General features: G+C 43.1%; 1 protein-coding gene across 2 annotated transcripts; it reads left to right on the forward strand.

Annotated features, from left to right (window-relative positions):
* The first annotated feature begins 5,846 nt into the window (after positions 1-5,846).
* On the forward strand, positions 5,847-30,434 carry LOC121575404 (epiphycan). Of its 2 annotated transcripts, XM_041888488.1 has the most exons (7): positions 5,847-6,013; positions 7,227-7,447; positions 7,681-7,852; positions 8,080-8,238; positions 21,071-21,273; positions 21,541-21,636; positions 29,811-30,434. In XM_041888488.1, exons 2-7 carry the CDS (start codon positions 7,235-7,237, stop codon positions 29,976-29,978), a joined length of 1,011 nt encoding a protein of 336 aa, XP_041744422.1. In that variant the 5' UTR covers positions 5,847-6,013; positions 7,227-7,234; the 3' UTR covers positions 29,979-30,434. The 2 variants fall into 2 exon arrangements, with proteins under 2 accessions (XP_041744422.1, XP_041744423.1); XM_041888489.1 differs by lacking the exon at positions 8,080-8,238.
* Positions 30,435-72,089: the final 41,655 nt, after the last annotated feature.

Consider the following 72,089-nt stretch of genomic DNA (forward strand, 5'->3'; position numbering starts at 1 on the left):
ATCGGAGGTGCACGCAAACCCCGCTTCCCTCACTCCCCCCAACTCAAGGAATTGAAAATAAGAATGGGGTTGCCAGAACGCCAGGGGAAAGCTAGTTTGTTTCACTCGCCGGAAGTTAAGCATGCTAGCCAACGTTAACCAGGAGGCTTTTTAGCCTAAGCTAGGCTAGCTAGACTCTTTGACCACAGCACGGTCCATTTAGAATAAACAAGGGACTTAACGCTACGTATATTAAACAAGAGAGCTACCCCAGCAACTCCACCATGGGGAGGCAGGAATAGTTAGTAATAGCTAGCTCACCTCGGCAAGTTAGCAAACCTGGCTAGCATGCTATGCAGAGCTTGTTTAGCTAGACCGGTCTCGAAAATCCACGTAGGACTGGATCACCGAGGTGGAACCGGACCCTTCATTAACAAGTTTGGGAAGAGAGGCATGCGGTGCTTGACCGAGCAGACACAGGCGGCGGGGGTTCACCAACCGAATATGGCTGCCCTCTCTCTTTGAGTAGCCTCCCGTAACCGGCGAAAGAGTGCACAGGAGCTGGGTTGGGCACGGATATGTGATCGTACTTCTGATAAATTCATACACGCATTGGCACACTGCTTTGAAGTTAGCTGCTTAGCGATTTTATTAATCAATCACTCAATGTACATGCAAAAACACAGATACCATTTTTTTTGTTTTTATCTGCCTGCAAGTAGAGCATGCTGGGGGAAAAAAGTTAATTTGTTACCATATCTTTAAAAGATTTAGCTGATGTGACTTCTCATTTAGTTTTGAGTCAGTACTACACATTTTAAGTTATAATAACTTTTCATTGACTTTGAGTTACATTTCCTAGACGTATTTGAGTTAAAAATGCCTTGGGGTTTACAGTGTATGGGAGAAAGCTGAAGAACCCTTTAGGAACCCTTTTTTCTAAGAGTGTAGTACCTTTTCTGAGATGCTTTTTGGATACGGCCCCAGGTCAGGAGAGGTATCCTGAGGGTTATAGTCTGGAAAGTAGCAGTGCTGAAAAAAGTACTTAATTGTCATACTTGAGAAAAAGTAAAGATACCTTAATAAAAAATGACTCAAGTAAAAGGGAAAGTCACCCAGTAAAATAGTACTTGAGTAAAAGTCAAAAAGTATCTGGTTTTACAGTGAGGGAAAAAGGTATTTGATCCCCTGCTGATTTTGTACGTTTGCCCACTGACAAAGAAATGATCAGTCTATAATTTTAATGGTAGGTTTATTTGAACAGTGAGAGACAGAATAACAACAAAAAAATCCAGAAAAACGCATGTCAAAAATGTTATAAATTGATTTGCATTTTAATGAGGGAAATAAGTATTTGACCACGTCTCAATCAGAAAGATTTCTGGCTCCCAGGTGTCTTTTATACAGGTAACGAACTGAGATTAGGAGCACACTCTTAAAGGGAGTGCTCCTAATCTCAGCTTGTTACCTCTATAAAAGACACCTGTCCACAGAAGCAATCAATCAATCAAGGCAGCTGGGACCATAGTCACCAAGAAAACAATTGGTAACACACTACGCCGTGAAGGACTGAAATCCTGCAGCGCCCGCAAGGTCCCCCTGCTCAAGAAAGCACATATACAGGCCCGAATGAAGTTTGCCAATGAACATCTGAATGATTCAGAGGAGAACTGGGTGGAAGTGTTGTGGTCAGATGAGACCAAAATGGAGCTCTTTGGCATCAACTCAACTCGCCGTGTTTGGAGGAGGAGGAATGCTGCCTATGACCCCAAGAACACCATCCCCACCGTCAAACATTGAGGTGGAAACATTATGCTTTGGGTGTGTTTTTCTGCTAAGGGGACAGGACAACTTCACCGCATCAAAGGGACGATGGACGGGGCCATGTACCGTCAAATCTTGGGTGAGAACCTCCTTCCCTCAGCCAGGGCATTGAAAATGGGTCGTGGATGGGTATTCCAGCATGACAATGACCCAATTTTTTGTTGTTGTTATTCTGTCTCTCACTGTTCAAACAAACCTAACAAACCTTTGTCAGTGGGCAAACGTACAAAATCAGCAGGGGATCAAATACTTTTTTCCCTCACTGTAAGTACAGTGGTGGAAAAAGTATTCAATTGTCATACTTGAGTAAAAGTAAATGCTATACATCAAATTCCTTATATTAAGCAAACCAGACGGCACTATTTTCTTGTTTTCAAATGTACAGACAGACAGAGGCACACTCCAACACTCAAACATAATTTACAAACACAGCATTTGTGTTTAGTGAGTCCACCAGATCAGAGGCAGTAGGGATGACAACGCATTATATTGATAGGTGCGTGAATTGGACCATATTGCTGTCCTGCCTGAGCATTCGAAATGTAGCAAGTACTTTTGGGTGTCAGGGAAAATGTATGGGAGAAAAAAGTACATATTTTCTTTAAGAATGTAATCAAGTAAAAGTACAAGTACAGATACCCCCTAAAACTACTTAAGTACTTTAAACCACTGGTAATAGTCGTGTATTTGATACCCTCTTGAAATAGTTGATGAAATCAGTAACAGTACATTTCCTGAATCAGTGTAGCCCTTGACACAGTCTCTCTCAATCTCCCTCTCCTCATAATGCCATATTGGCCCATTTATATTTTAATTTGTTCACAGCTTTCTTTGCTGCCAGGGGGCTGAGTACATTCTTTGAGTAATCCAGCCAAACACACACACACACGTACGCACACATGCATGCACGCAAGCACACACACAAAAACACACACACACACACACTTTCTCTGTCAGAACTCGAGTCCACCAGAAATATCGTAAGGAATAACTGGAATATTCTTAAGCAATCAATGTGACAGGTGAGTACTGGATTCGTAAGTAATTCCTTTTGTATGGTAATCCTAGTGGGATCATGAGGGAATGCAGAGGTAGTGTATTGCGAGTTACGGCAGCCAAAAGATGGAACGCAAAGAAGAACTGAAAGGTGTTGTGAAGCAGAAACTGAGACAGAAAACTAAATGGAGTGTGTTGAAAACAAAGTAAAGTTGAAAGAATGAATCAAATCACACATCATAGTGTCTGACATACTGTAGATGAATGGATTTGGAACTTAATGCCAAGCCCTTTGACCAGTGACCACAGGAGAATCTGGGGATAAGAGAAGCAGGTTTATACGGGGTACAAGGCTTGAGAGTTTAGCTTTCACAACTCCATTGGGTAAAATACATAAAGCTCATGTTTTTCCCAAGAGCTCAAAGTGCATTATATTGAAAGAGGGGGACATCACCTCATGCACTGCCATCCACTGCGCTTCCAATGCCATCCATTAGTTTTCTCAAAGAGAATGAGAGAAGGGTTCTGTTTGGCTAGAGTTCCTTAGGCTGGTGACCTGGGTCATGTTCACGGGGAGAGATGTTTTGAAACAGATTCAGGTCATTCAGTGTAACCTTAACCCTCACTCTTACCCTAATCCTTGGGGGGACGCCTGTGGTCACCTTTAAAACATTTGGAAAGATGGGACATTTAGAAAAACATAATGTTGAATAGTACATTTGAAACCTCCAAGAGGTTGTTCAATGTCATCTTCTAACCCATTGCAACAAATTTGGGTAGATAGAATGCTTAGAATAAAAATTGTTATATCAGAGATGGACTACCATTCACCTGTTGTGATCCAGGATGTCCAAGAATGTTATCATCCACAGGACAATATCTATACAGTGCCTTCAGAAAGTGTTCATACCCCTTGACCTGCTCCACATGTTGTTGTGTTACAGCCTAAATTCAAAATGTATGAAATTGATTTTTTTCTCATCCATCTACACACAATACCCCATAATGACTAAGTGAAAACATATTTTTTTTAATGTTAGCAAAATATGTCATTTACAAAAGTATTTGCACCCCTTAGTCAATACGTTAGAATGACCTTTGGCAGCAATTACAGTTGTGAGTCTTTCTCTAAGAGCTTTGCACACCTGGATTGTACAATATTATATATTATTTTTTAAATTCTTCAAACTCCGTCAAGTTGGTTGTTGATTATTGCTATACAGCCATTTTCAAGTCTTGCCATAGATTTTCAAGTCGATTTAAGTCAAAACTGTAACTAAGCTACTCAGGAGCATTCAATGTCGTCTTGGTAAGCAACTCCAGTGTATATTTGCCCTTTTGTTTTAGGTTCTGCTGAAAGGTGAATTTGATTCCCAGTGTCTGTTGGAAAGCAGACTAAACCAGGTTTTCCTCTAGGATTTTGCCTGTGCTTACCTCTATTCAATTTTCTTTTATCCTAAAAAACTTCCTAGTCCTTGCCGATGAAAAGCATACCCATAACATGATGCAGCCAGCACCATGCTTGAAAATACGAAGAGTGGTACTCAGTGATGTGTTGTGTTGGATTTGCCCCAAACATAATGCTTTGTATTCAGGACATAAAGGTAATTTCTTTGCCAATTTCTTTGCAGTTTTACTTTAGTGCCTTATTGCAAACAGGATGCATGTTTTGGAATATTTTTATTCTGTACATGTGTCCTTCTTTTCACTCTGTCATTTACAGTATATTAGTATTGTGGAGTAACTACAATGTTGTTGATCCATCCTCATTTTTCTCCTATCACAGCCATTAAACTCTGTAACTGTTTTAAAGTCACCATTGGCCTCGTGGTGAAATCCCGGAGAGGTTTCCTTCCTCTCCGGCAATTGAGTTGGGAAGGACGCCTGTATCTTTGTAGTGACTTGGTGTATTGATACACCATCCAAAGTGTAATTAATAACTTCACCATGCTCAAAGGGATATTCAATGTCTGCTTTTTACATTTTTACCCATCTATCAATAGGGGCCCTTCTTTGCGAGGCATTGGAAAACCTCCCTGGTCTTGAATCTGTGTTTGAAATTCACTGTTCGACTGAGGGACCTTACAGATAATTGTATGTGTTGGGTAAAAAGATGAGGTAGTCATTCAAAAATCATGTTAAACACTATTGTTGCACACAGAGTTAGTCCATGCAACTTATTATGTGACTTGTTAAGCCCATTTTTACTCCTGAAATTATTTGGGCTTGCCATAACAAAGGGGTTCAATACTTATTGACTGAAGACATTACATTTTCATTTGTAATTAATTTGTAAAAAAAATATAAAAACATAATTCCACTTCGACATTATGGGGTATTGTGTGTAGGCCAGTGGCACAAAATGTCAATTTAATCCATTTTAAATTCAGACTGTAACACAACAAAATGTTGAAAAAGTCAAGGGGTGTGAATACTTTCTGAAGACACTGTAACTGGTGCCTCGGATGAAATTCCCACGGGGGGCAAGTATAAAAAAAATAATAATAATATGTATTCACTAACTGTAAGTCGCTCTGGATAAGAGCGTCTGCTAAATGACTAAAATGTAAAATGTAATGAAATGCCTTGGATGTGGAGCTCCAGGTTAGATCCCAGCCGATTCCAGCCAAGGTAGGGCATCTCCCAATGCAAAATTAGTCCAAGAATCCTATTAAAACTCGAACCTTAACTCCCATGTGGTACCTTTTTTGTTGACGTAAGTTGGATAAAGATGGATAGAACCATTCTGGGAAGGTGAATGTTTTTGATTGTTCTAGAATTGTTCATATAAACCATATAATCACTGTGTTATTCCAACGTTACATTGTGCTGTAAGCTTGAGGAATCAGGCCTTCAAAAAGACTAGAGGAGGAGGGGTTTGGGAGAAGTAGGTATGTGAGCGTGTGTGTGTGCATGGGGGGAATTAGTAACAGCTGAGTACATGTTGACTTAAATGACCTTGCATTCCTTCAAACTCACCCTTTTCTCCCCCCTCCCATGTACCTCTCCTAATAATGACCCATTATTTTGGCCATGTCCCTCCCCAGCCAACTGGACAACAGGGGTCCATTCCTCCACTGGCTAACCCTGCTAGACCAGCACTCTAAAGGAGAAGACAGTAGAGGAGAGACGAGGAGAGGGGGATTAGTTAACCCTGCTAGACCAGCACTCTAAAGGAGAAGACGAAAAGGGGATTAGTTAACTTCTGACACTGGTAAGTTCTATTTCATGACTACTACACAGTGTATTTGGAAATTGGTTTTCTCTCTAAGCATACTCTTGTGCTGCTAAACCCCACTGCCACTAGAGAATGACTCAAGGGCCAATGGGGTTTGGTTTTATTAGGGGACTAATAGAGTAGACTACAATAAAACTGGTAATGTCAGTCGGTACACATCATCATAAAGGGGTGTAATGACACTTTTGTTAATGTCATGTCCCAGATTGTGATTTGGATATTTGTCTGATTGGCGACAACGTTACTGTTATTTTGCTGACTCATTACATACAATGTAATTCCTACATATGCACATGTTTAAGTCATTCAATTGACATCCATTGAAACTCATTCCTGATGTTTCTGTAGCTGTGGCTTGACTAGTACAATATCAGCACTCAGTATGTTGATAATATCGGTTATCTCAATCTATTCAATAGGTCATCAAATAATATATGACTTTTGGTGCTTAATCCTGTTATGTGTGTGACTTGTGTTAAGTTCTGTTGGCACCAGACAAACCCAAAGCCAGACTCACACACCCATGTCTGCTTACTGAGCAAACATTCCATCTGCATTCTTACCAACAAACTCAACAATACTCCCTTGGTTGCAAAGCAACAGGGATCCTAGATGTGACCCCTGGGCAACCTTAGGTCTGATCTGAGGTCAGATCTGAGGTGCAGAAACAAACACCAAAAACCTACAGGGTCCCATTCGGAGAACAGGGAAATGTGGAGAAGGCTGTACATCGTTTGAAATATCCAGAGTGGCATTTAATTTGCCCTTGGAGGTGATTGTGTCTGAGGCAGTGGACAGCTGGAGATGTGTGTGTGTCTGTGTCTGTGTGTGCGTGTGAACACAGACGTCTCCAGCTGTACTCAGGCTAGACAGGCCGGAGGCGGTAGGGAGAGGTGGACACTAGAGGTCAGGCAAACATTGGACTAATGACCTTGTTAAAATTACCATGCGGATGGGGTTTACTAACCAAAAAATCTACCAGGTTAATACCGCAGATTGTGACCATGCAGAATTCATACACAACCTTCGCTTTATCACAACTGATCATCCTCTGAGGTGACATGGTTGCGATATAAATTGGAACCAAGTGTTGTATTTGTAAGATGATTTGGTGCATTTTAGATGCTAGCATTAACCCTAACCAGAGGCTACTGAATTTAACCCTTTGACTGACAATCTCTTATCACAGGTAGTTCCATGTGTAGCCTGAGAATGGCGCTGCTGTGTGTGGTTGTGGCCTTTGCCCTGACTCTGCAAGGCCCCTGCCCCAGTGTGTGTGCCCCTCAGGGGGGGCCGGAGCCAGACGAACAGCCCTATGACCTGGATGAATTTGATATGAATGGAGAGACAGACTGGGAAAACCTGGACCTCAATGGAGAAAACTATGACTATGAAGACCTAGACCAAGAGGTGAGAAAGAGAGGAGGGGAGAGACTATCAGAGGGTGAGAAAGAAGAGGAAGGAACGAGAGAGGAGAGGCAAGATAAAGAGAGAAGAAAATTAAGAGTGGACAATAGGGGAGAGAGGAATGGGTGTGAGAGGGAAGGGAAGGAATGATGGGTGTGGAAGAAGGGAAAGGAGAAAGAGTGGCTGAGTGAGGTGAATTGGTCAATCTACTAATGTACTCTTCTCTGTGAGAGCAGATCGAGGTGGGGACGGTGGCCCCCCCTGCTCCTGAGACCCCTCCCCCGGCCAACGTGCCCCCTCCTGAGTATGAGGAGGAGGTGACCCTGCCCCCCAGGCCGATCCCTCCCCTGGCTCCAGTAACTCTGGACTTCAAAGGACCAGGCCTGTTTGGACCTGACACTGGCCTGGGTGAGCCATGTGTGAGTGTGTGTGTGTGTGTGTGCATGCGTGCACGAAATGTCATCTCTCTCTGTGCAGGTATACCTCCGTGTCTGCTGTGTGTATAATAATAATAATAATAATAATAATAATAATAATAATATATGCCATTTAGCAGACATTTTATCCAAAGTGACTTACAGTCATGCATGCATACCAGCGTGTGTGTGTGTAATGTTCTCTCTGTCTCTGTGCAGGTATGCCTACATGTTTGCTGTGTGTGTGCATCAGTGGAAGTGTGTATTGTGATGATGCTGACCTGGAGCAGATTCCTCCACTGCCTAAAGACACCACACATTTCTACGGGCGCTTCAACAGTATCAGACACGTCAAGAACACTGACTTCATCAACCTCAGTAAGATACATGCACACACACAGGCACGGAGGCATGCACACACACACACACACAAACACAAACACATTTACGCAGCCATGCACACATGCACACATTAAATTGTGCATAAGAGCATTTTTAAATTGTTAACCTCTAAGCCGTTGGGGTGGTGGGGGTGGGAGTTCTACTAAGCTAACATGGATTTGTTTTAAGATGGTCCTACCCAATGTTCTCTCTCATTTTTTCGGCACTGAACAAATTTCAGGTCTGCTGAGCGCAAACTTGAACATTGTGAAATTTCTGTTCAACTTCCCGCGGGTGTTTACTGTGAACACTGAGGATGTACCCGCTTTAAGTTACAGGTTTAATAGTGGCCAAGTCAGCTGCTGTGGCTATTTGATCATTATGTAGGCCTACCAGAGTGGCCTACCATCAAAAACAACGGATAAAAATGCATCCCCTAACATTTTAGCATAGAAATAGCTGTTCTATCATTCAGCCTACAGTAGCAGCAAATGTGTGGTGTTCAATGTAGGCCTACCATGAGACTTTTGAAAAAAAACATGCACGGCTTGATATTAACCTGTTTATCCACTTGTCCTTCAGACAAGGCGGTGACTGAAAATGTTGTGTTGTCTGATGCAAGAAACCACTTTACAAAATAAAAATCATTATTATTGCCATACCATTATTACAGAGAATCAGACAAATTATGTTACCCTCTGCCTATTGGCTACTTAGCTTATTTAAGACAGTCTCAAAATACAACACTGCCCCTTTAAGATATAAAAGCTGTTTACCAAAGATTTTGTGCTCTTGTAGGAAGCAACCACTCCTGCACTGTTGACTACAAATGAGCTATAACTGGGCTAATAACTCACTAAATAGCAAATAATATAAACAAATGTGCACAGGTGGCTACATGCAGCTCTCGCTTTGATCTCAAAACAAGTGCATCTACTCTCGACCGCTCATGCACAGATCCATACAGTGAGGGAAAAAAGTATTTGATCCCCTGCTGATTTTGTACATTTGCCAACTGACAAAGACATGATCAGTCTATAATTTTAATGGTAGGTTTATTTGAACAGTGAGAGACAGAATAACAACAAAACAAAAATGTTATAAATTGATTTGCATTTTAATGAGGGAAATAAGTATTTGACCACTCTGCAAAACATGACTTAGTACTTGGTGTCAAAACCCTTGTTGGCAATCACAGAGGTCAGACGTTTCTTGTAGTTGGCCACCAGGTTTGCACACATCTCAGGAGGGATTTTGTCCCACTCCTCTTTGCAGATCTTCTCCAAGTCATTAAGGTTTTGAGCCTGACGTTTGGCAACTCGAACCTTCAGATCCCTACACAGATTTTCTATGGGATTAAGGTCTGGAGACTGGCTAGGCTACTCCAGGACCTTAATGTGCTTCTTCTTGAGCCACTCCTTTGTTGCGTTGGCCGTGTGTTTTGGGTCATTGTCATGCTGGAATACCCATCCACGACCCATTTTCAATGCCCTGGCTGAGGGAAGGATTTGACGGTACATGGCCCCGTCCATCGTCCCTTTGATGCGGTGAAGTTGTCCTGTCCCCTTAGCATAAAAACACCCCCAAAGCATAATGTTTCCACCTCCATGTTTGACGGTGGGGATGGTGTTCTTGGGGTCATAGGCAGTATTCCTCCTCCTCCAAACACGGCGAGTTGAGTTGATGCCTAAGAGCTCCATTTTGGTCTCATCTGACCACAAAACTATCACCCAGTTCTCCTCTGAATCATTCAGATGTTCATTGGCAAACTTCAGACGGGCATGTATATGTGCTTTCTTGAGCAGGGGGACCTTGCGGGCACTGCAGGATTTCAGTCCTTCACGGCATAGTGTGTTACCAATTGTTTTCTTGGTGACTATTGTCCCAGCTGCCTTGAGATCATTGACAAGATCCTCCCGTGTAGTTCTGGGCTGATTCCTCACCGTTCTCATGATCATTGCAACTCCACGAGGTGAGATCTTGCATGGAGCCCCAGGCCGAGGGAGATTGACAGTTATTTTGTGTTTCTTCTATTTGCGAATAATCACACCAACTGTTGTGACCTTCTCACCAAGCTGCTTGGCGATGGTCTTGTAGCCCATTCCAGCCTTGTGTAGGTCTACAATCTTGTCCCTGACATTCTTGGAGAGCTCTTTGGTCTTGGCCATGGTGGAGAGTTTGGAATCTGATTGCTTCTGTGGACAGGTGTCTTTTATACAGGTAACAAATTGAGATTAGGAGCACTCCCTTTAAGAATGTGCTCCTAATTTACATTTACATTTACGTCATTTAGCAGACGCTCTTATCCAGAGCGACTTACAAATAGGTGCATTCACCTTATAGCCAGTGGGATAACCACTTTTGCAAATTTTTTATATATTTTTGTCTTTTTTCTTTAATATTTTATATATATATATTTTTTTTTTTTAAATTTGGGGGGGTGTGGGTTGGAGTAAAGGAGGGGGGGTAGAATGATTACTTTATCCTATCCCAGGTATTCCTTAAAGAGGTGGGGTTTCAAATGTCTCCGGAAGGTGGTGAGTGACTCCGCTGTCCTGGCGTCGTGAGGGAGCTTGTTCCACCATTGTGGTGCCAGAGCAGCGAACAGTTTTGACTGGGCTGAGCGGGAACTATGCTTCCGCAGAGGTAGGGGAGCCAGCAGGCCAGAGGTGGATGAACGCAGTGCCCTCGTTTGGGTGTAGGGACTGATCAGAGCCTGAAGGTACGGAGGTGCCGTTCACCTCACAACTCCGTAGGCAAGCACCATGGTCTTGTAGCAGATGCGAGCTTCAACTGGAAGCCAGTGGAGTGTGCGGAGGAGCGGGGTGACATGAGAGAACTTGGGAAGGTTGAACACCAGACGGGCTGCGGCATTCTGGATGAGTTGTAGGGGTTTAATGGCACAGGCAGGGAGCCCAGCCAACAGCGAGTTGCAGTAATCCTGACGGGAGATGACAAGTGCCTGGATTAGGACCTGTGCCGCTTCCTGTGTAAGGCAGGGTCGTACTCTCCGAATGTTGTAGAGCATGAACCTACAGGATCGGGTCACCGCCTTGATGTTAGCGGAGAACGACAGGGTGTTGTCCAGGGTCACGCCAAGGCTCTTCGCACTCTGGGAGGAGGACACAACGGAGTTGTCAACCGTGATGGCGAGATCATGAAACGGGCAGTCCTTCCCCGGGAGGAAGAGCAGCTCCGTCTTGCCGAGGTTCAGCTTGAGGTGGTGATCCGTCATCCATACTGATATGTCTGCCAGACATGCAGAGATGCGATTCGCCACCTGGTTATCAGAAGGGGAAAGGAGAAGATTAGTTGTGTGTCGTCAGCGTAGCAATGATAGGAGAGGCCATGTGAGGATATGACAGAGCCAAGTGACTTGGTGTATAGCGAGAATAGGAGAGGGCCTAGAACTGAGCCCTGGGGGACACCAGTGGTGACAGCACGTGGTGCGAAGACAGCTTCTCGCCACGCCACTTGGTAGGAGCGACCGGTCAGGTAGGACGCAATCCAAGAGTGAGCAGCGCCGGAGATGCCCAGCTCGGAGAGGGTGGAGAGGAGGATCTGATGGTTCACAGTATCAAAGGCAGCAGACAGGTCTAGAAGGACAAGAGCAGAGGAGAGAGAGTTAGCTTTAGCAGTGCGGAGTGCCTCTGTGACACAGAGAAGAGCAGTCTCAGTTGAATGACCAGTGTTGAAACCTGACTGGTTTGGATCAAGAAGGTCATTCTGAGAGAGATAGCAAGAGAGTTGGCTAAAGACGGCACGCTCAATAGTTTTGGAGAGAAAATAAAGAAGGGATACTGGTCTGTAGTTGTTGACATCAGAGGGATCGAGTGTTGGTTTTTTGAGAAGGGGTGCAACTCTCGCTCTCTTGAAGACGGAAGGGACATAGCCAGCGGTCAAGGATGAGTTGATCAGCGAGGTGAGGTAAGGGAGAAGGTCACCGGAGATGGTCTGGAGAAGAGAGGAGGGGATAGGGTCAAGCGGGCAGGTTGTTGGGCGGCCTGCCGTCACAAGTCGCAAGATTTTATCTGGAGAGAGGGGAGAAAGAAGTCAAAGCATAGGGTAAGGCAGTGTGAGCAGGACCAATAGTGTCATTTGACTTAACAACGAGGATCGGATGTCGTCAACCTTCTTTTCAAAATGGTTGACGAAGTCATCCACAGAGAGGGAGGAGGGGGGAGGGGGGAGGGGGGGATTCAGCAGGGAGGAGAATGTGGCAAAGAGCTTCCTAGGGTTAGAGGCGGATGCTTGGAATTTAGAGTGGTAGAAAGTGGCCTTAGCAGCAGAAACAGATGAAGAAAATGTAGAGAGGAGGGAGTGAAAAGATGCCAGGTCTGCAGGGAGTCTAGTTTTCTTCCATTTCCGCTCAGCTGCCCGGAGCTCTGTTCTGTGAGCTCGCAATGAGTCATCAAGCCACGGAGCTGGAGGGGAGGACCGAGCCGGCCGTGAGGATAGGGGACATAGAGAGTCAAAGGATGCAGAAAGGGAGGAGAGGAGGGTTGAGGAGGCAGAATCAGGAGATTGGAGGGAGAAGGATTGAGCAGAGGGAAGAGATGATAGGATGGAAGAGGAGAGAGTAGCGGGAGAGAGAGAGCGAAGGTTGCGACGGCGCATTACCATCTGTGTAGGGGCAGAGTGAGAAGTGTTGGAGGAGAGGGAGAGAGAAAAGGATACAAAGTAGTGGTCGGAGACTTGGAGGGGAGTTGCAGTGAGATTAGTAGATTACCTGTAGCTAGTAGATTACCTCAGCTCATTACCTGTATAAAAGACACCTGGGAGCCAGAAATCTTTCTGATTGAGAGGGGGTCAAATACTTATTTCCCTCATTAAATGCAAATCAATTTATACAATTTTTGACGTGTTTTTCTGGATTTTTTTGTAGTTATTCTGTCTCTCACTGTTCAAATAAACCTACCATTAAAATTATAGACTGATCATTTCTTTGTCAGTGGGCAAACGTACAAAATCAGCAGGGGATCAAATACTTTTTTCCCTCACTGTATATGGCAATGGTTATTTGCATATAGGCCAACTGCAGCTCTGATTGGTTATGGCGCACTGGTCTGTGTAGAGTAGATCCCTGAGTCCTGCATGTCAATGCAATAGAATCCTACTCCAATGCGCTCTGCCTACAAAAAAAGATATTGCACAGTTAGTTTTGCATACTAAGTCTTGCATAGTTCATTTTGTTTCGGTATGTTACATTGAAAGTGGCTAATATTTGGTTTATTTATGTTTTATTTTCCGTGAAAGCAGACTCCCGAAATAAACATCCAGCTTTCTAAAATAATATTGCAGCCTTCTACAAATTGACATCTAACCAGCCATATATTGATTATTCCAAGTTTCTGTGTGGTCTTTGTCTAATGTATGTTTACCCAATACATGTTTAACCAATACATGTTTAACCAGTACCATATTAGAATGTTCATACAGCCAGACTGCAAGCGCACGTCCTAAGAAATAAATGCTGAGCGAAATTTGTTTCCTACCACTTATTTTCTGCGATCTTGCATTTATATAGCAGCATCTTACATGACATATTCAGTGCCTTCGGAAAGTATTCAGACCCCTTGACTTTTCCCACATTTTTTAAACGTTACAGCCTTTTTCTAAAATGGATTAAATATAAAAAAATATCTGCGATCTACACACAATACCCCACAATGACAAAGTGAAAACAGGTTTTTAAATGTTTGCACATTTATTCCAAAAAAAAAACAGAAATACCTTATTTACATAAGTATTCAGACCCTTTGCTATGAGACTCGAAATTGAGCTCAGGTGCATCCTGTTTCCATTGATCATCCTTGAGATGTTTCTACAACTTGATTAGAGTCCACCTGTGGTAAATTCAATTGATTGGACATGATTTGGAAAGGCACACACCTGTCTATATAAGGTCCCACAGTTGACAGTGCATATCAGAGCAAAAACCAAGCCATGAGGTCGAAGGAATTGTCTGTAGAGCTCCGAGACAGGATTGTGTCGAGGCACAGATCTGGGGAAAAGTACCAAAAAATGTCCCCAAGCATTGAAGGTCCCCAAGAACACAGTGGCCTCCATCATTCTTAAATGGAAGAAGTTTGGAACCACCAAGACTCTTCCTAGAGCTGGCCGCCCGCAATCAAGGGAGAAGGGCCTTGGTCAGGGAGTTGACCAAGAACCCGATGGTCACTCTGGCAGAGCTCCAGAGTTCCTCTGTGGAGATGGGAGAACCTCCAAGAAGGACAGCCATCTCTGCAGCACTCCACCAATCAGGCCTTTATGGTAGAGTGGCCAGACGGAAGCAACTCCTCAGTAAAAGGCACATGACAGCCTCCTTGGAGTTTGCCAAAAGTCACCTAAAGACTCTCAGACCATGAGAAACAAGATTCTCTGGTCTGATGAAATCAAGATTGAACTCTTTGGCCTGAATGCCAAGCGTCACGTCTGGATGAAACCTGGCACCATCCCTACGGTGAAGCATGGTGGTGGCAGCATCATGCTGTGCGGATGTTTTTCAGCAGCAGGGACTGGGAGAATATTCAGGATCGAGGCAAAGATGAACGGAGCAAAGTACAGAGATCCTTGATGAAAACCTGCTCCAGAGCTCTCAGGACCTCAGACTGGGGCGAAGGTTCACCTTACAACAGGACAACGACCCTAAGCACACAGCCAAGACAACGCAGAAGTGGCTTCAGGACAAGTCTCTGAACGTCCTTGAGTGCAGTGGCGACCCATCATTCAGGGCAGGTGGGGCATAAAATAACAGGGGTTTGCCTGTTTAGCATGTTATTTTGGCATTAATACGTGTGACATATCAGTTTGCAAACAGTGTAAAAAATAAATATTCATTGAGTTAATAAAGCCGCATACAAAAATGCGTTCTTGAGTAAGGCAGCTCCAAAATGCAGGTGTTTCAGCCTAGCTCAGTACTTTCTGTGGTGGTGGTGGGGCAGCATGCGGAAAATACGGAGCGTAGGGTTTGGGAATGATCTCTAGTTGCGCCGTGATTGACTTAGTGTTCTGTCACTCATGGGGACACTACGTCACCGCCAAGTCTAAGGGTAGAGCTAGAAAATTCAAGCCCCTTGGGTGCTGCCATAGAGTTACATTAAAGTGCCCATCCAAGAAGGCTCAAGTTCATTTGCCACAGATAAAATGACGTCAAAGCACGTTATATCTAGCTTTGATTGGACTGATCATGTCAATGTCATACTTTCAAAATCTTAGCTAGCAGTCATCATCATGAATCAAGTCGACAATCTACTGGCAAATCCTTTTTAATTCTTGTCATATGAAGAGAAATAATGAAGAGAAATGAATGGCTAATCGGCCATTGGACATAAACATTACACAACAAGTTGGAAATGGCAAATTCAAAAATGAGGGGTTTGGAAGGAATCAGTGGCTAACTGCAAGCATTGCAAAGCAATCACTAGCCTGCTATTCAGCGTGTGGCTGTGTGGTCCCAAGTCTGGGATTAAGGGTCTCTTTTCCAAGCTTAAAATTATAAACATTCAACATTGGCCATGCTGTCAATGAAGCACGATTTGTGCCGAGCTCAAAACAACTGTTAACTCGAAATCTGACTTCAGTGAGTTCAAGACAACTGGGAACTCGGGAAAAAACGAGCTCAGACTGGGAAAATACGTTTTGAACGGTCATCAAACTCGGAAATGTAAATCGGGAACTCGGGCCTCTTTCATCATCATTCAATCTTGTTTTTTTCCGAGTTCCCAGTTGTCTTGAAAGCACCATAAATCCAGAGAATGCCAGACTTTGATGACAAAGTTTGATGACAAAATCTGCCCACGAAGGACCACCGTGCCACCTTCCTGTTCAAGTGAGCACAGCACAACAAGGTGAGTCCAAACATATATTGTATGCTGCTGCATAAATGATGTAATAAGCCAGGGAGATATGTATACTGTAGCTAAGAATGTAATACTAAGTGTATGTTGTGTAGTAAGCTGTTAGTAGCCCATGTGCCTCACCCTAATAATTTGGTATATTTTCCCCTCCCAATTTCACCTACTGTTCTGACTTGGTGGTGCACATGTAGCCTATAACCTGTTTTGGAGAAATGTAATCTTGTAAGAGCTTTCATTGTCTGCTTATATGCCCCCTTTATTTATCCTACGGTTCTGACTTGACGTACAGGGAGAACACTGTAAGAACATCCGCTTGTCGTCCCTTTAGTTTGTACATCTCAATTGTCAGTAGAAACCATATTTGTTTAAGCAAGTCAGCCATATCAGCTATGTTTTTTTTAAAGGCAGTAAATGAGGCTGAATGAACTGTTTTGCTGCCAGACAAGGCTCCGCTGATAGCAATGTGTAGCAGTGGTAAGGTGTTGGGACTGCTGTTGGGACTCTGCTGCTGCGACAGCTTTATGTAAGCCCTAACAGTTTGGTGGGCACCATTTGTCACCGTTATAGTGCGATTAATGTATTGTTTAGTGTTGTGTTGTGGCTTTGCTGGCATGCATCCCATAATTTTGTTTTTGGGCCCCACCAAGATTGACATGCTAAAATCACCGCTGTGTCACACCCTGATCTGTTTCACCTGTCTTGTGCTTGTCTCCACCCCCCACCAGGTGTCTCCCATTTTCACCATTATCCCCAGTGTATTTATACCTGCGTTTTCTGTTTGTCTGTTGCCAGTTCATCTTTTCTTGCCACGTCTTATCAGCGTGTTTTCCAGTCTCTCCAGTTTCTGTTTTCTAGTTCTCCCGGTACTGACCTTTCTGCCTGCCGTGACCCTGAGCCTGCCAGCCGTTCTGTACCTGCTTGATTCTGACCTGGTTTATGAAGTTCTGCCTCTCCTGACCATGAGCCTGTCTGCCGTCCTGTACCTGTCGGACTCTGTCCTGGTTACGAACCTCTGACTGTCCTCGACCTGCCCTTTGCCTGCCCCCCGTGTTATTTATAAATTATCTGAGAACTGAACCATCCGCTTCCTGTGTCTGCATCTGGGTCTTATCCTGAGTCGTGATAGTACGAATTGGCCATGACTGACCCAGCAGACTTAGACCAGCTCCGCAACGCTGTCTCCTTCCAAGGAGCCGCAATTGGAAGACATGAGGAGTTACTTCAAAACCTTATGGAAGGACTCCAGACCTTGGTGGGATGCCATGACCATAATTTCACTGTGTTGCTGAAGCAATTCTGCGGATTACCTACCAGTCAGCAAGCCACAACAGTAACCCACCAGACTTTCAGTTACCCCGCTACCAGTGGCGCTTCTTCCCAGCCTACCCCGCTTACCTCCTCCGGAGCACTACGCTGGAGATCCAGCGATAGCCCTATTTGGTAAAAGACCAAGTCCATATTATGGCAAGAACAGTTCAAATAAGCAAAGAGAAACGACAGTCCATCATTACTTTAAGACATGAAGGTAAGTCAATACGGAAAATCTCAAGAACTTTGAACGTTTCTTCAAGTGCAGTTGCAAAAACGATCAAGCGCTATGACGAACCTGGCTCTCATGAGGACCGCCACAGGAATGGAAGACCCAGAGTTACCACTGCTGCAGAGGATAAGTTCATTAGAGTTACCAGCCTCAAAAATTGCAGCCCAAATAAATGCTTCACAGAGTTAAAGTAACAGACACATCTCAGCACCAACTGTTCAAAGGGGACCGTGTGAATCAGGCCTTCATGGTCGAATTGATGCAAAGAAACAACTACTAAAGGACACAAATAAGAAGAAGAGACTTGCTTGGCCCAAGAAACACGAGCAATGGACATTAGACCGGTGGAAATTTGTCTGGAGTCCAAATTTGAGATTTTTGGTTCCAACCGCCGTGTCTTTGTGAGGCGCGGTGTGGATGAACGGACGATCTCCGCATGTGTATTTCCCTCCTGAAAGCATGGAGGAGGAGGTGTTATGGTATGGGGGTGCGTTGCTGGTGACACTGTGATTTATTTAGAATTCAAGGCACACTTAACCAGCATGGCTACCCCAGCATTCTGCAGCGATATGCCATCCCATCTGGTTTGGGCTTAGTGGGACTATCATTTGTTTTTCAACAGGACAATGACCCAACACACCTCCAGGCTGTGTAAGGCCTATTTTACCAAGAAGGAGAGTGATGGAGTGCTGCATCAGATGACCTGGCCTCCACAATCCCCTGACCTCAACCAAATTGAGATGGTTTGGGATGAGTCGGACCACAGAGTGAAGGAAAAGCTGCCAACAAGTGCTCATCATATGTGGGAACCATGTCAAGACTGTTGTAAAAGCATTCCATGTGAAGCTGGTTGAGAGAATGCCAAGAGTGTGCAAAGCTGTCAAGGCAAAGGGTGGCTATTTGAAGATTTTTTTATATCAAATATATTTTTATTTGTTTAACACTTTTTGGTTACTACATGATTCCATATGTGTTATTTCATAGTTTTGTTGTCTTCACTATTATTCTACAATGTAGAAAATAGTAAAAATAAAGAAAAACCCTTGAATGAGTAGGTGTTCTAAAACATTATACCGGTAGTGTATATACACATCTGGACATGTACATAGTGAACTCGTACAGATTGTAAATATGAAAATAGAATACAGTTTTAATTACTTGACCTACCGCTTCCATGTCAATATCAGACTGGGAAGAATTTACATTTGTGATCTCCTCCTGCAAGCGTAGCCAATTACGTTACACCTTATTGACATCTGACTTGAACCAATCAATTAGAATACATAAACATTGAATACATATCTCTGCAGTGGAAAGTGGAAACATAACCAGCCTTGTTACAGAAGCAACTTTGGATTGATTTAGGCAGGAAACTCCAAGTAAGTGTCAGGAATTTTCAAACATATAGTTGGGAGAGCTTATTTGCAGCAAAGGTAAAGGAATCAAAGCAAAAAAAAGGCAGTGAAAACAGGACAGACTACACAACTATTGATTCAACAGAGGCTTCAAAACAGCGATATGTGTGACATTATAGAATATTTTGTGAAGGAAATACTACCTGCAAATTTCTTAGCCAATGATCTCATCCACATTCAAAGTTTATGCTCTCAAAATTGCAGTCAGTGCAAGGATGCCATGTATAGCCAGGGTAAAAAACAAATAGTTGAAGTCATATTTCAGAAGTGTTAAGTTTTTTCTCTTCAACCCAATAAGTAGCACATATACAGTTGATTGTATTGCAATGACTGGAGTGGGTGGAGTAAGGAGTCACCAACACTCTGTATTAAACCCGTTGCCCAGCATAAGAGACCAATTTAAGTTTTGCTTTTATTGAGAAATTCCAAAAACATATTTTTGTATTTTATTACAAGTGTATTTTTTTAAATATAGCTTTCAACATACTAGTGTTTGTGTAAATGTTTAACATAAATAATTGATGATATGAATAACACAATATTACAAATAAAATATATCAAATTATCAATTTATTAAGGTGGTAGCAATGCTGTGAAAAACAGATGTACTGCACTAGAGCAGAGTTTACCAAACTCGGTCCTGAATGGGCAAGACAAAACATTTAAGTGCCTTTGAACGGGGTATCGTAGCAGATGCCAGGCGTACCGTTTTTTGTCAAGAACTTCAACACTGCTGGGTTTTTCACACTCAACAGTTCCCGTGTGTATCAAGAATGGTCTACCACCCAAAGGACATCCAGCCAACTTGACACAACTGTGGGAAGCATTGGAGTCAACATGGGCCAGCATCCCTGTGGATGGTTTCGACACCTTGTAGAGTCCATGCCCTGACGAACTGAGGGAATAATAGGTGTTCCTAATGTTTTGTATACTCAGTGTACGCTCAAGGAATCTGAGGAGCAACTTCATACAATACTGTACAAAAATACAATTATTGACAGCTCAAATCTTATCACACAAAATCAGCTATTGGCCTGACATGGACCTGTCATTCATAGCCAGCACATGCTCCTTCACCAAAAGAGCTCCCCACACAGGGTCCACGATCAACTTGCCGACTAAACCCAAAGACACACCAAGATCCTCAAATACAGCCTCAACTAACCAGTGAACTGCAAACGATCACTGTACAAATAGTACAGACAAGCAGCGTTGTGAAAAGGGGGGGGGGTTTACTAAACTATATGGAATTGTTTTAAGAAGGTCATCAAGGCCCTCAAACTCAACTCTGGACCTTTTAGCCAGTTTTTTCATTGTTCCCCTCTAATCAGGGACTGATTTAGAACTGGGACACCAGGTGTGTGCAATTAATTATCAGGTAGAACAGAAAACCAGCAGGCTCCGGACCTGGTAGGGTAAGAGCTGAGTACCCCTGCTGTAGGCTATCTTTTGCCATGTGCTCATGTGTAGAATGGGAACACTGGTTAATCTTGGAAAAAGTTATATTTTGAAATAGAGCTCATCTCTTCACGTTTGAGAGTTATTTGGCAATGGTAAGTATTTTGGAAACCTCATCATCTGATCTTTCTGATACTATATATAGAAATCAAATATATAGAAATCAAAACTTCTTACCTGCATGTGACTCTGTAAGAGGATTTGAAAAAGTCACCTTTTGTCACTAAGGGAAAATAATGTCCTCATAAAACTGCTTATAACACAGATTCTGTTCGTTATATCGAAATTTTAACATACATGTGTTAATTAGACTTATTTAGGAAAATGCAAGGGGGGGGGGGGCATGTGTGTGGGGGGCATAATGCAAGTAATGCAAAAGCAACTGAAAGTAATCCGTTTATGTTACGGAGTTTGGGGAATCCAAAAATTATGTTACTGATTACAATTTTGAACAGGTAACTAGTAACTGTAACAGATTACATTTAGAAAGTAACCTACCCAACACTGTGTGTGATACAGTATATGTTCACCTCACCCCCCTGGTCTGTGCATTCCAGACAAGCTGAAGAGCATCGACCTCACAGGGAACCAGATCTCTGGGGTGGATGAAGATGCGTTCCGCCTCCTGCCACAGCTCCAGAACATCCTATTGGCTGATAACAACCTGCAGGCGCTGCCAGAGCTCCCGCCCACCCTCAGATACATCGATGTGCGCAACAACAGACTGATCAGCAATGGACTACACACAGAGGGGTTCAAGGTGCACACACACACATACGTACACACATACACGCAAGCGCGCACACACACACACACTAGCTATAATTGTGATGAATTATTTGAAGTAAATGCCAGAAGGCATTCCTTGTTACCACATAATTGAACAGTAAATAGTTCAATGAGTTCAAAAAGTACTTGAAGCAGGACCGTAGGATACAGCCTCTCTGGATTGAATAGAGATGGAGCTACCTCTGGTGGCTTTTATTGATTTTTCACATTGTTGTTTTATTCCATCTGGCCTAAACAGGAGATGAGCCTGCTAGAGTTCCTGTATCTGTCTGATAACAAGCTGGACTACATCCCCGTCCCACTACCTGAGAGCCTCAGAGTACTACACCTACAGGTATCAACACGCATGTACAGCCATGGTCAAAAGTTTTTTTGAGAATGACACAAGTATTGGTCTTCACAAAGTTCGCTGCTTCAGTGTTATGATATATTTTTGTCAGATGTTACTATGGTATACTGAAGTATAATTACAAACATTCCATAAGTGTCAAAGGCTTTTATTGACAATTACATTAAGTTTATGCAAAGAGTCAATATATGCAGTGCTGACCCTTCTTTTTCAAGACCTCTGCAATCCGCCCTGGCATGCTGACAATTAACTTCTGAGCCACATCCTGACTGATGGCAGCCCATTCTTGCATAATCAATGCTTGGAGTTTGTCAGAATTTGTGGAGTTTTGTTTGTCCACCCGCCTCTTGAGGATCGACCACAAGTTCTCAATGGGATTAAGGTCTGGGGAGTTTCCTGGCCATGGACCCAAAATGTCGATGTTTTGTTCACCGAGCCACTTAGTTATCACATTTGCCTTATGGCAAGGTGCTCCATCATGATGGAAAAGGCATTGGTCGTCACCAAACTGTTCTTGGATGGTTGGGAGAAGTTGCTCTCGGAGGATGTGTTGGTACCATTCTTTATTCATGGCTGTGTTCTTAGGCAAAATTGTGAGTGAGCCCACTCCCTTGGCTGAGAAGCAACCCCATACATGAATGGTCTCAGGATGCTTTACTGTTGGCATGATACAGGACTGATGGTAGCACTCACCTTGTCTTCTCCAGACAATATGTTTTCCAGATGCCCCAAAAAATTGGAAAGGGGATTCATCAGAGAAAATGACTTTACCCCAGTCCTCAGCAGTCCAATCCCTGTACCTTTTGCAGAATATCAGTCTGTCCCTGATGTTTTTCCTGGAGAGAAGTGGCTTATTTGCTGCCCTTCTTCACACCAGGCCATCCTCCAAAAGTCTTCGCCTCACTGTGCATGCAGATGCTCTCACACCTGCCTGCTGCCTTTCCTGAGCAAGCTCTGCACTGGTGGTGCCCCTATCCTGCAGCTGAATCAACTTTAGGAGATGGTCCTGGCGCTTGCTGGACTTTCTTGGGTGCCCTGACGCCTTCTTCACAACAATTGAACCTCTCTCCTTGAAGTTCTTGATGATCCAATAAATGGTTGATTTAGGTGCAATCTTACTAGCAGCAATATCCTTGCCTGTGAAGCCCTTTTTGTGCAACGCAAATGAAGGCACGTGTTTCCTTGCAGGTAACCATGGTTAACAGTGGAAGAACAATGATTTCAAGCACCACCATCCTTTTAAAGCTTCCAGTCTGTTATTCTAACTCAATCAGCATGACAGAGTGATCTCCAGCCTTGTCCTCGTCAACACTCTCACCTGTGTTAACGAGAGATCACTGACATGATGGCAGCTGGTCCTTTTGTGGCAGGGCTGAAATGCAGTGGAAATTTTTTTGGGGGATTAAGTTCATTTTCATGGCAAAGAGGGACTTTGCAATTAATCTGATCACTCTTCATGACATTCTGGAGTATATGCAAATTGCCATCATCAAAACTGAGGCAGCAGACTTTGTGCAAATTAGTATTTGTGTCATTCTCAAAACTTTGGACCACGACTGTACACACACCCCTAATACACCTCACACACACCACTCATACACCTCACACAACGCTCATACTCCTCATACACCTCACTCACACCCCTCATACAGCTCACACACACACACCGCTCACACACCCCTCATACACTCCTCATGCATCTCACACACACCGCTCATACACCCCACACACAAAATACTACAGGTTACTATAGAATACTATAGCATTCTGTAATAAACTGTACAGTACCTTGCAAAAGTATTCATCCCCCTTGGCGTTTTTTCCTATTTTGTTGCATTACAACCTGTAATTTAAATGGATTTTTATTTGGATTTTATGTAATGGACTTACACAAAATAGTCCAAATTGGTGAAGTGAAATGAAAAAATAACTTGCTTCAAAAAAGTCTAAAAAATAAATAATGGAAAATTGGTGCGTGCATATGTATTAACCCCTTTTGCTATGAAGTGCCTAAATAAGATCTGGTGCAACCAATTACCTTCAGAAGTCACATAATTAGTTAAATAAAGTCCACCTGTGTGCAATCTAAGTGTCACATGATCTCAGTATATATACACCTGTTCTGAAAGGCCCAAGAGTCTGCAAAACCACTAAGCAAGGGGCACCACCAAGCAAGCGGCACCATAAAGACCAAGGAGCTCTCCAAACAGGTCAGGGACAAAGTTGTGGAGAAGTACAGATCAGGGTTGGGTTCTTTAAATATATCAGAAACTTTGAACATCCCACGGAGCACATTAAATCCATTATTAAAAAATGGAAATAATATGGCACCACAACAAACCTGCCAAGAGAGGGCCGCCCACCAAAACTCACGGACCAGGCAAGGAGGGCATTAGTCAGAGAGGCAACAAAGAGACCAAAGATAACCCTGAAGGAGCTGCAAAGCTCCACAGTGGAGATTGGAGTATCTGTCCATAGGACCACTTTAAGCCGTACACTCCACAGAGCTGGGCTTTATGGAAGAGTGGCCAGAAAAAAGACATTGCTTCAAGAAAAAAATAAGCAAACATGTTTGGTGTTCGCCAAAAGGCATGTGGGAGACTCACTAAACATATGGAAGAAGGTACTCTGGTCAGATGAGACTAAAATTGAGCTTTTTGGCATCAAGGAAAACGCTATGTCTGGCGCAAACTCAACACCTCTCATCACCCCGAGAACACCATCTCGGAGTGATGGCAGCATCATGCTGTGGGGATGTTTTTCATTGGCAGGGACTGGGAAACTGGTCAGAATTGAAGGAATGATGGATGGCGCTAAATACAGGGAAATTATTGAGGGAAACCTGTTTCAGTCTTCCAGAGATTTGAGACTGGGACGGAGGTTCACCTTCCAGCAGGACAATGACCCTAAACATACTGCTATAGCAACACTTTAGTGGTTTAAGGGGAAACATATAATTGTCTTGGAATTGACTAGTCAAAGCCCAGACCTCAATCCAATTGAGAATCTGTGGTATGATTTAAAGATAGCTGTACACCAGCGGAACCCATCCAACTTGAAGGAGCTAGAGCAGTTTTGCCTTGAAGAATTGGCAAAAATCCCAGTGGCTAGATGTGCCAAGCTTATAGAGACATACCCCAAGAGACTTGCAGCTGTAATTGCTGCAAAAGGTGGCTCTACAAAGTATTGACATTGGGGGGATGAATAGTTATGCACGCTCAAGTTTTCTGTTTTTTTGTCTTATTTCTTGTTTGTTTCACAAGAAAAAATATTTTGCATCTTCAAAGTGGAAGGCATGTTGTGTAAATCAAATGATACAAACCCCCCCCAAAAAATTCCAGGTTGTAAGGCAACAAAATAGGAAAAATGCCAAGGGGGGTGAATACTTTCGCAAGCCACTGTAGTATACTTTAAAATCATATACTACACTCTGTAGTATCCCTCAATCAAGTAGTGCTTACTATATCATTTTGAAGTATACTGTAGAATACTATACTACACACTGTATTGATATGCTAATATTACATTAGCATATTCCCTGCCCATTCCCCTTCCCATATCCCAATTTGTGCCACCCTTGAGTGAGAAACATACATGCCAAGTATAGACTATATCTTCTGTGTTGCAAGCAACATAGCAAACATTAAAGTCACAGAAAACCCCCAGGTGCTGGATCAGCTGGTGGAGAGGCTGGAGAATGTCCTCATCCAGGCCCGGGAGGATACCATCTCTCTAACCACCATCAGGCCACCAAAGCAACAACTCCCACACCTCCTCCACCTTATCCAAAGAAAATTAAGGAGAGAATAAATCAAGACCAGATCCCCCCCCACACCAAAACAGAAATAAGTCGGCTCCAGAACCACATCAAATAACAACTTACCCTGCACCACCAGAATAAATGGACCGCATTCTACAAACAGCTTGACAAAGACTCCAACCCACGCATCTTCTGGCAGAAAATAAAGAGTCTTAATAGAAACACAAAGAACAACACAATTCCGACACTAAGGTCCCAGGGTCAACCCATAGAGAATAACTAAGAAAAGGCCATACTGTTAAAACAAAAAAACAATGACCCCAACTTTGACTCAGAATGGGAAAAAAATGGTGGATAGAGACATACGAAAAGCAACACCACTCACCTGGCTCCAGCAGACCACCAACTCATCCATGCTGTAACAATCCCAAAACCCCCACTAACCTTTCAACCGACACTTACCTTTCCCCCGGCACCAGCAGATCAGCCACTCATCCGAGCTGTAACAGTCACAGAAATCAGGACTCACCTAAAGAAAATGAAAAGAAAAGCACCTGGGGAAGGCAACATTGACACCATACTACAAAAACAAGCACCTGATGAATACCTGCACTTTCTCTCCAACCTCTTCACCTCGTCTCACCCACGGCAAATTCCCTCAACCCTGAAAAACAGCAGTCGTCACCATGATCCACAAACCTGGCAAAGACCCACAGAATGTTTCAAGCTATCGACCAATCATTCTCCTCAGCCATGTGGGAAACTATTTGAAAGTGTACTCACCGCCAGAATAAATTGCGATGTAGAAGACAGAGGCCTTCTTGGAGTACACCAGGCAGACTTCCAAAGAAACAAATCAACAACAGACAATATTTTAAGACAATCAGAGAACATTTAAAGAAAATTTGAAAAAATTGCTGTTTTCATTGCCATAGAAAGGCATTAGATAAAATGTGGCACAATGGACTGCACCACAGACTAGCAGAAGACAACCTCCAAGCTTCCTCCATAACCGCCAAATCAAAGTCAAGGTCTCCACAGCTATCTCTCCACCATTCACTCCAGAAGCTGGAGTCCCTCAAGGTGCAGTCCTCAGGCGACTTCTACATCTACATAATCTACATCCAAGACATTTGCTACCCCCCACCCTCTGTTGGACAGGTATCACAATTTGCAGACGACTTATGCTACTGGACCAGTTCTTAGTGTCCACAAATAGCCTCCAGAAAAATCAACAAGTGCATAGAACAGATAGAAAAGTGGTGAAATGAGTGGCGAGTGAAACTAAACTCTCAAACACAGTGCATTCTATTCACCAGAAACACAAACCTCAAACCAAAGAAACCCATAACCCTCAAAAGTGTTACATTTAAGAGCAACATGTTGTGGACGACTCACTTCCACTTTGTGGAAGGAAACACGGAGCACCACCGGAAACCATTTTAAAAGTATATTTTAGCTACATCAGATCACTCTTCGAGTACTGGATCACAGTCTCCACACCACAAATGAACCGACTGCAAAGAATCCAACTGTGAGAGACGGAATCTAAAACAAAAATCCAGAAAATCACATTGTATGATTTTTAAGTAATTAATTTGCATTTTATTGCATGACATAAGTATTTGATACATCAGAAAAGCAGAACTTAATATTTGGTACAGAAACCTTTGTTTGCAATTACAGAGATCATACGTTTCCTGTAGGTCTTGACCAGGTTTGCACACACTGCAGCAGGGATTTTGGCCCACTCCTCCATACAGACCTTCTCCAGAACCTTCAGGTTTCGGGGCTGTCGCTGGGCAATACGGACTTTCAGCTCCCTCCAAAGATGTTCTATTGGGTTCAGGTCTGGAGACTGGCTAGGCCACTCCAGGACCTTGAGATGCTTCTTACAGAGCCACTCCTTAGTTGCCCTGGCTGTGTGTTTCGGGTCGTTGTCATGCTGGAAGACCCAGCCACGAACCATCTTCAATGCTCTTACTGAGGGAAGGAGGTTGTTGGCCAAGATCTCGCGATACATGGCCCCATCCATCCTCCCCTCAATACGGTGCAGTCGTCCTGTCCCCTTTGCAGAAAAGCATCCCCAAAGAATGACGTTTCCACCTCCATGCTTCACGGTTGGGATGGTGTTCTTGGGGTTGTACTCATCCTTCTTCTTCCTCCAAACATGGCGAGTGGAGTTTAGACCAAAAAGCTATATTTTTGTCTTATCAGACCACATGACCTTCTCCCATTCCTCCTCTGGATCATCCAGATGGTCATTGGCAAACTTCAGATGGGCCTGGACATGCGCTGGCTTGAGCAGGGGGACCTTGCGTGCGCTGCAGGATTTTAATCCATGACGGCGTAGTGTGTTACTAATGGTTTTCTTTGAGACTGTGGTCCCAGCTCTCTTCAGGTCATTGACCAGGTCCTGCCGTGTAGTTCTGGGCTGATCCCTCACCTTCCTCATGATCATTGATGCCCCACGAGGTGAGATCTTGGATGGAGCCCCAGACCGAGGGTGATTGACCGTCATCTTGAACTTCTTCCATTTTCTAATAATTGCACCAACAGTTGTTGCCTTCTCACCAAGCTGCTTGCCTATTGTCCTGTAGCCCATCCCAACCTTGTACAGGTCTACAATTTTATCCCTGATGTCCTTACACAGCTCTCCGGTCTTGGCCATTGTGGAGAGGTTGGAGTCTGTTTGATTGAGTGTGTGGACAGGTGTCTTTTATACAGGTAATGAGTTCAAAGAGGTGCAGTTAATACAGGTAATGAGTGGAGAACAGGAGGGCTTCTTAAAGAAAAACTAACAGGTCTGTGAGAGCCGGAATTCTTACTGGTTGGTAGGTGATCAAATACTTATGTCATGCAATAAAATGCAAATGAATTACTTATTAATCATACAATGTGATTTTCTGGATTTTTGTTTTAGATTCCGTCTCTCACAGTTGAAGTGTACATATGATAAAAAATGACAGACCTCTACATGCTTTGTAAGTAGGAAAACCTGCAAAATCGGCAGTGTATCAAATACTTGTTCTCCCCACTGTACCTAATTTATAAACACAACATAATTTCAATTAACATGAAACCTATCCCCTACCCCCTCTCCTTACCCTAATCTGGGTCCGTATCCTCCCCCTCCCCTCCCTCTTACTAAACATTACTGACTACTGGCATCTACTAACAGTTTTTTACACTTGTTTTTTTCTAAACTCCTTTACTATTTTAACTACTCTCCCACTAACTACGTTTCACTCATCACATTGGCACTCTTCTTTCCTTTAATTTTTTAAAAATCTCATCTAAGATTGTTTTAAAAGTTCTCACTTCTTATTGTTGTTATCTTTTAGTTTATTAAAGTTTGTTTTTATTAAAATCATGTTGGGGAATAAGTTAGCCGATTGCGTTTTGATCCTTGACCCACGTATTTGTCCAGTAGGTTACCTCATGGAGAAAGCCCAAATAATATAGTAAAGAAATAAGATAAAAGGCTATAGTAAATACTACAGCATACTGTCCTACAGTATACTGCAGTAATGTCTGCAAAAATACTACTGTAAATACTACAGTAATGTCTGCAAAAAACACCACAATAAACACTACAGTATACATGTCATATCCGTTAAAACATTACATTAAATACTACAGTATTTACTATAGTGTTTTTGTGCAAAAACTGCTCAAACACTACAGTGAATACTATAGTATAGAAATATAGTAATACTACTACATTATACGTAAATATTTTTTCCTGTGGGACTCCCCACACTCAGCACAACAAGATTAGCATACACATTGCTGCAGACACTGTCTCAAACCTAGTTTTCTTTGAGGGCTGAAAATAGAGGAGACTAACTTTTCACCCCCACAGCTCTACTCCAATCCTCAGGCTCTCCCCCATATTGTTTCAGACCCAGTATAACCTGGTTTCTCGAATTCCCACTAAATGGCCTGCAAAGTCATAATCATTTCTGAAAACAAAAATTAGCTTTTTGGTCTTAATTTACGGTTAGGGTTAGGCAGGCATAAGGTTAACAGTGTGGTTAAGGTTTGGGTTAGAGTTAGGTTTAAAATCTACATTTAACAAGATAAATTGTAGAACTAGAAGGAGCTTCCGACTTTGCAACCTGGCCAGATAGTGACGACCTAGTTTCTCTCTCCTCCCCTATGCAGTCAATGGATTCATAACTAGCATAGAGTCAAATTAGAGCAATGACAGGATGAGAGAACGACTCTCCAGATTCAATGGTGTCTGTGAATTAATCTAATGACATCTGCCATCATGTCTCTGCTTAATCCAGTTTAATTACCTCATCATAGTAACACACAACCCCCCCCGCTCTCTGTTTGTCCGTCTGTCTGTCTCTCTCTGTCTCACTCTCTCCCCCTCTCCTCTCCCCACCAGAACAACAACATCCAGAATCTTCACGTGGACACATTCTGTAACAGCCACGACCGTAACTACATACGACGCTCCCTGGAGGACATCAGGCTGGATGGAAACCCTGTCAACATCAACCTGTACGCCTCCTCCTACATCTGCCTGCCTCGCATGCCTATCGGGAGCCACTGAGTGGGGCATTGAGGTGGCATGGAGGGAGGAATGGAGTAGCTCTGCAGAGAGGGAGGCAGGGAGGGGGTCTGCAAAGAGGGAGAGAGAGGTGAGGGAGGGAGGAAGGGGAAAGAGAAAGTATTCATTTTATAAAGCAATTCAAAGACAGAGAAGAGTGTGAGGGGTGGGGAAAGGAAGGATGGGAAGTGGGAGTTGTTCATTATATTCTGGTTCGCTATCTCTTTAACATTAGCTGCTATCTCAATCCTGACACCAGTAAGAGGCTGTCTTGACTGAACGATTCATTGGCAGATGGCCCGATAAATGAGGGTCTGTTTGCTTGTACCTGACTGTATCGACTGTCTGTCTGTCTGCCTGTCTGACTGCTACTTTTGCCACTGAAACATGTGTGTCGCCTCACAATGAGATTTTCATTCTCAATTATAGGTTGCCCATAATAAAAACAACTGTGATTCACTTAGCTTGTTTGTTAATCAACAATGTCAATTCATCAATTAAACCCTAAACACTGCTCCTTTATTGTCACTTCCCGTGTATTAATATAATAAAAAAGGTAGAGTAGCCAGATGAGTAGCCAAGCAGATCAACATTGTATTGTATTTTGTTTCATTTAATTTCCATTGATTATCTCATCACTGGGTTGTGTTCAGTAAAACGGCAGTGAGGTCAGAGAGAAACATCTACCAATCGCAAATGTAACCCTATAGCCCCTATCCCCTATGCATTTGTGGAGATCTGAGGGGAGGTATTACAATTTCATGTAGGTCCACTTTCCCTACTGATAGGCTAGGTGTAATTTCCGCCAAAGTGCTTTTACCTCTCAGATCTCCACAAGTGCATAGTGCATAGAGGGCTAGCTATGCAAAGAGACTGATGGCATAGATGGTAATTCTGCAAACTATGTAGTGATCAGATCTTTACAATGGTGGATCTCTTTGGATTTCCATATGAGCTATCTGTGGTAAGAAGGCCTCGATTAAGATTTGATGTGCGGTGCCAAGCCTTGTTTTAGGTCATATTACAGTATGCCCACAGAAGCCTACACAGTCGCCTACTCATCTTTTTCATGTAGTCAACAAAATAATAATTCTAACTCAGAATACATTTACATTTTAGTCATTTAGCAGACGCTCTTATCCAGAGCAACTTACAGTTAGTGAGTGCATACATTTTTTTTTTTGTCATACTGGCCCCCCGTGGGAATCAAACCCACAACCCTGGCGTTGCAAACACCATGTTCTACCAACTGAGCTACATCCCTGCCGGCCATTCCCTCCCCTACCCTGGACCAATTGTGCGCCGCCCCATGGGTCTCCCGATCGCGGCCGGCTACGACAGAGCCTGGATTCGAACCAGGATCTCTAGTGGCTCAGCTAGCACTGCGATGCAGTGCCTTAGACCACTGCGCCACTCGGAATACACACCTCCATTTTCTTTTCCTCACAGTCTTTCAATACAGTGCCTTCAGAAAATATTCATACCCGTTGACTTATTCCACGTTTTGTTGTCTTACAGCCTGAATTCAAATTGGATTTCTGAAATGTTAGCAAATTTATTGTTAATGAAATACATAAATATCTCATTTATATACGTTTTCACACCCCTTAGTCAATACATGTTAGAATCACCTTTGGCAGTGATTACAATTGCAAGTCTTTCTGGGTAAGTCTCTTTTTAAAATTCTTCAAGCACTGTCAAGTTGGTTGTTCAAATCAAATCAAATCAAATCAAATCAAATTTTATTGGTCACATGCGCCGAATACAACAGGTGCAGACATTACAGTGAAATGCTTACTTACAGCCCTTAACCAACAGTGCATTTATTTTAAACAAAAAAAGTAAGAATAAAACAACAACAAAAAAGTGTTGAGAAAAAAAGAGCAGAAGTAAAAATAAAGTGACAGTAGGGAGGCTATATATACAATAGAATAAAGTGACAGTAGGGAGGCTATATATACAGGGGGGTACCGTTGCATAGTCAATGTGCGGGGGCACCGGCTAGTTGAGGTAGTTGAGGTAATATGTACATGTGGGTAGAGTTAAAGTGACTATGCATAAATACTTAACAGAGTAGCAGCAGCGTAAAAAGTATGGGGTGGGGGGCAGTGCAAATAGTCCGGGTAGCCATGATTAGCTGTTCAGGAGTCTTATGGCTTGGGGGTAGAAGCTGTTGAGAAGTCTTTTGGACCTAGACTTGGCACTCCGGTACCGCTTGCCGTGCGGTAGCAGAGAGAACAGTCTATGACTAGGGTGACTGGAGTCTTTGACAATTTTGAGGGCCTTCCTCTGACACCGCCTGGTATAGAGGTCCTGGATGGCAGGGAGCTTTGCCCCTGTGATGTACTGGGCCGTACGCACTACCCTCTGTAGTGCCTTGCGGTCAGAGGCCAAGCAGTTGCCATACCAGGCGGTGATGCAACCAGTCAGGATGCTCTCGATGGTGCAGCTGTAGAATTTTTTGAGGATCTGAGGACCCATGCCAAATCTTTTTAGTCTCCTGAGGGGGAATAGGCTTTGTCGTGCCCTCTTCACGACTGTCTTGGTGTGTTTGGACCATGATAGTTCGTTGGTGATGTGGACACCAAGGAACTTGAAGCTCTCAACCTGTTCCACTACAGCCCCGTCGATGAGAATGGGGGCGTGCTCAGTCCTCTTTTTTTTCCTGTAGTCCACAATCATCTCCTTTGTCTTGGTCACGTTGAGGGAGAGGTTGTTGTCCTGGCACCACACGGCCAGATCTCTGACCTCCTCCCTATAGGCTGTCTCATCGTTGTCGGTGATCAGGCCTACCACTGTTGTGTCGTCGGCAAACTTAATGATGGTGTTGGAGTCGTGCCTGGCCATGCAGTCATGGGTGAACAGAGAGTACAGGAGGGGACTGAGCACGCACCCCTGAGGGGCCCCCCGTGTTGAGGATCAGTGTGGCAGATGTGTTGTTACCTACCCTTACCACCTGGGGGCGGCCCGTCAGGAAGTCCAGGATCCAGTTGCAGAGGGAGGTGTTTAGTCCCAGGATCCTTAGCTTAGTGATGAGCTTTGAGGGCACTATGGTGTTGAATGCTGAGCTGTAGTCAATGAATAGCATTCTCACGTAGGTGTTCCTCTTGTCCAGGTGGGAAAGGGCAGTGTGGAGTGCGATAGAGATTGCATCATCTGTGGATCTGTTGGGGCGATATGCAAATTGGAGTGGGTCTAGGGTTTCTGGGATTATGCTGTTGATGTGAGCCATGACCAGTCTTTCAAAGCACTTCATGGCTACAGACGTCAGTGCCACGGGTCGGTAGTCATTTAGGCAGGTTATCTTAGAGTTCTTGGGCACGGGGACTATGGTGGTCTGCTTGAAACATGTTGGTATTACAGACTCAGTCAGGGACATGTTGAAAATGTCAGTGAAGACACTTGCCAGTTGGTCAGCACATGCTCGGAGTACACGTCCTGGTAATCCGTCTGGCCCTGCGGCCTTGTGAATGTTGACCTGCTTAAAAGTCTTACTCACATCGGCTACGGAGAGCGTGATCACATAGTCGTCCGGAACAGCTGGTGCTCTCATGCATGCTTCAGTGTTGCTTGCCTCGAAGCGAGCATAGAAGTGGTTTAGCTCGTCTGGTAGGCTTGTGTCACTGGGCAGCTCGCGGCTGTGCTTCCCTTTGTAGTCTGTAATAGTTTTCAAGCCCTGCCACATCCGACGAGCGTCAGAGCCAGTGTAGTATGATTCAATCTTAGACCTGTATTGACTCTTTGCCTGTTTGATGGTTCGTCGGAGGTCATAGCGGGATTTCTTATAAGCGTCCGGGTTAGAGTCCCATTCCTTGAAAGCGGCAGCTCTACCCTTTAGCTCAGTGCGGATGTTTCCTGTAATCCATGGCTTCTGGTTGGGGTATGTACGTACGGTCACTGTGGGGACGACATCATCGATGCACTTATTGATGAAGCCAGTGACTGATGTGGTGTACTCCTCAATGCTGTCTGAAGAATCCCGGAACATGTTCCAGTCTGTGCTAGCAAAACAGTCCTGTAGCTTAGCATCTGCGTCATCTGACCACTTTTTTTATTAGCCGAATCACTGGTGCTTCCTGCTTCAGTTTTTGCTTATAAGCAGGAATCAGGAGGATAGAGTTATGGTCAGATTTGCCAAATGGAGGGCGAGGGAGAGCTTTGTATGCGTCTCTGTGTGTGGAGTAAAGGTGGTCTAGAGTTTTTTCCCCTCTGGTTGCACATTTAACATGCTGGTAGAAATGAGGTAGAACGGATTTAAGTTTCCCTGCATTAAAGTCCCCTGCTACTAGGAGCGCTGCATCTGGGTGAGCGTTTTCCTGTTGATTAATGGCCTTGTACAACTCATTCAGTGCAATCTTAATGCCAGCATTGGTTTGTGGTGGTAAATAGACAGCTATGAAAAATATAGATGAAAACTCTCTTGGTAAATAGTGTGGTCTGCAGCTTATCATAAGATACTCTACCTCAGGCGAGCAAAACCTTGAGACTTCCTTAGTATTTGATTTGGTGCACCAGCTGTTGTTTACAAATATACAGAGACCGCCACCCCTCGTCTTACCCGAGTCTGCCGTTCTGTCCTGCCGATGTAGCGTATAGCCTGCTAGCTGAATGTTATCATTGTCGTCGTTCAGCCACGACTCCGTGAAACATAAGATATTACAGTTTTTAATGTCCCGTTGGTAGGATAACCGTAATCTTAAATCGTCCATTTTATTCTCCAAAGCTTGAACGTTGGCTAATAGGATTGATGGGAGAGGCAGTTTACTCGTTCGCCGTCGGATCCTTACAAGGCACCCCGACCTACGTCCCACGATATCTCCGTCTCTTCCTCACGCGAATGACGGGGATCTGGGCCTTGTCGGGAGTCTGTAGAATATCCTTCGCGAACGCCTCGTTGAAGAAAAAGTGTTCGTCCAACGCGAGGTGAGTAATCGCTGTCCTGATATCCAGAAGCTCTCTTTGGTTATAAGAGACGATGGCAGAAACATTATGTACAAAATAAATTACAAATAACGCGGAAAAACACACATAATAGTACAATTGGTTAGAGGGCTGTAAAACGGCAGCCATCTTCTTCCGGCGCTGTTCAATCTGTTGATCATTGCGCTGTTGATCATTGCTAGACAGATTGTCAAGCTGATTTAAGTCAAAACTGTAACTAGGCCACTGAGGAACATTCAATGTTGTCTTGGTAAGCAACTACAGTGTATATTTGGCCTTGTGTTTTAGGTTATTTTCCTGCTGAAAGCTGAATGTCTCCCAGTGTCTGTTGGAAAGCAGACTGAACTAGGCTATCCTCTAGGATTTTGCCTGAGCTTAGCTCTATTCCGTTTATTTTTATCGTAAAAACCTCCCTAGTCCTTTCCGATGACAAGCATACCCATAACATGGTGCAGCCACCACCATGCTTGAAAATATGAAGAGTAGTGTTGGATTTGCCCCAAACATAATGCTTTGTATTCAGGACATAAAGTTAATTTCTTTGCCACATGTTTTGCAGTATTACTTTAGTGCCTTACTGCAAACAGGATGAATGTTTTGGAATATTTGTATTATGTACAGACTTCCTTCTTTTCACTCTGTCATTTAGGTTAGTATTGTGGAGTAACTACAATGTTGTTGATCCATCCTCAGTTTTCTCCTATCACAGCCATTAAACTCTGTAACTGTTTTAAGGTCACCATTGGCCTCATGGTGAAATCCCTGAGCGGTTTCCTTCCTCTCCTGCAACTGAGTTAGGAAGGACGCCTGTATCTTTGTAGTGACTGAATGTATAGATACTACACCATCCAAAGTGTAGTTAATAACTTCACCATGCTCATAGGGATATTCAATGTCATCTACCAATAGGTGCACTTATTTGCAAGGCATTGGAAAACCTCCCTGCTCTTTGTGATTGAATCTGTGTTTGAAATTCACTGCCGACTGAGGGACCTTACAGAGAATTGTATGTGTGGGGTACAGAGATGAGGTAGCCATAAATAAATCACATTAAACACTATTATAGTCCATGCAACTTTATATGTGACTTGTTAAGCACATTTTCTACTGCTGAACTTATTGAGGCTTGCCAATACAAGGGGTTGAATACTTATTGACACAAGATATTTCAGCTTTTCATTTCTTATTAATCTGTAAACATTTCTAAAAAAATAATTCCACTTTGACATTATGGGATATTGTGTAGGCTATTGACACACAATCTCAATTTAATCCATTTTATATTCAGTCTGTAGCACAACAAAATGTGGATAAAGTAAAGGGGTGTGAATACTTTCTGAAGGCTCTGTACATTTGGATCTTTGCTCAAATGCATGTAATGCTTTAAAATGTATTCCAGAAATGCATGGCTATGACATCTAGTCTACAGGGTGACTAAAGTGGTTCCTAATTTGACTCTTTACGTATTGATCAATGGAGACAATTATTTTAGTAAGTGCCTCTCTTCAGCTTAATTCAATAATGAAAAAAAATCTAGTAATCGAACCCACAATTGCTGATGCTCCAGATAGTCAATTAGTCTCAAGAAGGCCAGTTTTATTGCTTCTTTAATCAGCACAACAGTTTTCAGCTGTGCTAACATAATTGAAAAAGGGTTTTCTAATGATCAATTAGCCTTTTAAAATGATAAACTTGGATTAGCAAACACAATGTGCCATTGGAACACAGGACTGATGGTTGCTGATAATGGGCCTCTGTACGCCTATGTAGATATTCCATAAAAAATCAGCCGTTTCCAGCCACAATAGTCATTTACAACATTAACGATGTCTACACTGTATTTCTGATCAATTTGATGTTATTTTAATGGACAAAAAAATTGCTTTTCTTTCAAAAACAAGGACATTTCTAAGTGACCCCAAACCTTTGAATGGTAGTGTATATAGATAATTTGTATGGAGATAATTTGTTGGGCCACCAAGCCAAAACTTTGGCAGCGACATCATTTAAATTGTGATGGTGAGAAAAAAAGCAGTTGGATTACACTAATTACATTAATTTTAACATTCTGTCTTAATGAGCACATGTTCAACTATATAAAAAACAAACATGTTTTCCCATCTCAACAGGTTAAAAAAAATGTCTATAGTAAGTGCCTTTCTTCAGCTTAATTAAATAATGAGAGATCGGGCACTAGGCTGTTCTTATTTTCCTATTTATTTATTTTTTAAACAAAAACTATACATTCTACAATGCTCCACAATATGTCAAAGTGTAGGTCTAGGTCTTATGCTTCCAATGAGTTGTATTATACGGCTCTAGAGTGGATGGTTAGCGGTGTTATGGTGCGTTCGTAACCACATTTTCAATATTTTGCATGTATCCTAAAAAAAGTATAAAAATATATATTGTAAATGTTGTGTTTTTTTCATATGGGTAAGCACAGACGAAGGATATCAAGGATCTGGAAGGTTTCTGTATGGAGGAATGGTCTAAGATCCCTCCAAATCATTTTTTTTTTAAAGGCTCAGTGCTGTTATCCTCGCAAGGTGAGGTATTGAAATGTATTGAAAACAGGGGTGTCAATAATTTTGACCCCTAACATTTTTTGAATAAAAAATATTACTTGTTAAACAAAATCTCTTTGTCTGAGCAATAGTCGGCACAGTGGACGTGTCATAATACCCATAAAACATAGCGGTAAAACCCAATAATGATTCCAATCATTTTTTCCCCATTAATTTTTGCATGTGGGATTTTAGAACTACTTCAGATAAGGTCTGTGTTACGTGTAGGCTTACCCTGGCATGGTGTTTTGATAGCCATGTAATTCTCTCTCGGACACGGTGAGTTTTATCAATATATTCACCTCAATTTACTCAAATTTTTTTTTTAATGCTAATTACCAACAGGGAAGACCTAAGCAAGACTACAAATTCCTGCAGGAAGCTCCTGCACGTCATCTCTAGCCGACACTGTCAACTACCGTTCACCAGCGCGATCAGAGAGCCGTGTCCAATCCATGATCTTCTTTCGTCCCTTTCCTCTGTCTTAGCTAGCCACTGACTACACTTTAGTTATCTAGTTAGCAGAGCAGTAGATCAAAACATTGTTTGGTTTTACTTAGCCTAGAGAACTGTTTGTACAGTATGTCGACTTTGGTGTCTATTTCAGACCTTATGGCATTTTTCAAGGATGAGCATAAGAGCATTAAAAGGGGAGAAGACCACTATAAGTCTGGCCATGTGGAGAAGTGCAGCTATAGTTAGGGGCAACTTGCCGGTTTGGTCAGGGCCATCATGAGGGATAAAGTTTATCATGTTTCGGTGAGTGTAGATATTAAGTTAAGTTTGAGCATCTTAGCAATACAATGTTCTATACAGCTATCAACTTTCTACAATGAAAGAGCCACTTAATCAATTATATAAACATTCAACAGATTACCCTGGATACCAGACTTAGATGAGTGATAACTCAGTTCTAGAATGTTGTCATTGAGGAGAATGAATCAAAAAATATATTGACATTCAGAATTTACTTTGTTTAGACATCCAGCCTGTATTGTCGTTTCATGACCAGGGACAAATCTTCAAAGGCACAGTATTTATTTATTTGGGGTGGTACATGCATTCACACAGTCTTGATTTATATGATCCTTCCCACTATATAATTGTTATGTCAAGTGATAAAATCCCAAATTATCAATTAAAAGTTTATGGAAAAACTGCACTTGTCCTCATGTGAAAATTACAGTTTATTAAATATTCTACAGCTGTAATGTCATCAATCAAATCAACATTTATTCATATAGCACATTTATTACAACAAATGTATTTCAATGTATTCAAAGTCATGCATTGAAAGGCATGTGGCACTTAACATCCTTCCTCTTGGCAGGTCTCTATAGGTGACCAGGGGATTCTCTCTAGCACATGCGAATGCCCCCGTGGAGTTTCTAGGTGAAGCCATGTGGCTGCATTGGATATTTTTTGCGGTTCACAATATCGGCTGTACGGATGTGGAACGCTAGTGGAGTAAGCCAGCCTTGCCCAACCTGGTGCAGTCAGTGGAGGACCTGTACCCGGCTGAAGACTACAACCCTCTGTCTCGAGAGCCCACAGAGGAGGATATTTAGTGGCTAAGGAACCATCTCTGGGGCAGGTTCAGTGGAATGGCAAAAGACTCCTTGAACCTGAACCAGAACAATGCTACCCTCCCTGTCTGTACCGGACATTGTTGAAAAACAAGCGAACAATGAATAAAGATCATAGGCAAACAATAGACTCCTAGAATAGGTTATATTACATTCAGGTTTTGGTCGAAGCAGCCAACTAAAGTAATGTAGTTAGCATAAGTTCAATCACAAAGGCTGGTCTGAGTGCATCTCCTCACAGTTTAATTCAGTAGTACAACACAATCCACATTGCATTTTATCATGGGCACAGTGGGAATGTATATTGGTGTCGTCGTCGTCGGGTGAGGTTGTGTCTCTCTCTGGCGGGAGGTAAGCTTGGCTTATATGGCTTATATACATAGTTTGGGCTTTGTCGAGTAAAGCTTAAACTATGTATTTAGGTATTGTAGGTAGTTATCGTGGATTGTTGTATGTAATTATTGTAGGTTAGTATTGTATTCGGCTGAGCCCGGTGAAGCATGAAGCTAGCTAACCCATTACCTGGACTAGCTAGCGGGTAGCTACTGGTAACTATTAGCAACTGTGGATAGTTGTTTCACGCCTGAGAGTACCTGTAATTACACCAGCTAGCTGCCTACAATAATTACATACAATAATGCCTACCATTCAGCTGTTTTTCTAACCTCATTGTCTGAAGCGTTAACGTTAGGTAGTAAGTGGCTACTGTGCTTGAAATGTAGCTAGCTTGTTGCTACCTGGATGGCTACTAAACAATAGCTGGAACGACCTAGTGAACAGACGCGAACTGGCTGAGTCAATTCAGTGGCTAGCTTTGCACTTGGCTAGCTAACAGTAGCTGCTAGGGGTAAGTTATAACCTACATTTGTGTTTTGTTTTTACATACTGGTAGCCAGAGTCGTTCAAGGGAATTCGGGACATGGGTGACTAGTTAACGTTAGCTTGGCTCTCTCTGTGTGTTCGTGCTGTGGGAGGAGGGGTTTCTTCGTTGTCTGAAAGCAATGGCTAGCTAGTATGCTAACTATTCTAGCTAACTAACTGGCTGAATAAGTTGAAAAGAGACTCACTCAAGCTGTCGGGACTAACCCACAACGTTAGACACGGACACGAATGATCTGCTTGGCGTGTTGACACACTGGTGGTTTGTTGTGGCCGAGTATTGGTGCTAAACCGTGTTGTTGGAGTCCTGCATGCTAGTTGGCTGTGTCGTCATATGACTAGGTGCCCTGGACGATTTTCACGGAAGAATACTGTACCAAGTTAGCTAGCTGAATAAACTAAGTTAGTCTATTCCTAGAAAACATTGAACCGCTGTAGTTTACAACAATTATAGTTTCTGAGGTGGAAGTTGGGAGAGTTATATTTGGGTGTTTCAGTGAAACGTAAGTGAGGGAGGCCCCGCTCTCTCCTTTCCCAGATGTTTAGTTAATTTCATTCCGATCTCCTTTGCATTATTGTAGCCATTTTCTGTAGCCTGTCAACTATGCCTCTGTCTATCCCTGTTCTCTCCTCTCCGCACAGGCTATACAAACGCCTCACACCGCGTGGCTGCTGCCTCTCTAACCTGGTGGTCCCTGCACGCACCACCCACGTGGAGTTCCAGGTCTCAGGCAGCCTCTGGAACTGCCGTTCTGCTGCCAACAAGGCAGAGTTCATCTCAGCCTATGCTACCCTCCAGTCCCTCGACTTCTTGGCGCTGACGGAAACATGTATTACCACTGAAAACGTCTGACCATGTGTTCTCGCATACCCCGAGAGCATCTGGTCAGCGGGGTGGTGGCACAGGAATCCTCATCTCTCCCAAGTGGACATTCTCTCTTTTTCCCCTGACCCATCTGTCTATCTCCTCATTTGAATTCACAGTCACTAGCCCATTCAAGCTTAACATCCTTGTCATTTATCGCCCTCCAGGTTCCTTTGGAGAGTTCATCAATGAGCTTGACGCCTTGATAAGTTCCTTTCCTGAGGATGGCTCACCCCTCACAGTTCTGGGTAACTTCAACCTCCCTACGTCTACCTTTGACTCATTTCTCTCTGCCTCCTTCTTTCCACTCCTCTCCTCTTTTGACCTCACCCTCTCACCGTCCCCACCTACTCAAGGCAGGCAATACGCTTGACCTCATCTTTACTAGATGCTGCTCTTCTACTAACCTCACTGCAACTCCCCTCCATGTCTCCGACCACTACTTTGTATCCTTTTCTCTCTCGCTCTCCTCCAACACTACTCACTCTGCCCCTACACAGATGGTAATGCGCCGCCGCAACCTTCGCTCTCTCTCTCCCACTACTCTCTCCTCTTCCATCCTATCATCTCTTCCCTCTGCTCAATCCTTCTCCCAACAATCTCCTGATTCTGCCTCCTCAACCCTCCTCTCCTCCCTTTCTGCATCCTTTGACTCTCTGTGTCCCCTATCCTCCCGGACAGCTCGGTCCTCCCCTCCAGCTCCGTGGCTTGATGACTCATTGCGAGCTCAGAGAACAGAGCTCCGGGCAGCGGAGCGGAAATGGAAGAAAACTAAACTCCCTGCCGACCTGGCATCTTTTCACTCCCTCCTCTCTACATTTTCTTCATCTGTTTCTGCTGCTAAAGTCACTTTCTACCACTCTAAATTCCAAGCATCTGACTCTAACCCTAGGAAGCTCTTTGCCACCTTCTCCTCCCTGCTGAATCCTCCTCCCCCTCCCCCCTCCCTCCCTCCTTCCTCTCTGTGGATGACTTCGTCAACCATTTTGAAAAGAAGGTTGACGACATCCGATCCTCGTTTGTTAAGTCAAATGACACTGCTGGTCCTGCTCACACTGCCCTACCCTATGCTTTGACTTCTTTCTCCCCTCTCTCTCTCCAGATAAAATCTTGCGACTTGTGACGGCCGCCCGCCCAACAACCTGCCCGCTTGACCCTATCCCCTCCTCTCTTCTCCAGACCATCTCCGGTGACCTTCTCCTTTACCTCACCTTGCTCATCAACTCATCCTTGACCGCTGGCTATGTCCCTTCCGTCTTCAAGAGAGCGAGAGTTGCACCCCTTCTCAAAAAACCAACACTCGATCCCTCTGATGTCAGCAACTACAGACCAGTATCCCTTCTTTCTTTTCTCTCCAAAACTCTTGAGCGTGCCGTCTTTAGCCAACTCTCTTGCTATCTCTCTCAGAATGACCTTCTTCATCCAAACAAGTCAGGTTTCAAGACTGGTCATTCAACTGAGACTGCTCTTCTCTGTGTCACGGAGGCTCTCCGCACTGCTAAAGCTAAATATCTCTCCTCTGCTCTTGTCCTTCTAGACCTGTCTGCTGCCTTTGATACTGTGAACCATCAGATCCTCTTCTCCACCCTCTCCGAGCTGGGCATCTCCGACGCGGCTCACTCTTGGATTGTCCTACCTGACCGGTCGCTCCTACCAAGTGGCGTGGCGAGAATCTGTCTCCGCACCACGTGCTCTCACCACTGGTGTCCCCCAGGGCTCAGTTCTAGGCCCTCTCCTATTCTCGCTATACACCAAGTCACTTGTCTCTGTCATATCCTCACATGGCCTCTCCTATCATTGCTATGCAGACGACACACAACTAATCTTCTCCTTTCCCCCTTCTGATAACCAGGTGGTGAATCGCATCTCTGCATGTCTGGCAGACATATCAGTGTGGATGACGGATCACCACCTCAAGCTGAACCTCGGCAAGACGGAGCTGCTCTTCCTCCCCGGGAAGGACTGCCCGTTCCATGATCTCGCCATCACGGTTGACAACTCCGTTGTGTCCTCCTCCCAGAGTGCGAAGAGCCTTGGCGTGACGCTGGACAACACCCTGTCGTTCTCCGCTAACATCAAGGCGGTGACCCGATCCTGTAGGTTCATGCTCTACAACATTCAGAGAGCACGACCCTGCCTTACACAGGAAGCGGCACAGGTCCTAATCCAGGCACTTGTCATCTCCTGTCTGGATTACTGCAACTCGCTGTTGGCTGGGCTCCCTGCCTGTGCCGTTAAACCCCTACAACTCATCCAGAATGCCGCAGCTCATCTGGTGTTCAACCTTCCCAAGTTCTCTCACGTCACCCCGCTCCTCCGCACACTCCACTGGCTTCCAGTTGAAGCTCGCATCTGCTACAAGACCATGGGGCTTGCCTACGGAGCTGTGAGGGGAACGGCACCTCCGTACCTTCAGGCTCTGATCAGTCCCTACACCCAAACGAGGGCATTGCGTTCATCCACCTCTGGCCTGCTGGCCCCCTTACCTGCGGAAGCACAGTTCCCTCTCAGCCCAGTCAAAATTGTTTGCTGCTCTGGCACCCCAATGGTGGAACAAGCTCCCTCACGACATCAGGACAGAGGAGTCACTCACCACCTTCCGGAGACACTTGAAACCCCACCTCTTTAAGGAATACCTGGGATAGGATAAAGTAATCCTTCTACCCCCCTTACCACCCCCCCCAAAAAAAAATATATATATATATATATATATACATATTGTAAAGTGGTTATCCCACTGGCTATAAGGTGAATGCACCAATTTGTAAGTCGCTCTGGATAAGAGTGTCTGCTAAATTACGTAAATGTAAATGTATATCTGTGATGTTTAAAATATGTTTACCCCCAGAGTGAAAGATATTCCAGCAGATCTCCTTGCTGAGGGTGGCATTGATCATGCACTGCTTCTCGTGGGGTGAGCCTGATGTTTCCGCGTGTCACGCCTCATGTCTAAAACTTGGAGGAAAGGTACATGAAGTCAAATTCTACAAATTCGATGTTTTACACAATATTTTATCATATTTGATAAGTTTGTGTTTTGTATAGGGAAAACATTGAGCCCACAACTCCTCTGTGAGCTAGCTAGCCAACTTTAGCTAATGTAGCTAACCAAGGTGCCTAACTAGCTAGCCCACCAGGTGATATTTAGGTAGCTAGCTAGTGAACATTAATTCACCGTTCATGTAGTCAGACTTTTTTAAGTGGTGACATGCTAGCTAACCAACTATCCTTGCCATGGTGCCGGCCTAACATTAGCAAGCAAGTCTGACTAGACAAATGGTGCATTAACGTTAACTAGCTAATGTTAGCTAAATATGCCTACCCTTGTGGGGTAACGCTAGCTAGCATGTCACCATGTGAAAAAGTATGACTACCAAACCGTGAACTAACGTTAACTAGCTGGCTAGCTCACTAACAGTCATTATGCTAGCTTATGTTGGTTTTCTTTTTACTTGTAAGGAAGGTAACGTGTGTTATACATGTAACTACAGTCGGTGGTTATCTAGCAAATTTTCATAAGCTCCTAGCTACCCACAGATCGTTGACCTAATCAAAACAGCTTGTTAGCAGCCAGCAAACAGGGCTTACCTTATCACACGGCTTCAGCGATGCCTGTCGTTTACAGAGCACGTGTGCTTTTCGGAGTAGTGGTTACAATCCGGTACATAGCACAGAACCATCCTGGCAGCTGGTTTCAGATCAATGGAGAGACCTAAGGTTAGCTAGTTCGCTACAAAGGCCAGAGGGTAATTCTACTAATAAAAAAATGCTAAGGTAGCAAGCTAGGTAGTTAGAAAAATGCTAAAAAGAATACACACGAGAAATGCACAATATCAAACTAAAAAGGCTATAATATCTACATAATTGCTAGGTTACTGCATGGAGAAATGGGCCTTAGCAGCTAAATTAGCATTTCATTTTCGGGGGGTAATAACAGGCGAATATATTGATAAAAGTTACCTTGTCAGAGAGCGATTTGCACGTTTATCAAAGTGTCATGCAGGGGGTAAGCCTACACAAGACACAGACCTTATATGAAGTAGTTAAAATGTTCAGACACAAAAATTAATGGTGCAAAAAAGATTGGAACCAATTCCGGGTTTTACCGCTAGGTTTGACTCATTATGTGGTACTCAATTGTATTAGCATAAAATAATATCATTTCCCTATTTTTTTTGCGTACAATATATCTCAGTATTTCAATTACTTATTTTATACAGTCATTTTTGTTCATCTTTATCAAGGGTCTCAATAATTCTGGACCCCACTGTATATCTCAACCCAGTGTCACGCCCTGGCTCTGGGGACTCTAGTATGTTGAGCCAGGGTGTGAGTTTTCATTGGGTTTTGTTCTAGTTTAGTATTTCTATGTTGGCCAGGGTGGCTCCCAATCAGAGACGGCTGTAGCTCGTTGTCTCTGATTGGGAGCCATACTTAGGTAGCCGTTTGGCATTGTTTTATGTGGGATCTTGTTCCAGTATAGGTTTGTGCTAGAACCGAGGACGTCACGTTATCGTTTGTTGTTTTTGTTTGTGTGTTCATTCTAAATAATAAAAGTATGTTCGCCTTCAACGCTGCGCCTTGGTCCTCTGTATCCGACGATCGTGACACCCAGACCCCAGACGCCGTCCCTGTTATGCAAAGAGACTAATAATCTGTAAATGAGTTGAATGCAAACAGGGTTTAAAATAAGATCCTTACAGGGTACAGGCTGCTTTGTAACAGCTCTCAAGTTTAATACCAAGTAAGGTATTTGCAATTTGTCCATTATGTGGACAGTTGGTATATTTTATAGTCTTGGCACAAGGAAAATTAAAGCCTTGTTTTAGGCTATTGGGAGCATATTCAAATAATCTCCAAATTGATAAGGAAGGTTTCACAGCTCTTATTACCCTTTTTTCATATCTGTCTTTCATATCTCTCCTGCTCTTTCTTTTCCCTCCCTCTCTCTATGGCCTGGTCTCATACAACTGGCATCTCTGCTTGGGTGCGGTTGCATTAACTCACCACATGAGGGCAATCTTTCCCTATGTTTTCTGAATGGTGGCTACTGGCTAGGGACCCAACTGAACAGCACCACCATGTGAAAATACATTTCCATTCAAGGCAATGTTCTGAGATGTGGGGTACCCACCATGTTGAGTAGCCTGGTTGCTGTCTCTGTTCAGCTATTACATTCCACTCCTTGCCACTCATTTGCCAAAGAGACTGGCCTTTTGGCAATCTACACTGATAGGAAAACGTTCTAACTTCAAGGCCCAGTGCAGGCAAAAACGTGATTTTCCTGTGTTTTATATATACTGAACAAAAATATAAACGCAACATGCAACAATTTCAACGATTTTACAAAGTTACAGTTCATATAAGGAAATCTGTCAAATGCAAATAAATAAATTAGGCCCTAATCTATGGATTTCACATGACTGGGCAGGGGCGCCAATCAGAATGTTTTTTTCCACACAAAAGGGCTTTATTACAGATATAAATACTCCTCAGTTTCATCAGCTGTCCGGGTGGCTGGTCTCAGACGATCCTGCAGGTGAAGAAGCCGGATGTGGAGGTCCTGGGCTGGCGCAGTTACACACGGTTGTGAGGCTGGTTGGACGTACTGCCAAATGTGATCATATCACACCAGAGAAGCTCTCGCCATTCAAACTTCGCCGCCAGTTCACTGTGTGAACGCTGTAGCCTATTTTATATCCAGCAAGCAAGAGCAAGATGCTAATTTTCTTGAATATACACTACCGTTCTAAAGTTTGGGGTCACTTAGAAATGTCCTTGTTTTTCGAAAGAAAAGCAATTTTTTTGTCCATTAAAATAACATCAAATTGATCAGAAATACAGTGTAGACATTGTTAATGTTGTAAATGGCTATTGTAGATGGAAACGGCTGATTTTTAATGGAATATCTACATTGGCGTACAGAGGACCATTATCAGCAACCATCAGTCCTGTGTTCCAATGGCACATTGTATTCGCCAATCCAAGTTTATCATTTTAAAAGGCTAATTGATCATTAGAAAACCATTTAGCAATTATGTTAGCACAGCTGATTAAACTGTTGTGCTGATTAAAGAAGCAATAAAACTGGCCTTCTTGAGACTAGTTGAGTATCTGGAGCATCAGCAATTGTGGGTTCGATTACAGGCTAGAAATGGCCAGAAACAAGAGGACAAATACATTAGAGTGTCTAGTTTGAGAAACAGACGCCTCAAAGGTCCTCAACTGGCACAGGTCCTCAACTGGCAGCTTCATTAAATAGTACCCGCAAAACACCAGTCTCAACGTCAACAGTGAAGAGGCGACTCCAGGATGCTGACCTTCTAGGCAGAGTTGCAAAGAAAAAGCCATATATCAGACTGGCCAATAAAAATAAAAGATTAAGATGGGCAGTCTGAGATATTACTTTTTCTTTGTAACTATGCCTAGAAGGTCAGCATCCCGGAGTCACCTCTTCACTGTTGACGTTGAGACTGGTGTTTTGCGGGTTCTATTTAATGAAGCTACCAGTTGAGGACCTGTGAGGCACCTGTTTCTCAAACTAGACACTCTAATGTATTTGTCCTCTTGCTCAGTTGTGCACCGGGGCCTCCCACTACTCTTTCTATTCTGGTTAGAGCCAGTTTGCGCTATTCTGTGAAGGGAGTAGTACACAGTTTGTACGAGATCTTCAGTTTCTTGGCAATTTCTCGCATAGAATAGCCTTCATTTCTCTGAACAAGAATAGACTGACAAGTTTCAGAAGAAAGTTATTATCTTGTCCCTGACATCCTTGGAGAGCTCTTTGGTCTTGGCCATGGTGGAGAGTTTGGAATCTGATTGATTGCTTCTGTGGACAGGTGTCTTTTATACAGGTAACAAACTGAGATTAGGAGCACTTCCTTTAAGAGTGTGCTCCTAATCTCAGCTCGTTACCTGTATAAAAGACACCTGGGAGCCAGAAATCTTTCTGACTGAGAGGGGGTCAAATACTTATTTCCCTCATTAAAATGCAAATCAATTTATAACATTTTTGACATGCGTTTTTCTGGATTTTGTTGTTGTCTCTCACTGTTCAAATAAACCTGCCATTAAAATTATAGACTGATCAATTCTTTGTCAGTGGGCAAACAAACAAAATCAGCAGGGGATCAAATACTTTTTTCCCTCACTGTAGCAGCCTATAGCCTAATTTTGTCTGTCAAACACGTAGGACTACCTCTTCTTTCTTAAATAAGAAGAAATAGGCTCCAACACAAAGCCCTTTCGTTGTTCATCTAATTAAAAATAAGATTTGCCTACTTTCAGCACCATGAGCTCTCCATTTCCGATTGATTGAGCTGCGGCTGCTGCTTCAAGTTTCAGCACCACAATTGAATTACTTGAATTTGGCTTATTGTGAGGTCAATAACTCTGATAAATATATAATGGGCAAAAAACATATTGTTTTTATAAAAAAATCAAAGTTGACCTCTGGTCCTCCTTCTCATCTTTGTGCTCTCCTTCTCAAACAGAACAGAACATAGATATTGCATTTTGGGGATTATGTCTAATCAACAACAAAAAAAATTTAAGAATTCTTTGACTCTCCTTCTGAACTGCCACTGAAGGCCTACACAGCAAGACATTGGTTAGGCAGCACACAACACAATTTTGATTAGCAAGAGCAGAGCAGGCTGGGGCTCAGGGTTGGAATATCCATTTCAGTGTGTAATGCAGCCTAGTTTATTTAGACCAGTGGTCACCAACCGGTCGATCGCGAAGGCATTCCTAGTCGATCACCAAACATTTCTGTAAAAAACCCAACAATAGTCTTGCATTCCAATTTGTTTTTATCGTGACTCAGGAAAGGTTGGTGACCACTGATTTAGACCATCCCAGCAGAAGGAAGTACATTGTCTGAGAAATATACAGTTGAAGTCAGAAGTTTACATACACCTTAGCCAAATACATTTAAACTCAGTTTTTCACAATTCCTGACATTTAATCCTAGTAAAAATTCCCTGTCTTAGGTCAGTTAGGATCACCACTTTAAGAATGTGAAATGTCAGACAAATAGTAGAGAGAATTATTTATTTCAGCTTTTATTTCTTTCATCACATTCCCAGTGGGTCAGAAGTTTACATATACTCAATTAGTATTTGGTAGCATTGCCTTTAAATTGTTTAACTTGGGTCAAACGTTTCGGGTAGCCTTCCACAAGCTTCCCACAATAAGTTGGGTGAATTTTGGCCCATTCCTCCTGACAGAGCTGGTGTAACTGAGCCAGGTTTGTACGCCTCCTTGCTCGCACACGCTTTTTCAGTTCTGCACACACATTTTCTATAGGATTGAGGTCAGGGCTTTGTGATGGCCACTCCAATACCTTGACTTTGTAGTCCTTAAACCATTTTGCCACAACTTTGGAAGTATGCTTGGGGTCATTGTCCATTTGGAAGACCCATTTGCGACCAAGCTTTAACTTCCTGACTGATGTCTTGAGATGTTGCTTCAATATATCCACATCATTTTCCTTCCTCATGATGCCATCTATTTTGTGAAGTGCACCAGTCCCTCCTGCAGAAAAGCACCCCCACAGCATGATGCTGCCACCCCCGTGCTACACTATTTGGGATGGTGTTCTTCGGCTTGCAAGCACCCACTTTTTCCTTCAAACATAACGATTGTCATTTGGCCAAACAGTGCTATTTTTGTTTCATCAGACAAGAGGACATTTCTCCAAAAAGTAAGATCTTTGTCCCCATGTGCAGTTGCAAACCATAGTCTGGCTTTTTTATGGCGGTTTTGGAGCAGTGGCTTCTTCCTTGCTGAGCTGCCTTTCAGGTTATGTCGATATAAGACTTGTTTTACTGTGAATATAGATACTTTTGTACCTGTTTCCCCCAGCATCTTCACAAGGTCCTTTGCTGTTGTTCTGGGATTGATTTGCGCTTTTCGCACCAAAGTACGTTCATCTCTAGGAGACAGAACGGGTCTCCTTCCTGGTGGTTATACTTGCATAGTATTGTTTGTACAGATGAACGTGGTACCTTCAGGCGTTTGGATATTGCTCCCAAGGATGAACCAGATTTGTGGAGGTCTACAATTCTTTTTCTGAGGTCTTGGCTGATTTCTTTTGATTTTCCCATGATGTCAAGCAAAGAGGCACTGAGTTTGAAGGTAGACCTTGAAATACATCCACAGGTACACCTCCAATTGACTCAAATGATGTCAATTAGCCTATCAGAAGCTTCTAAAGCCATGACATCATTTTCTGGAATTTTCCAAGCTGTTTAAAGGCACAGTCAACTTAGTGTATGTAAAGTTCTGACCCACAGGAATTACGATACATTGAATTATAAGTGAATTAATCTGTCTGAAAACAATTGTTGGAAAAATGACTTGTGTCATGCACAAAGTAGATGTCCTAACCGACTTGCCAAAACTATAGTTTGTTAACAAGAAATTTGTGGAGTGGTTGAAAAACAAGTTTTAATGACTCCAACCTAAGTGTATTGTGACGTCACGAGAGGCTACACAGCTTTCAGCGGGATTGCTCAAGTAGTGCAAGGAGACAAGGTTCAAACAAAACAAGGATTTTATTATAGGTCTTGGGAAATTAACGAAAATATAACAAAATTCTGTTCTCTTGTGGCTCTTTAAGGGTTAACAGTTCAGGGATGTCTCTTCCACATCCAAAATCATAATTCTCACTCGCTCAGATAACTTTTCCCCAGCCTTACTGTAGTCCACGTTGCAGCTAGTGGCCAACCCAGCAAAAAGTCCTTCCAAATGTCTCTCACGTATTTCCACAGGTGCATATATCCAAAGGTGAGTATTTCCCAAAGGTAAGTATCTCCAAATCCTTATATTCCTCATGGAAGTGGACGTGCAGCACTCTTGTCCTCCAGAGAGCCCAGGTTGGAGACTGTGTCTCTTCACTTCCCAAACCTTCAGCTCATCAGCTCCTCATTTGTTTCAGCTGCGTGGGAAGATTGGCCATAGAGGGGTGGAGTTCCCGACCATACCAGCAGATGGAGCCATAGCTGTCTGGGTTTGCAGCCACCTCAGGGGGATGTAACGTCCCTCCAGGACACAGCCTCTCGTGACATCACACATCCCCCTCCTCGGGACCGACGTCCTCGTCGGGGTAAAGGCAGCGAAGAAGGCATCACGCCGGGAGAGGGCGTCCGCATTGCCGTGGTGCTTGCCAGACTGCTCTCTCTTCAACTCCTCCAACTCTAGGACCAGGGACTCAGCCTCCTGTTGTCTCTCCTTGAGTTTCTTACTGAACGCATCAGCCTTGGTTTTAGCAGAGTTTAGCTTCTGTTGAGCAGCTTTCAGTTCCTTCTCTCTCTCTGCCTCCGCATTCTTCATCTTGTTCTCCAACACCTTGTACTTCTCCTCTGCCTTCTTCTGGACCTCCTTACTACTGCGCAGGGTCTCCTCACACTCCTCGATGGTCCTGCGCAGCCTCTCCAGCTCCTGTTGCTTAGGGAAGGAGCTCTGTTGGAGTTTAGCCTGGAGGATATCTAACTCTTCTGTCTTCATGTCTAACTGTTGCTTTAACAAACGATACCTCTCAGCGGTCCCCTTCAGACCAGACAGTTCTTTGTCCAGATTCTGTAGCTCCGTCTCTGTGTCGGTCTGGGCACCTGCCATCCCTATCAGAGCCCGGGCGGGAGTGAGTAATTCGGAGGATTGCACCGGAGCCTTCCCAGGATGAGTCTTGCCTCTCCGTTTCCGAGGTACTCGGGTTATCCTCTCCTGAGACTCTCTCCAGAGTGGGTAAAAGGCTGGGCAGTCTCGTCCAATTAGGACAGGGACGGGAGGGAATCAACCACCCCCGCCGTCGTGTGTATGGTTCCCCGTGTGCTGGTCATTGTAAGTTCAGTAATGGGGTATTCTCTGGTGTCCCCATGGACACAGGAAACTGGGAGGACTTTCCCCGGGGTCAGACACGTTGGGCCCAGCAAATCCTTACGCACCAGGGTGGCCCGGCTACCAGAATCCAGTAAGGCCTCCACATCATGGTGATTCACAGTTACCGGGCAGGTGGGGGTCGATCTGGGCCGCCATCTACGACTCCCAAGAGCGAGGCAAAACGGTGTGTGGGTGCTGAGCTGGAGGACTCCGCAGTGGGCATAGGTTCATCGGCTGGTTTCCCACACTGCCAGGAGATATGTCCCATCTCCCCACACCGGTAACACTGTCGAGTTTCCCCCTCCTGGTGTACTCTTCTTGGACCCGCCTGGTTTCTGGCTCCCCCTGGAGCCGGGATAAGTCCTGACGTGGCTGGGTTCGAGACCTTGGGGTCCTTTGGACGGGTTCTTCCCATTTGTGGTGGGGCCGCACTCCTGGGGTCTTTTCGGGAAGCATTCAGCATCTCCGCTGTGGCCTGGTACTTTTCCACAGCTTCCACGGTCAGATCAGCCGTGGTCAAGGCCTGTTGACTGATGAACCGTTTTGCCTCATAAGGCAGGGCGCGTAGGTAACGATCCACCACAACGGCCTCCACCACCGCCGCTGCTGTATTCCTCTGCGGATCCAGCCATTTCCTTGCGATTCGGACAAGTTCATGCATCTGCGCCCGAGGAGGTTGGTCTGGTTGGAAGGTCCAGCCGTGAAAGCGCTGGGCCATACCAAACTTTGTGAGTCCATATCTGCTGAGGATCTCAGACTTCAGGGCATCATAGTCAGTAACCTGGTCAGGGCCCAGGTCCCGGACAGCATTCAGCGATTCCCCGGTTAGAAAGGGGGGCTAACAGACCAACCCACTGTTGCTTGGGCCAGGCTTCCCTAGTGGCCGTGGCCTCAAATGCATGCAGGTATGCCTCAATGTCATCGGTAGCTCCCATCTTAGATATAAAGTCACTTGCCTTTATTGGGCGGGTATTTTGGACCACCCTCTGTCTCTGCAACTGCAATTCCTCTGCCTTCAGAAGGTTGGCTTTCTTTTGCTCCTCCAAGAGAGCCACGTTTGCTTGCATCTGGGCTTGCTGGCCAGCAACAAGGGCTTTCAATATGTCCTCCATTTCAGTCGGCGGGGAGCCTACGGCCAACTTGGAAAACTGGGTGATCAAACCTTCGGTATCCTCCTCTGACATGCACTATTAACGCTTGAGCGTACCCGTATTCTCCACCATCTGTGACGTCACGAGAGGCTACACAGCTTTCAGCGGGATTGCTCAAGTAGTGCAAGGAGACAAGGTTCAAACAAAACAAGGATTTTATTATAGGTCTTGGGAAATTAACGAAAATATAACAAAATTCTGTTCTCTTGTGGCTCTTTAAGGGTTAACAGTTCAGGGATGTCTCTTCCACATCCAAAATCATAATTCTCACTCGCTCAGATAACTTTTCCCCAGCCTTACTGTAGTCCACGTTGCAGCTAGTGGCCAACCCAGCAAAAAGTCCTTCCAAATGTCTCTCACGTATTTCCACAGGTGCATATATCCAAAGGTGAGTATTTCCCAAAGGTAAGTATCTCCAAATCCTTATATTCCTCATGGAAGTGGACGTGCAGCACTCTTGTCCTCCAGAGAGCCCAGGTTGGAGACTGTGTCTCTTCACTTCCCAAACCTTCAGCTCATCAGCTCCTCATTTGTTTCAGCTGCGTGGGAAGATTGGCCATAGAGGGGTGGAGTTCCCGACCATACCAGCAGATGGAGCCATAGCTGTCTGGGTTTGCAGCCACCTCAGGGGGATGTAACGTCCCTCCAGGACACAGCCTCTCGTGACATCACAGTATGTAAACTTCCGACTTCAACTGTAACTTTGCTCTGTGCTTCTCCTAGCATGCACTTCATAGCCTATAGCCTATGGATCATTTGATTGAGACCACACTAAATAGCCTATAGGCGCACTTGATATTGCGTGCCCAGCAGAGAATCAGTGATAAGGGGCGGCATCGGACACACATAGCCTAAGCAACTAATTCTGAAACACTCAGAAATGTTGAAATTTCATCAATTACAAATTACATAACCCTCCACTGGTCAAGATAAAATAAAATAAACCCTCCCCTTGACTGAAAATAAAAAAGCATGACTCTGTCCCATTTTCCTCCAGGTACCCATTCTGTACATTTCAATCCATCCCTAAACTAGAGATATCTGGTTTGTTGCATGGGCTGTGTCTCTATATCCACCACATCCACCAATGGCAGCCTTCCGCATCTGCGGTGGAAGGTGGCCAAGCTACAGCAGTGTTTGTCAGACCATGAGACATCCCGGAAATTGGTATTTCTACTAAAACGTCTGTAGCGTCCGAACGGTTTGATCTACAAACTAATATGACCACTGTATGGAAAGATGAGACTCTCACGAACACGTGCATGTGTTCTCACGAACACGTACAAGCCTCACAAGACTTGTCTGAAGGTAGCCGGGTACCAGTTTAACCCTCTCGAGTCTTAGCAAGGGGGGTGGGTTTTGAATTTTAGGAACCCTTTAGGTATCAAGAAATATATATAGATATTTTTTGGGGGGATAAAACATTGAATTTGGCTATGCTACTATTAGCCCATAGAAACACATTGAATAACAGATGTATACATGCAAAACAGGGAAGTTTGTTTTGAAGTGTCTGTCCTATATCTGCGAGATATAATCAGATCAGGAAACGGTGTTCTTTTTTTATTTAAAAAAAAATATTTAACCCCTTTTTTTAGGCACTAAACTCCTTCCTTATATACTTCCATTCATGTTTTTATGAAACCCTGGCTGTTGACGTAGGCAACAGATCTCAAAGCAGGAAATCCCAGATTCCCTACTGAGGTCATTTTAGGAAATGTCAATCTCACTTTCTCATCCATAAACGCATATCAAGTGCAAGTGCGCTGTCCAGCAGCTCACATTAGCAGGATGGGGGGCCTTTTTATTAGGATGGACGTCTACTGTGGAGCGCTAAAATAATGAAAATCATCATATTTACTCAATTTAAATATTAGGCCTATGGGGACACCTATACATTTGGAAGTCAAGCACGAGTGATCAGTCCAGCCTTTTATCGTCTAGACATGGTGTTGAAATATCTTCACGCCTAGAATAAAAACAACCAGGCTTCCGTCATAGACTCAATTGAATGAAAATAAAAATTGAATTACAGGGGGTAGTTTGGAAAAACTATTGTCCATTCAGAAAGTATCCTAAAGTAGCCTGTCTGGACTCTATCTGCTAATAAGAGAGGAGGGACAAATAATATAACTGAAATGTGCATAACAAAATTGTAAAGATGTACACAGGTAAATTGTTTATTTGGATCCCCATTAGCTTTTGCAGAAGCTACTCTTCCTGGGATCCACAAAAACATGACAAGTAACAAAACACTGATACTATACACTGATAGACACATTTTAAATACAACAATATACAAACATTACAACAACAAAAAAGAATACAAACAATACAACTACAAACTAATGTGTGTGATAAGAGTGTGTCTGTGTGTGTGTGTTTGTGTGTGTGTCCCCTCACAGTTCCCGCCGTTCCATGAGATGTTGTTTAATCCATTTTTTAAAGGTAATTTAGATGTTTGCAATTGATGAAAGGGAGTTCCATGTGACCATGGCTCTGTATAATACTGTGCATTGCTGTGAATTTGTTTTGGACTTGGGGACTGTGAAGAGACCCCTGGTGGCATGTCTTGTGGGGTATGTATGTTTGTTTGAGCTGAATGTTATTTGATTATAACTAGTACAATTGATTTTTGTGTAAAAAACACAGAACATCTTTTTATAACAGACATCTAACAATACAGCTCAAACTATTATCTTATTATCCATTTATTTTAACCAATTTGTCATATGAGTCAGTGCAATACAAATTGAATGCCCTTCTCTTTATGCATGCTGAAAGTCAGTAGTTAACTTGTTCTCTTAAAATAACATTGTACTCCATCAGTTTATTAAGAACAGGCAGCAAACTGATTGGGTGGCTGTTAGAGCCAGCAAAGGATGCTTTACAATTTTTAGGCAGTGGAATTACTTTAGCTTCCTTCCACGCCAGTGGTGTAGTGATGCCTGGAGAACTGGGTATACTTTTAATTTTGCAATTTTTTTCAAATTTCCCAAACGGCCCACCTGGTGAAGGTGGTGAAGGAAAGGTGCCCTGTGTGAAAAATTATATGAAAAACATTAACATACATTCTAAATTATCTAAAATGATAAATCCCATATTGGTCTTTCACAGTCAGGCCAACCCAAGCTGTACTGTGCAGTAGGTTAATAGTAGGCCTACTATTGAAACAGATAAATGAGGCTGTCAACTGAGTCAGAAATTCACAGGTTTCTGATTTTTTCAATTTCTTTCAGGTTTTTGCTTACAAAGTCACACTTTTATAGAAAAACAACAACATTTGATTTTCTAAGTCCATAACAATGCTTAAACCACACCAGGAGACCACTTTTGAGGTCTGGAAAAAATCTAAGAAATATGCATTTTTTGTGTAGTAACCCCTTAATTCAAGTGCACAGCTGTTTGTTTGGTTAGTGGTGTTTCTGTAGCACATGAGATGGAGTTTACAAAACAAATGGCCACTGGATTTATGCAAATAATCATGCTATCGTTCTGCCATCAGGCTACTTTGTAGTTAACATTTAATAGAGAAGGTTTTTGGGAAAGCCTTTCCATCTACCAGAAGACGGTTAGGTCTATCATTAGCATCGCTATATTTTTCCTTTTCCTTAATTGTTTGAAACCTGGACGTTTTACTTTATATTATGAGTCATGTCTTACCTTGCTTCAAAGTAGCCTGTAGCCAAAATCCCACCATAGAAATGTGGAGGCAATTATTTTATAAAGACTTCCTCATCCTGTTCTACTGGTTTTCTTTCAACTTTCTTTTCTTGTCTAGCAGCCAAAGGCATTATCCTAGTCATATTAGCAACCCATGATAGTTGTTGCATCTTTAAATCTCCCCTCTGTCTACATTTCTAATGGATAAAATTCCATCTCTGTCCATGAAACCGCTCGCATGTGAAAAATAAGTGGGTATATGGCGTATACCCTCCACTACACCACTGTTCCATGCCTGTGGACACACACACTCCTTTAGGCTTTGGTTAAAGATTTAGCAAATAGGGGTGGCAACACAGTCTGCTACCAATCACGGCTGTCTATACCTGGTGGCTTACCATTATTGATGGATACCAATAGTTTTTCCACCTCTCCCACATTAACTTGACCAAATTCAAACAGCAATCATTGTATTTCATACAGGGCACATCTGAAAAAGAGACCATGGTCTCAGCATTGATTCCCTGTCAAAATAAAGGTGAAATAATACAAAATAAAAAAATATATATTTTCTACAAAATTATGAATCATTTCCCTTCTGAGTTTTTCCACTTTACTAGTGAAATAGTCATTTAAATTATTGCCAATATCGAAAGGTTTTGTTATAAATTACCCATCAACTTCGATGAACGATGGAGATGAATTGGGTTTCCTGACGATGATATCGTTTAAAGTGCTCCAAAGTCTTTTTCCATTGTGTTCTATGTCATTTATCTTAGTTTGGTAATATTATTATTTATTATTTTTGTTAAGTTTAGTCACAACATGTTTCAGTTTACAGTATGTCAATCAATCAGCTGAGCAGCCTGACTTGTTAGCCACCTTTTTTGCATCATCTTTTGCATCATTTCCATACATGTTTTTTAATTAATCATCATTCCAGGGGGCTCTAACAGTTCTCACAGTTAATTTCTTAACAGGTGAATGATTCTCAACAATTGTCATGAATAATTTTACAAATACTTCCAGTGTTGCATCTGTATTCACCTCCTCATACACATTAGACCAACATACATGTTTTACATAAATTTGTGGCTTTCCTTGTTATTGCCACAATGTTATGGTCACTACAGCCAATGGGAACTAATCTCTGCAGCATTAGTGAAGATATGATCAATACAAGTGGATGTCACAGATCCAACACTATTGGTCTTCACTCTAGTTGGATGAGTGATAACTTGGGTCATATTACAGACATTAGTCACAGTTAGAAGCTTTCTCTTGAGAGGCCAGCTAGTTGCTAACCAGTTAATGTTCATGTCACCCAGAAAATAGACCTCTCTGTTAACATCACACACACTATCAAGCATTGCACACACATTATCCAAATACAGACTGTTAGCACTTGGTGGCCTATAGCAGCACCCCAAAAGAAGAGGCTTTAGATGAGGCAGGTGAATTAGCAACCACAACACTTCAACAACATTTGACATGAGATCCTCTCTAAGCTTTACAGGAATATGGCTCTAAACATATACAGCAACACCTCTCCCTTAGGCATTCTTGTCTTTTATAAGTAAAATAAAAAATAAAAACATTGTTTATCTAATACAGTCAGTCAATCAGGTACTTGTGAGTGTCAGTTGGTGTATGTGTGTGATGTTGGGCTGATGTTACTGACCTGGAAGCTTGGCTCTCTCACACCTCCAAGGCATTTGGGAGGAAGGGAGGGAACACAATGAGGTTATCCTAGCGGATGTAAGCAATGTGCCCACACTCTCTGGCAGCTTTCATAGCTGGGATAAGTTATTTCCGCCTCTGGCGCATAGCTTCAGAGAAGTCCTCGTGGAGGAAGATGTTGGTTCCTCTCAAGATCTTGGTTCTCCCCAGAACAGCCATCTGGTCCTCGAACCTTAGGAACTTGACCACTATCGGGTCTCTCACCTGGGCTGGTTACAGGTTTTCCAGATCTGCAGCTTTTCCGTAAAAACATTTCTCACTTTCTCCTAAGACTAAGTCTTATGTGGAGACTCTGGTATGCCATCCACAACAATGTTATTCCTCCTTGATTGTCCCTCTAGATAGTCTGTTTTCCCAGTCATCTGTAATAATGATTCACAGACAGTGCTGATGTCATCTCGCGTGGACTTACAGCTTGTTGTTATAGATCTTTTATTGGAAACATTTTGTTGCTATGCTAATGTTAGACCTATCTGTTTGAGGGCTGACTAACGCTTACACACATTCATGGACGTTACCCTGCACATATTGTGTAGACCTGTGCTGGATTTATGGTATTTGTTAGAGCTTTTTGAATATTAATTCAAAAACCTGAAACCTCTCTAACTGGATAAAACAATTGATCAGTCACTGGCTGAGTTAGTGCTGCATAGCCTATTTGAGCCAATGCCAACACAATACTATATAGGATATCTAGTTTATTCAAATGGTATAATGACGTGCTTTTGAAAGAAATCCTGAACATGCAGCAAACTAATTGTGGTCCCGCAGGGACCCTGTTAATATTGTTTGTCTAGCCATACCTACTAGACATTTACACAATTGTATTTATTTAACTTTTCAGGAAATATCACCTCTGTGATGCAACCTCTCTTCTGGATGACAAAGAAGAGAAGTAATACTACTTACTGCAGCTGTGTCCCTGACCAGAGCTACCATTTGCATGCCGATAAAAACATCCAGAGATATACAGTACCAGTCAAACGTTTGGACACACCTACTCATGCAAGGGTTTTTCTTTATTTTCACTTTTTTGTAGTAACCAAAAAAGTGTTAAACAAATCAAAATATATTTAATATTTGAGATTCCTCAAATAGTCACCCTTTGCCTTGATGATAGCTTTGCACACTCTTGGCATTCTTTCAACCAGCTTCACCTGGAAAGCTTTTCCAACAGTCTTGAAGGAGTTCCCACATATGCTGAGCACTTGTTGGCTGCTTTTCCTTCACTCTGCCATCCGACTCATCCCAAACTATCTCAATTGGGTTGAGATCGGGGGATTGTGGAGGCCAGGTCATCTGATGCAGCACTCCATCACTATTGTTCTTGGTAAAATAGCCCTTACACAGCCTGGAGGTGTGTTGGGTCATTGTCCTGTTGAAAAACAAATGATAGTCCCACTAAGCCCAAACCAGATGGGATAGTGTATCGCTGCAGAATGTTGTAGTAGCCATTCTGGTTAAGTGTGCCTTGAATTCTGAATAAATCACAGACAGTGTCACCAGCAAAGCACCCCCACACCATAACACCTCCTCCTCCATGCTTTACAGTGCGGAATAAACATGCGGAGATCATCCTTTCACCCAAACCACGTCTCACTAAGACACCGCGGTTGGAACCAAAAATCTCCAATTTGGACTCCAGACCAAAGGACAAATTTCCACCGGTCTAATGTCCATTGCTCGTGTTTCTTGGCCCAAGCAGGTCTCTTCTTCTTATGGGTGTCCTTTAGTAGTTGTTTCTTTGCAAAAATTCTACTATGAAGTCTTGATTCACACAGTAAGTATTACACAGGTAAGTATTTGACCCCCTCTCAATCAGAAAGATATCTGGCTCCCAGGTGTCTTTTATACAGGTAACGAGCTGAGATCAGGAGCACACTCTTAAAGGGAGTGCTCCTAATCTCAGTTTGTTACCTGTATAAAAGACACCTGTCCACAGAAGCAATCAATCAATCAGATTCCAAACTTTCCACCATGGCCAAGACCAAAGAGCTCTCCAAGGATGTCAGGGACAAGATTGTAGACCTACACAAGGCTGGAATTAAAATAAAAAATATACTCTAGAAACAAACAAACAAAAATTAGAAAATATAAAAAAGAATATTGTAAAGTGGTTGTCCCACTGGCTATCATAAGGTGAATGCACCAATTTGTAAGTCGCTCTGGATAAGAGCGTCTGCTAAATGACGTACATGTAAATGTAAGGTGACAACAGTTGGTGTGATTATTCCCAAATGGAAGAAACACAAAATAACTGTCAATCTCCCTCGGCCTGGGGCTCCATGCAAGATCTCACCTTGTGGAGTTGCAATGATCATGAGAACGGTGAGGAATCAGCCCAGAACTACACGGGAGGATCTTGTCAATGATCTCAAGGCAGCTGGGACCATAGTCACCAAGAAAACAATTGATAACACACTACGCCATGAAGGACTCGCGGGCGCCTGCAGCGCCCGCAAGGTCTCCCTGCTCAAGAAAGCACATATACAGGCCCGTCTGAAGTTTGCCAATGAACATTTGAATGATTCAGAGGAGAACTGGGTGAACGTGTTGTGGTCAGATGAGACCAAAATCGAGCTCTTTGGCATCAACTCAACTCGCCGTGTTTGGAGGAGGAGGAATGCTGCATATGACCCCAAGAACACCATCCCCACCGTCAAACATGGAGTTGGAAACATTATGCTTTGGGGGTGTTTTTCTGCTAAGGGGACAGGACAACTTCACCACATCAAAGGGACGATGGAAGGGGCCATGTACCGTAAGACCTTGGGTGAGAACCTCATTCCCTCAGCCAGGGCATTGAAAATGGTTCGTGGATGGGTATTCCAGCATGACAATGACCCAAAACACACGGCCAAGGCATCAAAGGAGTGGCTCAAGAAGAAGCACATTAAGGTCCTGGAGTGGCCTAGCCAGTCTCCCGACCTTAATCCCATAGAAAATCTGTGGAGGGAGCTGAAGGTTAGAGTTGCCAAACGTCAGCCTTGAAACCTTAATGACTTGGAGAAGATCTGCAAAGAGGAGTGGGACAAAATCCCTCCTGAGATGTGTGCAAACCTGGTGGCCAACTACAAGAAACGTCTGACCTCTGTGATTGCCAACAAGTGTTCTGCCACCAAATACTAAGTCATGTTTTGCAGAGTGGTCAAATACTTATTTCCCTCATTAAAATGCAAATCAATTTATAACATTTTTGACATGCGTTTTTCTGGATTTTTGTTTTGTTATTCTGTCTCTCCCTGTTCAAATAAATCTATCATTAAAATTATAGGCTGATCATGTCTTTGTCAGTGGGCAAACGTACAAATCAGCAGGGGATCAAATACTTTTTTCCCTCACTGTAAGGAGTGGACGCAGGGCAAAGAGTGGGAGATGAGTAGAAACCTCCTTTGGGAGCGCTACGTGTTCTATTTCACTTTGCATAATGGGGCAATGCGTCCAGAAGTTCCATGACATGTTGTATGCTAAATGCAAACACTAAAGTGACAGTGTGAAATATGAATTTCTCCTACCTATCTTCTATTGTCTCTGAACAGTTGCATTTTGCATCTTCTCTCTTTATCTAATACTTGTTGCAGTGACTGAATTGTTGTCAAAGTAGGCTACTATTTCTACATTTTGTTTCAGGCCTGGTCTGTACTAAATCTTATCTAGAGAGGTTACCGACATTTTGAAATAGTCTCTGAATACATTTTGCAGACGCTCTTATCCAGAGCGACTTACAGGAGTAATTAGGGTTAAGTGCCTTGCTCAAGGACAAATCAACAGATTCGGGGATTTGAACCAGCGACCTTTTGGTTACTGCCCAACGCTAACCACTAGGCTACCACTAGGCTACCTGATGAATAGTTCTTTGTATTTTTATATTGTTACAGAAGTAAGAATTTTTGTCAATCAAATAGCTTACTTTGTGTGGGTTTTGAAATACTTTCTGAATATTGTCCTCTGGTCACATTTTGTATTTATTTTTTATTTTTATGAAAATAATATTTATAAGTATAAAATATTATACTTGGTACATTTTGAGTGAGTAATTTAGTCAAATTTACTACAATTTAAAAAGTCTAGGTTTTTTTGTTGTGTTGTTAATTGTTTTTTGATAGTGAGTGTCTTTACACAATGGAAGACAAAATGAGTGTGATTCCTATTGACATGAATGTGGTGTCATATTAAAGAAGAGGTTGTGCTCTTTAAAACTAAGTTAACTTGTAATTGTAATTTGTTCTTTGTTTCTGCGCTAAGTCGGAATTCAGGCGAAACGCTGTATACAACATGGACTGTGTTAGGATATAAAAATGGATTTTATCAAACAAACAATGCTACGTTTTATCTCTGGGACCCTAAGGATGACATATCAGAGCAAGATTACTGAATGTAAGTACATTATTTATCTTCAGAGATGAATGTATAAAAACAGTTGCCGTGATAAAAGTGTTTTGTTGTTGTGCACTATCTTCAAACAATAGCATGGTATTTTTTTGCTGTAATACCTACTGTAAATTGGACACTGCAGTTGTCCGTGAAAATTTGCTTTTGTTTACAACATAATTGTAGTCACATTATCCATATTGAGCAACAACTGTCCCGATTTCGGGACACCCATCCAGTAGAGATTAGTCATTAACTCCGACTTTTTAAGGTTAGGGTTATGTTCAGGCATCAACTTCAGATTCTTAAGGTTAGGCATTAACACCGAATGGTTAAGGTAAGAGTGAAGGTTTGGGATAGGCTTAAAACAAAAATTAAAAAACAACTTTCTATCGCTGGATTTGAACTTGCAACATTTGGAATCAGAGGCATTAACTCCAAATTATTGGAATCAGAGGCATTAACTCCAAATTCTTAAGGTTAGTCATTAACACAAAATGGTTAAGGTTTGGGATAGGCTTAAAACAAAAATATCAAAAACAACTTTCTATCACTGGATTGAAACTTGCAACCTTTGGAATCAGATGCTCATGCCCATCTGCCACAACGCCCTAGCAAAACTGAAACCTACTTGAAGCTAACAGCTCCCACTGTTGCCCCTACTGGCCGGTTTCCATGTCATCTCCCGACGTCCTCAGACATGGATGGATGTCAAATACGGATTGATGATTTGAGTGATTTGAATATCACTTGTTTGATATCTACATAGCTCTCTTTTTTTGTTTTTTTTTGTTTAAAGAAATACATCAACTCTCCACTGCACTTGGTACCAGGGGGAATTATTTTCCTCACCTCTATCACACTCTTTCTTTCTCTCTCTCTCTCTGTCTCTCTCTTCCTTTCCTTTTCCCCCTTTCTCTCACTCGACACTCCCACTCAATCTATATCCCACCCCTGCTCTCTCACCCTCTCCCTCCACCACTCTTTCACTCATATAATCTAGTACCATAACAGAGGGAACCTACCTACTCCTCTCAGAAGAGTATTGTGAACTGAATACAAATACGTTTTGTTTCATTCTCTGCCTATCTCCCTCTCTCTCTTTTGATCTTCTTCCTCTTTCTATCTCTCTCCCCCTCTCTCTTTCTCCCTTCCTTTCACTCTCCCTCTGTCCGCTACTGTGCTTTGTTATTGATTGTAAATGTGCGTGAACACACCCACGCCACTCATCCTCCCACGCAGCTGCCCACAGTGTAGCAGTCTTCCTTTCCCTCTCTCCCTTACCCTCTCTCTCTTTTACTCTGTCTCTCTGTTGCTCTCATACATCATTCCACTCATTCTTTCTCTTCTCTCCCAATACCATCGCCCTCTCTCTTTCTCTCTCTTTCTTTCTCTCTCTCCCTCCCCCTCTCTCTTTCTCCTTGCTTCTCTCTCTCGGCTGGGGACATGGATACAAGTGAGCACTGCAGGAGAATTCATGTCTACTTTGAATTTCCATCGTTCAGCATAGCGCCTGTGATGTCCACAAAATCACAGCAAATAACTACACATGCTGTCACATTCAACCAAATATATTGCAATATTTCAATCCCATTTTGCTAAAGTTTATGTGATTTATTTTATGGAAATTGATGGCGTTAAGCAGGGGTGTCAAACTCATTCAATGGAGGGTCTAGTGTCTGCAGGTTATTGTTTTTCCTTTCAGTTAAGTCCTAGACAACCAGGTGAGGGGAGCTCTTTACTAATTAGTTACTTTAATTTCTCAACCAAGTACAAGGGATGAGCGTAAACCCGCAGACACTCGGCCTGCCGTGGAATGAGTTTGACACGTGGTGTTAAGAATGAACTAAAATTCAGCCAAGAGGACCAAACTTGAATGCAACACTTAACTAGTTGCCTTGAACACAGCTCCCTAGCAACTCAACAAGCAGCAGCTGCTACTAATTGCCAATCAGCCTCCATGTCTGTTTGCAACACATTAATTATTTGCCTTTAACACAGCCCCTCAACAAGAATCAGCTGCAACTTATTGCTAATCAGCCTCCACACCTGTCCTAACTCTACTTAATCACCACTACCCTACTTAAACCTGACCAAACTACCATTCCTCCTCTCTGTTGTGCAATGTACGACACTGTGTGTGACTAGCATCGTCAAGTTTTGCAGCCCCACTTCGCAACCTTCAATCTAGTATCTCTTTAGTTCTGCCAAGGTTCTCCTGAGGGGGATCGCCATCACCACAGCAGCCGAACTACCCCGGCCTGATAATGATATCTACCTGAGACTCCAAACCAAACTCTACAGAGTCCACCCCTGGATCCTTCTTCTGCAGTCCTCTACTTCATCTGGTCCATTCTCATTCCCCTCCTGAATCCCCATTCTCCCTTCCATCTCCAATTACTCAAGGAAACAGCAAAATTACCTTTAAAAAATGTTTAAAACATCTCATGGCACAATAGGGACTGTGAAATGGCATGCATTCATAATCTACACACATTATTCTTTAGTTGTATTGTTTGTATATTGTTGTATTTAAAATGTGTGTGACTGTTCTTGTCTATCACTGTTTTGTTACTAGTGTTAGACTGTTGTATGGACCCCAGGAAGAATAGCCCCCCCATTGTCATTGTCTGGGCCTTAAACTTGTGAAATTATTTATAGGCAATACAGTTTATAGAGTGCATGCAGTGTGTGTGTGTGTGTGTGCATGTGTATTGTGATTGTTGTATAGTGGATGAGGGCTCTAGGGGAGGGTTGAGACTGGGGGCTGGGTTGTCAGAGATGGAGTCTCTCCCACCAGGATGTTTTCTTGGCAAACAGAAAGAAGAGACTGGTCTCAACTCTATTTGCACTGTGCCTCAAGTCATTTATCACACATAGTACCTTTCAAATCATAACGCTTTTCACCAACTTTAGCATGCCTCCAACTTTTTGCCAACTTCTCTTTATTTCTGCCAAGCGATCTAGTCATGATTGTGGTAAAGTTCTGCTTGCAGCATAGTATAAATGTAGCCGTAATGCTGAAGCTGCAATGACACGCACTGTGCTCTTACGCTCTTGATGGTTGCTAAGCAGCAGCCGTTACTAGGCTGTTATCATCCTCCTGACAGTTCTAAGCATTGCGAGGCATGTCACTTTGCCCATCTCTTCGCATTGCCCACCAGTAAGTATGCACTGTTTTCTTAACCACAACTGGATGTATCCATAAAGAATTACTGTGGGAATGAATATCACTGAATGACCAAACTATAGGAATAAAGTAGGCTAACAATGCAGTTGAAGGCATTTATCAAATTGTTGATTACTAAAACTTCCAATGGGTCAAGTAGATGATCATTTCAGCACCGTTTTGATTGGGATAACGCCATTACGCTGCTTGAGACAAGCGTGTGGACTCAAGCGTGTTTTCACTGAATCTGCATTTGGATATTGGTTATAGGCTGCAATTAGGCTGAGGAAATGTTAGCTGAGGTGAGTGAGTGCATGCTCATGATCATCTTGTCTAGTTGGCTCATTTATTAGAACTAATCAGAACATTTTGTCATATGTTATATAGCTTAACAAGTGGATTATTTTGGTCTTCACTCGTAGTCGCTTAGTAGCCTAGGCCTAGTCCCAACCAAAAGCCTATGACTTGCCTGATCAATCAATGTGATCTTGTTTCACTGAATCTCCATCTGTATATTTGGTAAATTGGTCTCAATGGGCAAATACGTAGAGGTGGTAGGCCTATAGCTCATCTATTTGTTTGCTCATCTATCACTGATCAGAAACATTTAGAATGCAATAATGTAACCTAAATCATGTGTAGGTCTACTATTTTGCTCGATCACGTATAAGCAACTCTAAAAGCCTGCGACAGGTTGTGAAATATGATCACAAGATTCACATGCTTTTGAAAATATAGATTGCTAATATTTTCCATCGGTATCATGATGAAGATACTCTCTATGTAAGACCCTATGCCTGCTCCCTGACAAAACAGAGTTGCCCTAAGGGTAGGAAAGAGATGAAACGTGGATCACAAAAGCGTCTGCTGGGGTGGAAGGTAGCCTAGTGGTTAGAGCATTAGGCTAGTAACTGAAGGTTACTGGATGAAATCCCTGAGCTAACAAGGTGAAACAATTTTTGATATGCACTTAACCCTAATTGCTCCTGTAAATCGCTCTGGATTAGCGCGTCTGCTAAATGTTTTAAAATACAATGTTTTTGTTACATAACAGTGGTTCTACACGTTCCTGTGACACAAGTTGTGTGGGAAAAATATCATTTATATTTTATTCTGTTGTATTCCATTATATTCTTAGTATAAAATATTTGTATGTTGACTGTGATCAGGGTAGGTGTGTCTTGTCTGTTTAATGAACAAAACAACAAACTATTGATAAAATTTGCATGGTGCAGCCATGTAGGCTGAAGGCTGCACAGACCAGTAACATAATTACACTCAAAATATGCAATTCTATTCTTTTGAAAATGTTATTTGTCTTCTAATGTTTCTTAGGACCTGCCTAAATTAACGAATAACGGTTTTCTTTGTGATGGTGTATATTCAATGAATTTATAAAAATAGACGCTCACCTAGATCAGCCCACGTCTACTCCCATTCCTAAACTTGCCGGCATGTGCACTTGAGGTTTAAAAGGCTTATCCCTGCAAGAATGTGGTCAAAACGGGACTGTATGAATTGGGTTCCTAAAAACATTGCCAGATTTATTTTTACAGGCAACATACAGTGGGGAAAAAATTATTTAGCCAGCCACCAATTGTGCAAGTTCTCCCACTTAAAAAGATGAGAGAGGCCTGTAATTTTCATCATAGGTACACATCAACTATGACACACAAAATGAGAAAAAAAAATCCTGAAAATCACATTGTAGGATTTTTTATGAATTTATTTGCAAATTATGGTGGAAAATAAGTATTTGGTCAATAACAAAAGTTTCTCAATACTTTGTTATATACCCTTTGTTTGCAATGACACAGGTCAAACGTTTTCTGTAAGTCTTCACAAGGTTTTCACACACTGTTGCTGGTATTTTGGCCCATTCCTCCATGCAGATCTCCTCTAGAGCAGTGATGTTTTGGGGCTGTCGCTGGGCAACACAGACATTCAACTCCCTCCAAAGATTTTCTATGGGTTTGAGATCTGGAGACTGGCTAGGCCACTCCAGGACCTTGAAATGCTTCTTACGAAGCCACTCCTTCGTTGCCCGGGCGGTGTGTTTGGGATCATTGTCATGCTGAAAGACCCAGCCATGTTTCATCTTCAATGCCCTTGCTGATGGAAGGAGGTTTTCACTCAAAATCTCACGATACATGGCCCCATTCATTCTTTCCTTTACACGGATCAGTCGTCCTGGTCCCTTTGCAGAAAAACAGCCCCAAAGCATGATGTTTCCACCCCCATGCTTCACAGTAGGTATGGTGTTCTTTGGATGCAACTCAGCATTCTTTGTCCTCCAAACACGACGAGTTGAGTTTTTACCAAAAAGTTCTATTTTGGTTTCATCTGACCTTATGACATTCTCCCAATCCTCTTCTGGATCATCCAAATGCACTCTAGCAAACTTCAGACGGGCCTGGACATGTACTGGCTTAAGCAGGGGGACACGTCTGGCACTGCAGGATTTGAGTCCCTGGCGGCGTAGTGTGTTACTGATGGTAGGCTTTGTTACTTTGGTCCCAGCTCTCTGCAGGTCATTCACTAGGTCCCCCCGTGTGGTTCTGGGATTTTTGCTCACCGTTCTTGTGATCATTTTGACCCCACGGGGTAAGATCTTGCGTGGAGCCCCAGATCGAGGGAGATTATCAGTGGTCTTGTATGTCTTCCATTTCCTAATAATTGCTCCCACAGTTGATTTCTTCAAACCAAGCTGCTTACCTATTGCAGATTCAGTCTTCCCAGCCTGGTGCAGGTCTACAGTTTTGTTTCTGGTGTCCTTTGACAGCTCTTTGGTCTTGGCCATAGTGGAGTTTGGAGTGTGACTGTTTGAGGTTGTGGACAGGTGTCTTTTATACTGATAACAAGTTCAAACAGGTGCCATTAATACAGGTAACGAGTGGAGGACAGAGGAGCCTCTTAAAGAAGAAGTTACAGGTCTGTGAGAGCCAGAAATCTTGCTTGTTTGTAGGTGACCAAATACTTATTTTCCACCATAATTTGCAAATAAATTCATAAAAAATCCTACAATGTGATTTTCTGGATTTTTTTTCCTCAATTTGTCTGTCATAGTTGACGTGTACCTATGATGAAAATTACATGCCTCTCTCATCTTTTTAAGTGGGAGAACTTGCACAATTGGTGGCTGACTAAATAATTTTTTTCCCCACTGTACCATGAATCCTATGTGAAAGAAGTAATACACTGACTCACAAAGGGCCCATGCCTGTTCCCTTCAAAGTGGGGCCAAGTACAACAATGGTATATAGAGCCCTATAAAATCAGCGTTGGGGAGAATGTGGACAGAATCACGGAATCCAGACTTTAAACTGGAATTCAACAACATTCATTGATGTTCAACCGTATTGAACTTAGTAGGAAATCAACTAAATGTATTGAACTTATTAGAAAATTCATTAATTTGCCAAAGTTAATCGTAAGACATGAAACAAAATGCATCAGTAATTTTGTATTTCCTGCAACTTTCTGAAATGGCACAGGAATGCCCGTGTGTGTGTGCGTGTGTACGGTGGCCGCGTATGTCTACACTTTGTGTAGCCGTTAGTGAAGATGCTAATGATAACCTTCTTCTGAGATGGAAAGTATTTTCCAAAAACCTTAATATGTGTGTATATTGTATGTGTGGGAGGATAGGGGCTAGCTTGGCATTGTAATTTTCAGAGGGAGGCTTGACTCAATTATATGATGGCTCTGGGCAAGCTGGAGCACAGAAAGCAGTATGGATTAGAGGTCTTCACGGATCCACCTGTACCTGAATACCCGAGACCCAATCCAGGATCCGAGCGGGTCTGGATCCATAATGCTAAATAATGTCACGGGTCTGGGTCATATCTACTATGATTGTCAAGGGTCTCGGGTATGTGTAATTTTAACTGACTTGTCTGGAAGGGCCCGTACAGTAGAGAGAGACATTTGATAATTTATGCTGCTGCTGTTGCTTTTTACAAGAGTGGAGCATGGCGCGTGTAGATTGTTGTTGTTGTCGGCCAATCATAAGTCATCAAAGCGGCAATAGGCTACAGTCATAGAGCCTCCGTGTGTGGCAAAAGTTAGGAGATACAGTATCTAATTAAAATTACGGAATTAAAAGTTACAAGGAGAAGGATAGGCTACAACGACCAAGATAGGCTACATGTCCTGGTTTGATGTAGTCAAGACAGGTAGGCCTACTACGTAATCATATTTGATGATAAATAACCCAGCTGTGGCAGTTATTAGTATACTGTAGCGTGAGTCGGCTTGGTTGGTTGCTGTCTCTCCCTCCCTCCTCCCTGTGTCACTAGATCACAGTATGGCCCCTCCCCCGCATGCTAGAGTGACACCTCTCTCTCCCTCCTCTGGCGCTGTATCAGCTCCGGTTAATAAAGTATCTTAAAAAATGACTTTTCAGCTGCTTCCCTCACTCGGATCGGATCCGATCGGGTCTGGATCCGACCATGTCTATACAGAACTGGTCTAGTTTTCCTCGGGTCCGTTTGGAACAGGTCTCTATATGCATTTATGTATATTGAGTCCGGGTGGGAAAGCATGGATACATCTCCACACACACACACACACACACACACACATGTGCACACAGCACACACACATGCAGGACTGCGTACACTCCCGCACCTTATGCACCTATGCACTGCCGTACGCTCCCTTGCATATCCACCCTTTCTTCCATTCATCCCTCCGTCTTTCCCTACATCTCTCTTCCGGGAGGGGAGTCCCCGGGTCCCAGTGCAGCGATCGATGGACGAGCAGAGACACCAAGGTCACCTTCATACAGAGAGAGAAAGAGATGGGGGAGAGAGGGAGGGCTGTGATAGAGAGGGAGGGGAAGCAGAAAGAGGGAGAGAGAAAATTAGGTTGAAAAACATGAGTCAGGGTTGAAGAGAGAGGGGAATAGTGCTGGTGATACGGAACTAATGGAGAGAAGGAGAGAAAAGAGAGAGAGCTATGACAGAAAGGAGCATAGAAGGGAATGACAAAGGGGGGCAGAGAGGGAAGAAAGGGCACAGAGGGAAGAGAGCGTGAGGAGGGGAAGTTGGAAGTGTGAGGAGGGGTGAGTAGGGGAAGTTGGAAAGAGGAAGAAGAAGGAAGGAAAAGAGAGAGAGAGAGAAAGAGAGAGAGAGAAAATGAACATACAGAGAGAGCGAGAGAGAGAGAAAAAGCAGTGGTAGAGGGCTGGAGTTTATATTCCTTAAGGCTACACAGAAAGATTTTTGTGTGGTGATTGTTTACAGCCCGCCTCGTCTTTCTCTCCCGCCTCCGCTTTCTCACACCACCGTTTTATGTTCCAATTAGTCACTGAGTGTGTTTGTGTTTGTGTTTGTGTGTGTGTGTTTGAGTGTGTGTGTTTTAGGAGGAGGGGAAGAGATAGCAATGCTTTTTCACACATTATTTATTCATCAGGTGAGTCATGAGCAGTGCCTGAGAGAGAGGTTACAGAAGTGTCAAACTAGAGGAGAGAGAGAGACATAAAGAGAGTGACAAAGATAGAGAGAGCAAAATAGGGAGAGAGAGAGAGAGACTAAACATCAGCGCCACAGGAAACTTCCACAAAGCTGTGAACGATCTGAGAGACAAGGCAAGAAGGGCCTTCTATGCCATCAAAAGGAACATAAAATTTGACATACCAATTAGGAGCTGGCTAAAAATACTTGAATCAGTAATAGAACCCATTGCCCTTTATGGTTGTGAAGTCTGGGGTCTGCTCACGAACCAAGAATTCACAAAATGTGTCAGACACCAAATTGAGACTGCATGCAGAATTCTGCAAATATATCCTCTGTGTACAACGAAAAACACCAAATAATGCTTGCAGAGCAGAATTAGGCCGATACCCGCTAATTATCAAAATCCAGAAAAGAGCCGTTAAATTCTATAACCACTAAAAGCAAGCGATTCCCAAACCTTTCATAATAAAGCCATCACCTACAGAGAGATGAACTTGGAGAAGAGTCCCCTAAGCAAGCTGGCTCTGTTCACAAACACAAACAGACACCACAGAGCCCCAGGACAACAACACATTTAGACCCAACCAAATCATGAGAAAACAAAAAGAGAATTACTTGACAAATTAGAAAGAATTAACAAAAAAACTGAGCAAACTAGAATGCTATTTGGCCCTAAACAGAGAGTACACAGTGGCAGAATACCTGACCACCGTGACTGACCAAAACTTAAGGAAAGCTTTGACTATGTACAGACTCAGTGAGCATAGCCTTGCTATTGAGAAAGGCCGCCGTAGGCAGACCTGGCTCTCAAGAGAAGACAGGCTATGTGCATACTGCCCATA

The sequence above is a fragment of the Coregonus clupeaformis genome, chromosome 10, assembly GCF_020615455.1.
Source record: "Coregonus clupeaformis isolate EN_2021a chromosome 10, ASM2061545v1, whole genome shotgun sequence".
Taxonomy (NCBI): domain Eukaryota; kingdom Metazoa; phylum Chordata; class Actinopteri; order Salmoniformes; family Salmonidae; genus Coregonus; species Coregonus clupeaformis.

Bases quoted from the DNA above. Each gene is read 5' to 3' on its own strand.
- LOC121575404 (XM_041888488.1), top strand. From the start codon at position 7,235: ATGTGTAGCCTGAGAATGGCGCTGCTGTGTGTGGTTGTGGCCTTTGCC. The intron at 21,274-21,540 runs GTGCACACACAC...TGGCCTAAACAG, and splicing joins TACACACAGAGGGGTTCAAG to GAGATGAGCCTGCTAGAGTT. The intron at 21,637-29,810 runs GTATCAACACGC...TCTCCCCACCAG, and splicing joins TCAGAGTACTACACCTACAG to AACAACAACATCCAGAATCT.